Source organism: Equus asinus, chromosome X (assembly GCF_041296235.1).
Source record: "Equus asinus isolate D_3611 breed Donkey chromosome X, EquAss-T2T_v2, whole genome shotgun sequence".
NCBI classification, from domain to species: domain Eukaryota; kingdom Metazoa; phylum Chordata; class Mammalia; order Perissodactyla; family Equidae; genus Equus; species Equus asinus.
Window position 1 is genome coordinate 46211128 of NC_091820.1, and position 70662 is coordinate 46281789.

General features: G+C 53.2%; 1 long non-coding RNA gene across 1 annotated transcript; it reads left to right on the plus strand.

Moving 5' to 3' along the window:
* The first annotated feature begins 22109 nt into the window (after positions 1-22109).
* Positions 22110-36702, plus strand: LOC139042742 (uncharacterized). The gene is made up of 4 exons (XR_011499808.1): positions 22110-22715; positions 23760-23889; positions 30953-32073; positions 32231-36702. It is a non-coding gene; the product is annotated as an uncharacterized lncRNA (long non-coding RNA).
* The last annotated feature ends 33960 nt before the right edge of the window (positions 36703-70662 follow it).

Below are 70662 nucleotides of genomic sequence, written 5' to 3' on the forward strand. Positions count from 1 at the left end.
GTCCTCCTCCACAGCCCTCAGGAGGAGCCAAGCCTGCTGACCCCGTGATCTTGGACTTCTAGCCTCCAGAACTTGGAGACCACCAGTTTCTGTTATTTACGCCGCCCAGTGTGTGGTACTTCGTTACAACAGCCCAAGGAAACCAACCCACCCTCCTAGGCGAATTTCTCCTGTTCTCCTTGATCCTTCCTCTTGCCTCGTGTATCAGTCAGCTATTGTAATCATACCTTGAAATGAGCCACGCCCAGAATCTGTGGCCTGTAACCACAAGCATGTATTCATACTCACACATCTGCTGGTCAGCTGGGCTGGGCTCCAGGTTGGGGGTTGGATTCGGGTCTGCTTCACGGATCTCCCTTCCAGCTGCCTGGGGCGCTTTCTTCCATGATGACGGCAGAAGCACAGAGGCCGAGCTCAGCCACACCAGCACATTTTAAGCCTTTGCTCACATTAGAGTCTGCTAACATCTCGTCAGCCAGACTAGGTCACATGGTCCAACACAATATCAATACAGGGGTCAGCGGTATACTCTGACCCACAGAGGGAGGGGAAGGGGTAAATATTTACCAAAGTGTAATTCAAATGGTCAACCGTCCTAGAGGTGTCCTGGACTTGGAATGAATCCACGTATTTGCCTTGACCCAAGGCTTCTCACCTCTTCTCATCCAATATATGCTTTTGTAGCATTCTTTCTACCTCCTCAAGATCCTTTCCTTCCCAGCCCTCAGTATCAATTGAAATGACTTCAACTGCATGTAGCAGAAAATCCAGCTCAATTTGGCTTAAACAATAAAGGAATGTAATGGCTAAAGTAACTGAAAAATCCAGCAGTTGGATAAGCTTCAGGTGTGGTGTGATCAGGGCTCCAACTCCATTTATCTGCCAATCTCTTGGCTCTTTTCTGCTGTGTATGTCACCTTATTCCTCAAGAAAGCTTTCCTCAGGGTCAATATATGATTACAATACTACTTGTAAAAAAACAAACAAAATAACTTGAAAACTACACAAGTGGCTATTGGCAGTAGAATAGCTTAATAAATTGTGGCATATTCACACAATAGAATAATAGACAGCAATGAAAATGAACAAACTCTACCCCATGCAACAACATGGAAACTTTCAGAAACATAATGTTGAGCAAAAGAAGCCAGAGACACAAGAACACTTACTGTAAATTTTATTGATACAAAGTTCAAAGTCAGGCAGAACTAATTTATGCTGTTGGTCAACCTTGGGGATGCAGGGGAGTCACCAGAAGGGGCCCCAGGGGGCTTCTGGAGTGCTGGTCATGCGCCTTGTCTTCTAGATCTGAACGCTGGTGACATAGGAGTAAGTTCATTTTGTGAAATGTCACCAAGCTGTACACGTATGACCTGTGCACTGTTCTTTATGTACGTTTTGCTTTAATTACAAGTTTATTTACAAAAATCCCTCAGGCTTTTTGGGTGGAGAATGGGAGGATGGGTAAGGGGAGAGGCAGGCTGACTTGTGCGGAGGCTGATGCCATAGTCCAGGCAAGCAAGGCAGCAGTAAAGGGAGGGGACGAGCTGCTCACCTGGGCCACACGTGAGAAACAAGGAAGAGGAGAGGCAGTGAGGGCAGGTGGCAGGGCGAGGAGAAGGCAGACCGCTGAGCCCCACTGGTGCGCTGCCGGGGTGTTCAGAGGTTCCAAGGGGAGTGGGAGAGGCCCCGCGAGTGCCAGGAAGGAGCTGAGGGAGCAGCCTGCCCCTCACAGCCAACGTCTTCTGGGGACCCTGTGAGAGAAACGACATTGGGTTATTTACCCGACCCAGGATGGCATTTCTTTCTTAGAGAATTTATGTCCCCATAGGCAGTGGGTGAAAGTTCCAGTTGCTCCATATCCTCTCAAAACTTGGTATGATCGAAGGATCTTTCTTTTTTGGTGAGGAAGATTGGCCCTGAGCTAACATCTGTGCTAGTCTTCCTCTATTTTGTATGTGGGTCACTGCCACAGAATGGTCGCCCATGAGTGGTGTAGGTCCACACCCAGGAACTGAACCCAGGCCACCAAAACGGAGCATGCTGAACTTAACCACTAGGCCACGGGGCTGGCCCCTGAAGGATCTTTTTAAAGCATAAATCAGATTATGTCTCTGCCTTGCTCAAAACCCTCCAGTGGCTTCCTGTAACATTTAGAATAAAGTCCTAACTCCTCACATTGCCTATAATAAGTCCCTACCTGTTTCTCAGGCGGCCAAGCTTGGCCCTGCCTCAGGACCATTGCACTTGCTCTGCTCTTCACACCCAGCTCTTTGCAAAGCTGCCTTTTCTCATCATTTAAAACTCGATGTGTTTGGCTTACTGTTGCCGTATAACAAACCACTCCAAAACAAAACACTCCAAAAAAAATAAAACAAGAAGTTTCTTATGCTCATGGGTTCTGGGAGTCAGGAGTTCAGACAGGGAATAGCAGGTGACTTTCTTCTGTTCCACCATGACAAGAGTCCCAACTGAGAAGACACAAAGGCTGCACGTGGCCTGCAGCTGGGCACTGGACTTCTCTGGGGGCTCCTGGCTCCTGCGCTGGGAGGTCGGAAACCCTCGGTTCACCTGGGACGGCTCCCAGGGCACCTACACTTCGCCTCTCTTGTTGCTTGGGCTTCCTCGTGGCGGCCAAGGCCTGGCCAAACTTCTCATGCGGCGGCTCAGGGCTCCAGTGCGAGTGTTATGGGAACCGAGCAGAAGCTCCATGGCCTTTTGTCACCTAGCTTTGGGATTCTCTTGACGTCACTTCCGCTGTACTTTACTGGTTGAAGTAGTCACAAGCACGCCTGGATTCAAGGGGAGGGGACGTAGGCCTCCCCCGCCCCCCTCAATTGAAAGAATGTTAAAGAATTTTGTGGTCCTTTTTTTAAACTGCTGCACAAGTTAGATGTCAATTCCTGGCCACTCTCCCTGAACCAGTTGCCCCCCTCCGACCTTTACCATTGTTCCTCCATTTCATCTTATTTGTAGCACTTATCAGAACCTGACATTCTCTTAGTTAATTTATTACAAGCTTATTTTCTGTCTTCTCCCACTGGAATAGAAGTTCTGGGAGAGCATATACTTATTTCTATTTTGTTCTTTTTAGAGATTGGCACCTGAGCTAACATCTGTTGCCAATCTTCTTTTTTTTCCTTCTTCTTCTCCCCAAAGCCTCCCAGGACACAGCTGCATATTTTTAGGTGTTGGTCCCTCTGGTTGTGGCATATGGGACGCCGCCTCAGCATGGCCTGACGAGCGGTGCCATGTCCGCACCCAGCATCCAAACTGGCGAAACCCTGGGCCGCCGAAGCGGAGCGCTCGAACTTAACCTCTCGGCCACAGGGCTGGCCCCTCTAATTTTTTCTTCACACTTTTATATCACTAGTGGCTAGAAGAGTCCCTGAAACATAGTAGATGCTCAGTAAATATTTGTTGAAAAAAATGATTCAGTGAGAAGCAATGTGGGGTGCTCTGTGAGCACAGAGGGGTGGCTCTCTTTTGGGAGTCCAGTAAAGGCTTCCTGGAGGAGGTGACAAAAGCTGAGCTTTGAAGGACCAGGAGGTGTATAGCTGGTGGGAAGGGATTTGTGTATTCCAGACAGAGAGTCAGCAGGGGTGAGGCGCCGGGATCCGGCCCATGGGACCTGGCCATGGCACCTGCAGTAGGGGCCTGGAGTAACCTGTTCAGTGTGTGTGTGGGAGGCACTGGGGAGAGATGAGGGCAGAGGGGTGGTGTGGGGCGCAAGCTCTCAGAGCTGGAGCACACCAAGCAAGTCTGGCCTGGCTCCTGAGGGCCATGGGAAGCCCCACGAGTAATTTTAAGCTGATACTAAATGTTGGGATCAGACGGTATTTTTTCGAAAGGTCATTTCTTACAGATGCGGTGTTTTCCCCACAGGCACCAGGGATCCAGGGGGCCCTTGAAGCGAAGCCTTGCATGCAGCCCTCCAGCCGTGCTCCCCTCTCAGGCCTTCATTAAGCCACAGACACGCCTTCTGTTCCGCCTGCAGCCAAGTCCAGGTGGCCCGGGTCTGGAAATGGATGTCCCAGGTGGCTCCTGGGGACAGGCCTGGCTAATGCTCCTCTCTTGGCTTCACCAAAGTAGGGAGAGAAGGCCACAGCCCGAAGTCTCACCCTGACAATAATCCTCTACGTTATTAAGAAAACCTGGTATTATTCTTTTTCACCATTCACCAAAATAAACTCAAAATGGATTAAAGACCTAAAGGTGAGACCTGAAACCATAAGGCTTCTGGAAGAAAACGTAGGCAGTACACTCTTTGACATCAGTATTAAAAGGATCTTTTCGGACACCATGCCTTCTCAGCGAAGGGAAACAATAGAAAGAATAAACAAATGGGACTTCATCAGATTAAAGAGCTTCTTCAAGGCCAATGAAAACAGGATTGAAACAAAAAAACAACCCACTAACTGGGAAAAAATATTTGCAAATCATATATCTGACAAAGGCTTAACATCCTTAATATATAAAGAACTCTCGCAACTCAACCACAAAACATCAAACAACCCAATGAAAAAATGGGCTGGAGACATGAACAGACATTTCTCCAAAGAAGATATACGGATGGCCAATAGACACACGAAAAGATGTTCATCATCGCTGATCATCAGGGAAATGCAAATCAAAACTACACTAAGATATCACCTTACACCCGTTAGAATGACAAAAATATCTAAAACTAATAGCAACAAATGTTGGAGAGGTTGCGGAGAAAAAGGAACCCTCATACACTGCTGGTGGGAATGCAAACTGGTGCAGCCACTATGGAAAACAGTATGGAGATTCCTCAAAAAATTAAAAATAGATCTACCATACGATCCAGCCATCCCACTACTGGATATTTATCCAAAGAGCCTGAAGTCAGCAATCCCAAAAGTCCTATGCACCCCAATGTTTATTGCAGCACTGTTTACAATAGCCAAGACGTGGAAGCAACCTAAGTGCCCAGCAACAGACGAATGGATAAAGAAGATGTGGTACATATATACAATGGAATACTACTCAGCTGCAAAACAGAACAAAATCATTCCATTTGCAATAACATGGATGGACCTTGAGAGAATTATGTTAAGTGAAATAAGCCAGCGAGAGAAAGATAATCTGTGTATGACTCCACTCATATGAGGAATTTAAAACTATGGACCAAGAACAGTTTAGTGGATACCAGGGGAAAGGTGGGGTGGGGGTGGGCACAAAGGGTGAAGTGGTGCACCTACAACATGACTGACAAACGTTAATGTACAATTGAAATTTCACAAGATTGTAACCTATCAATAACTCAATAAAAAAAAATGTAGAACCAAAAAAAAAGAAAGAAAACCTGGTATTGCCCCAGCGCAGTCTGCCATGCCTGGGGCTTGCTTCCAACCATTCCGGGGTCGGGGCAGCAGTGGCCCTCGTGGTGCAGGTTGTTGGAGCTGGCGATGAGGCCCAGAACTTTCTTAAGCAATTCCCAACACTTTTACATATGCTTGAAATTCTCCATCATCAAAAGTTTAAAAAGACATCATATCCGCCCCAATAAAATCATAGTCTCCCGTCCTCCCTCTTTCCCTTCGAAAAACCATCATGTTGGGCACATTCAGTCCCACAAACTTTAAAAGCAGTATCTTTTGACCATAATGTCAAGATAACAGCAAGACTATTAACGACTCACACAGGGTGTGAAAGCAGTAATCTTGTTTTTCAACTTACCGTAGTGACTTAATGGTCATATATTTTATCCTGAAGCGTGGAAAATGAATATTGAAAGTGTATACTCCAACACAAAAGCTATTATTTTTAACGTTCAACTTTATGTAGAGCAGAAAAGTGTCAACTTTCACAAGGCAAGCGGGGAGACTAAAGCTGATCGTTTCAAAGGGTTTGGTGACAGATTCGAAAACTGAAGGCGGCATCTTTCATCCCCAGTTGAGGACACCTGGGCTCCTCGGGACTGAGAGTTTGAGGCTGTGAGGACAGAGCGTGGCAGCAGCGTTTCTACAAAGAGGTGCAGGTCCACCGTGAGGAGACCTAAACGCCTGAGCAGACCTAAAATCCTTCTGACCCGGCGTCCGGTTCCAACGTGTCGTCCATTTCTAAGATGGAGTCCAGTTCCAACATGGCGTCCAGCTCCCACATGGCCTGCAGTTCCAAAATGGCGTCCAGCTCCATCATGACCTCCAGCTCAAATATGGCATCCAGTTCCAAGATGACGTCCAGCACAAACATGGCGTCCCGCTGCAAAATGGCGTTCAGTTCCAACATGGCTGCTCACAGTGCTGTTGAGCGCCCAGCAGGTATTGCTGTTGTCCTCGGAGGTCTGAGGGGAAATTGCTGTCTCAGGCTGTGAGAAGCCACTCCTCTAAAGGATCCGTCCAGTAGGCCTGTGTATGTCGGCACAGAGACACACACTCTGGTCGATGCCCAAAGAGACTGGGGGGAAGAGGTTAGGCCGCAGCTCTTCAACGAATCACAGCCAGCCAAGGCCCCGAAGTCGACTGCCCTGGCTCCGTGGGTTCCGTTGCTGGTCGGAGGTCTGTAGAAGCCACAGCCGCGGTCTTCCCAGAGGCAGGCCGTCTCAGGAGTTAGGGGTGACAGGTCCTTCCACTGAGGCCCACGAACGCCGCTGGGTGGCTGTGGGGGATGAAGATGGCTCTGGGGGCAGGCCCAGGTTGCGGGCAGTGCCTCGAAGTGGCCCCGTAGGCAGACTGCCTCTCTGACAGACCGGCAGGGAGCCCGGAGACGCCGGGGGCGGCTGTGAGGGCCAGCGCAGAGGATTCTGGGAGCAGAGGAGCGCCGAAGGCTGGAGGCTTATGATTCCTGCCCCTCAAGCGGACGCCCAGCGTAGGCCGTCAGGACCCCTGCTCGGGGCTTCCGGGCAAGAGAGAGTCTTCCCGAGGCTCAGAAGTACCTCACACTGTGGAATCGTGAGCATGAGGCTCAAGGGCCCTTCACAGCGCTGGAAGCCCCGAGTGCGACTGCGTGCTGGCAAAGCCAGTGCACTTGTGCGCCCCCTGGCTGAAGGCGTGGCCGAGGCCCGGGGACTCCCCGGCTCTGTCCTCGCCCCACCTGCTCTCGGGAAAGCGGGCCCTTTCCCAGAACCTATGCCGCAGCTGGGCCTCCGGGCCACTCGTTCCCACAGGAAGGCAGCTCACCGCTGTAGCTGTGCAGTCCTCAGATTGCTCACCTCCTTTCTCAGTCACCACCCCGAGTCAGATCACGTCGTGCTCTAGCTCAGAGCCCTCCTGTGGCTCCCCATTTCCCTCAGATAAAAGCTCAAGCCCTTACTCTGACTGACAAGGCCCTCCCTGATCTGACCTCTCCTCTCTACCTCCCTGGCTTGGTGCCCTGCTACCCATGCCCCTCCCCCACCCAACTCCAGCCACATTGGCCTCATTAGCATTCCTGGAACATACGAGGCACACTCCTACCTCAGGGTCTTTGCATTGACTGTTCCCTCTGCCTGGCACGCTCTTCCTCCAGATATCCTTATGTCTTGCTTCCTCACCTCCTTATGTCTCCTTCCCAGTGAGGTCTTCCCCAACTACCTTATTAAGTGGCAACTCCCCCCCCCACCCCCGCCCACCAATTTCTGTTTCCTGAACTTCCCCCTCCACAGCCATTACCAACCATCACCTGCAGTGTGACATATTTAATGTGTTTTTGTCTATTTTCTATCCCCTCCCATTCAAATAAAAGCTCTAAGCAGGCAAGGACTTTTCATCTCTCATTCACTGCTCTATCTTTAAAGCTCAAATCATTGTTTGACACATAGAGGCACATGGTAAGTACTTGCTGACCGACTGAATGAATGAATGAACACACTCAGTCTGGCCCTTTCCCACGGGCTCAAATCCACCTTCTCCCTGAGCAAATCTTCCCCTGCCTTCTCTTTCCTGTCTTTCCCTGCCGGATTGCTTGTCACCAACCCCTCTGTGCTTGCTGCCCCCACATTGTGACCTCCATTGCTCTGGACGCTGCTCCCTGCAGGCCCCAACAGTCCGTAGGCCCAGGCCCACCGCTTGCCCAGTGCTCAGGCTCTCTGCTCTGTGTGGCTCCTCTCCATGCTGCTGTGTCCCCTCCCCACTTTCCGTCGTGCCCCCTCCTAAGGCTCGGCCCTCCTACTGGTTCAAAGGAGTCCTGTGTCCCCCGCTCTGGTCTCCTGGTGCTCCCTCCCTTTAGAGGTCTCCTCCATCAATCTCCTCAACCCAAAATCAATGAGCAAAAGCCCAACAGCCGAGTGCATGGATTAAAGAAAAAAGAGCAATAAAAATGGAGAAAAAGAATAAAGAAAAGTTCAACTTCTCTCCTGCTCTTCCCATCTCTACTGGGTGCTCAAGCTGAAGACCAGCATCATCTTTGGTGGCCCATCCCATGCCCCTGTAAGGTCCTGCTGCGTCACTTCTTCTGGGGCTTGTTGAACGTCTTCCCTAGTCCATTCTCATGCCACTGCCCTGCTTCCTGTCATCTTCGTCCATCCTTCCCCTTCCCCTGGGACATGGCAAAAACTGTTGGATGGAGCCCTCTGCAGCCAATGCTAGCCTCCAGAAGCCAAATTGGATCCAATTACCCTGCACAAGAATACAGAACCCACTCTAGGTATTTCAGCGTAGAGAATTTAATCCAGGAAATTGGCTTGCAGATGCTGGAGAAGCCAAAAAGCCGGACTCCCGGGACATTGACGTAAGGCAGAGGTTGGCAACCCAGAGATTAGTAACAGCAGGAAGCTGCTAGCGTCCCTAGGGCTGGAGGGACAAAGGGAGAGGGAGTGTTACAGGAACCTGGGAGCTGGAATCGGCTAACAGGAGCTGGAACCACAGAGAAGATGCAGGAGAGGCAACTGATGCTGGAGATACTGCCCAAGGCCAAGAAAGTGGGGAGAAATACCCTGGTTTCATCCTCTTCCTGCCCTCCAGTCTCCCACCACTATCTCCCATTGGTTGAACCTAGATAGAGGCCAGTTGCAAAGTAGCCTGGGAAATGCAGTTCCCTGCTGTATCAAGGAGAGCAAGAGAAGGGCAGGGCATGGATCTGAGGAGACAGACGAATGACTATACGCACTCCCTGGCAAAGAAGCCTCTCCCCACTCCATAAACTTCGAACTCCCCAGCTTTCCACATGCTTTGGGTCCTCTCCTGTCCGCTCTGCTGCCCTTATCTGCCATCGCTCCTGAACTCTCACACTGAATGTGGATGATGTTGACATCCCTGCTGCTGACATCTGCCTCCTCCCTCAGTGTGCTCTGCCCAGAAGGCCTTCCCTTCCAGCAATACTTGTGCAAGTTCATCCAGACTTTCACGCCCAGGTGAAATGCCGCCTCTTCCATGAGGCCTTCCTTGCCCATCGCTTCCATCCCCAAACACACACACACACGAACGTTCTTTTTTCCTTCCCTAGCACTTCCTGCATTTATGCCTCACCTCGTTTCTCCCTGCATCATGGTTATTAATGGGCTTGTCTCAGCTCCTCCATTAGACTGCAGGCTTCCTTAAAGCCTCGTTCAAAAGGAAGCCTCCACAGCCCCCGCCGCGCAGCCCCTGCACCTGGGAAGGACGCGCCGCATTTTAGTTTAATGGGTGAACAAATAAGGAGCAAGGAACGCATCAGCAGGTAGCCATGCCTCGTGGATGCAGGTGAATTAATTTGGACTTTTTGGCAATCCATGCCTGGGGGTGCGGCGCTGTGACAAGGCCGGGAAGAAGCAAGCCGGGGCGTCGTCCAGGGCGGGGTGCAGATGTCCCCATTCTGCCTTGTTATTACTTCAGCTTATTGTTCCAGGTTTTTCTTTTCGAGAGAAAAGAGTCCGCCCATGTTTTCATCTTGCTCTCATTGAAATACACCCACAGGCTTTGAAACGAGCCCACTGGTGAAGTGCGGGGAGGGAGAGGGCGCCGGGCTGCTTTCCCACCGTGGCTCGTGGGGCTGCCCGGCGGCTTTGGCGGGGGGCTCCCCGGAGCTCTGGGGGCAGCAGGCCGAGGGCAGACCTCCGGCAGCGCCCTGGGTAACTGCTCCAGGTGGGGGCGGCTGGGCGCTGGAGCCTGCACAATGGGTCTGTGCATTAGTGTCTGCAGGAAGCAGTTTTCCAGGGCCTACCTCTTCTGGGATGAGAAGCCCTCGGGGACTTGCAGACGGTGAGAAGGGGTTCGGGTGCAAAGTGGGGCTCGGAGCAGAGGTGACTCAGGCTCGGGGCCCCTATTGTAGGCTGTTCAGTTGTTAATTTATTAATTCGTTGGCTCATTCATACATTTAATGACTGTGAATTGAGGATCCAACAGAATGCTAAGACTTTTGAATCTAGCCTACACCCCTATTTGAAAAATGAAGGCTCAGAAAGGTTAAGCGACTTGCTCAAAGTCACACAGCCAGTTACGGCAGAGTAAGATTTGAACCGCACTTTCCTGCCTCCCAGTCCGGTGCTCCTGGGGCTTGTGGAGACTGCCGAGAGGAGTCCAGCCCACTCCTGCCTTCAGAGATGGTCCAGTCCGGTGGGCATTGGGACTAAGGGTCCCATTTGGCATAGTTTTCAAGGATGGTGACTATCTCTCGAAGTTGACTGTGGCACTGGGGGGACAGTTTTACCTGGCGCACTTTGCATCAAGCCGGGGGGCCTTCCAGCGGGCAGAGCAATGTGTCCATCTTGGCGCAGAACTGGTCAGAGCTCTCACACCTGAGCCTGTCCATGCGCCCCGCCCCTTCTGCAGCCTGTGTCTCTGACCTGGTTACTTCACAGACTGCATTCCGTGCTCTGTGTTTATAAAGCCGCGTCAGCCTGGGGTGTGGACAGGAATGACCTGTGCTGTCTAAACAAACCGCGAGCTTCTGGCGGCCTGCCTGCCAGGGTGTGTGTGACATCCTCTGGCCAGCGGGGAGGGCCCGGCTGGAACTCCTGGCTTTGCTCATTTTGAGAGCTGGGCAGTGCCGGCGCAGAGCTGCACCCTGTGGCGCCCCAGGGGCAGTGGAGGCTGGCTATAATCTAAGATGCAAAGGTGTGTGGGGCCCCAGGACATTACAGATGGATGTTTGCAAAATCAGGCTTAAGCCTGTCATTTTAAACAGCTTTTCAAATGATGCCGAAATTAGACTATTTTTAGGTCAAACACCCTGCAAAAGCTGACATTTGAAGGTTCGGCTATGTGTGAAAACATCCAAAGGGAAACGCGGGATTTCTCCTTTTTTTCCAGAAACAATAACCAGGAGTGGCTCTGGTTTATTTGTGCGCGTTCTTACCCCTCTTGTATTTGCATCTCCAGTGTTTATTGGTGTAATTCTTCAGGCGCACGCTCGACATGGCAGATGTCACCTGAAGGCCGTCCTTTGGAGATGCGGTCCCTACAAATAAAAGCAGGTCGTTAGACTAGAACCTTCTTTGTTCCCTTAACTACGGCAGTTTCTCCCTCTGCACAGAGCAGCTCTATATAAAGCCATAACCATTCAGAGTCACACGTCGACTATATAAAGGCGCTGCTGAGAGATGAAAGATGTTTTTAACCCCTTCCTCTCTGGTATCGGTGGCAGCTGCAACTGCTCTGTTCCAGAACGCGCAAAGTTCTGTTCTGGGCTGATGTGGGCCTGGGGGGGGGGGCGGGAAGAGGAGGAGGGGGTGTGAATGAAGCAGCAAGGTGGGAGAAGCCCCCCACCCCAGCCCTAGTCTCCCCTTCCTGCCTCAGTTTAGAGCTGCTGAGAATTCCCCGGGGATGGGGGTGACAAAAGAGAAGGGAGCTGTGCTGGCATTGGATGGGACTCAGGCTGTGGGGGTACTAGCGGCAGCCACCTGGTGGGGGCTCTGGTCTGTGATTTTAGATGGGGGTCTCTCTGCTCCCGTCTCTGCAGGGTTGTCCGGGCACTTGGCACCTCAGGCTCAAGGTGGCGGTGCTTCTTGGAGGATCAATTGTATTTGATTCTAAGTGACCGTCAATGTTGCTTCTATATTAAAACAAGCACAGGGCCGCCTGATGTAATAGAAGGCAGAAGGGCACGAATGACAAGCTGAACGTGGAATGGCGGAGAAATGCCCAGATTGCTGAGCTGCCACTTTGAGCTCTAACTTGAAACCCCCAGGAGGCTGTTAGGGCCCTTTGAAGGCAAAGTTTAAGAAGCTCTGCCCTAAATAATATGCTAAATGTGATGTAGAAATGGTTTAGTGCAAGGGACATGGCTGGGGTTCAAAGCCTGGCTCCACTACTTACTAGCTGTGTGATTTTGGGTGAGTTGCTCAACCTCTCTGAGCCTCAGTTTCTTCCTCTGTAAAAAGAGCTATATAGCAGCTCCTTCCTTATAGGACCAGGCCTGCCTACTCTCGGGAACCCCAGGGACTCGTGCACCCCCACTCAGAGCTGACATCCCCGTGGGGGCTGCCCCTGGCATAGAAACTCATTCAGTCTGAGCCCAGCCGCTGGCAGGGCCCGCTGTAGCCACCAGGCAGTTTAACAGCCTTCATCCTATGAGAACACAACCACGTGTGCTGAAAGCATGGAGGACGCCCAGATGTGCAGGGCAAAGATGCAGGCACCATGTGCCCTGGGTTACTGGACATCTGAGGCCCACGAGTGTGAATGCTCAGGCTCCCCACCCTGGCCACCGCCACACCCTGCAGCCACTCTGCTCTTCCCAGTTTTTCGGTGTGACCTACATGGCTGCTTCTGAGACAAGCCATGTCTGCTCCTGGAACTTGCTTTCATGGATAATGTGAGCCATGCAGAGTGAGAGAGGGGTCGGGAGCCCAGCTGGACAGGCGTGAGGAGGGGAGGAAACAGCTGGTGGAAACTCCACCCCTTCTGTGACACTCTTCCCCTCAGGAGGGTGGCCAGCTGCCATGTGGTCAGGACACTCAGGTGGCTAATGGAGAGCCCCACGTGACGAGGAGCGAGGCCTCCTGCCAGCAGCCATGTGAATGAGCCATCTTGGAAGCGGATCCTCCAGCCCCGCTCGAGCCATCAGATGACCAGAGCCCTGGCTGACACGTTGACGGCAAGCTCACCACAGGCTCCAGGTCAGAACCTCCGAGCCTAGCTATTGCTATGTAGCAATAGATAACTTTCTACAGACGCCTCTCTTTGTCCTTCAAAATGTCATTCGAGAGGGTCCAAGACTGCACGGATGCCTTTCTTTTTTTCCTGGCTTATGAGGCTGTTGGAAGCTGGAAAAAGAAGATGTGTGGTTAGGGCATCGAGTCATCTCGACCATCCCGTGGGAAAGTGTGATTTGTCCCATTTTATAGATGAGAACACTGAAGCTCGGAGAGCCTAAGACCCTTGCTCAAGATTGCACAAGGAGCCTGGTTGCCAGGGCAATAAATTCGTGTTTCTTAATCACTAACGGGCTGCCTTTGCTTGGGGTAAAGCAGCTAGGTCAAGGTCCTGGCCTTGCTTCTGATGAATTGCCATAGCCTTTGGCAAGTCACTACCTTGTGAGGGCCTTTTTCTTTGTGAAAAGGCCCCTGTCCCATACCTTGTAGCCCAAGGGGCTGCCAATCATGGTGGCCCACTCTCCTGTGACCACAGAAATGGAGCATGTGTCCCTGGTCTGGCCAGTCAGAGTGTCCCATCCTTCTGATTACAGTGATTAGTTAAGGAATGGGCATGTGACTCTAGTCAGGCCAGCCAAAATCTTCCTTAGGGTGTCTCTGCCAGAGCCAATGGGGAAGGCAGCTCTTTCTTTCTGCTGGGGTTGCTAAACTGGGAGGCTGTGGATCTGGTGCTGCTGGGATTGGCAGGCCTGCCTGTCTACAGAGTCAGGCTGAGCCAAGCTCTGAAGGGAGGCAGAGCTCTGGATCTACTTCAGCCCCTGGATCCAGCTATGCCTGAAGCCATTCCTCTCTCTGGACCGCCCACTTACAAGAGTCAGTAAATTCCCATTGTTTTATCTCAGCTAATTTGACTTGGGTTTGTGTTGCTTGCAGTTCAGTGGGCAAACTTGGGAGTTGCTTTTAGCCTCTCGGATCAGTAGAGCGTAGCTCCTCTCTATGGTGACTAAAAGTAGCAGGTGCTGATGGTGCCCTGCTGGCCCATGCTGGAGGTCGTGGCAGACTGTTTCCTTACAGGCCAGTGGCTTCCTGTGTCTCTCTGCCTGAGGTGTTCTCTGGCTTTAGAACTATGCTTCACGTGTGTGTGTGTGTGATGTGTGTGGACGGGGGGCAGTTCTAAAGTGCCAGGGAACTAACGCCTGGGGAGCCACCCTCTTCCAATGAGAGATTGAGATGGATGGGTACATACGCTGGCTCCCTTGCCCCTGGGGGAACAATCTAGAGGTGTCTTCTACACAGTCTCTCTGAGCGTCCCCGGCAGGACCTCACCCCAGTCGTCCACAGTGGGGACCTGCTCAGCAAACACTGTTTATTGGCTTCCTTCCCTGCCCCGTCTCTTTCCCCACTCTCATTCACGATTCCTGGGGTGTCTTCCCAGATCAACTACCTGTACCCAAATCCTTGTTTCAGGGTCTGCTTTGGGGGAAAAAAATCTAAAACTAGGACAGAGGTAGATGGAATTTTGATTTTCTGGAGTTAACAGATCTGGAGAGACATTATAATTGGAAAAACTGAAACTGTAAGGTCCCCAGCCTTTGCAATGTTGCAAGTTAAATATTCCCCACACTGGACGTGTGAGGACCACCCAGGACTGGGCAGGTGGGGGTGAGACTGCAGGCTCCGAGACCCCACGCGATCGCAGCAGCCAGTTTGAAATGGGAATCGATGGGACGAATGGGCGTGGAGCATCTGGGTGACGTGGGCGTACTTCAGTTTCGCGCTTTGCGCAGCACGTGCATTCTACCCCGGGCCTGGGGTCCAGAAGCATCTTTGGACAGACAGGAGCCGGGAGCACCTCAGATTCCAGTGAGAGATAGGCTTGATTTCCAGCCCCTCGTCTTGTTTCCCTCTCCCCTCTGTCTTTGTTCTCTCTCTTTCCTTTCGCTGCTCTGGTTTATTTATGTTTAAACACGTCCTGTGTCGCCGCCTCCGCTGAGTGGCTGGAGAGTCGACGACGACGGCATGGCTTCCGCCTTGTCCTCCCCTGCAAGGCTTTTGGCTCCTCTGCTCCATGATGGTTCCCCCTGGGCTCCAGGAAAAAGATGTGTCTGTGGGTGTGGGGACAGTGGGCTGGCGCGGCCCCACCACGTGCCTGCTTGCTTTTCTCCCCCGCAGCTCCGACTCCCTCCCGTGGCCGGCCGCCCCCCGCTGTTCCTCCCTGTCACTTCCGCGGTGGCATCTGGGCCACAGACATTGTTTTCCCCTAATTGCATTTCAGCTGAGGAGAGCCACGCTAATAGAGGGACCGCAGGAGAGAGGCCTGGCAGAGCTTGGCCAAGTGGCTGCAGCTTCTGCACAGGACTTTGATAAAAAGGCAGATAAAAAGGTTCATTTTTGGTGCCAGCTCCCCCTCCTCCTCAGAGCAGGTCCCTCTCCTTTTTGTATGTTTTCTTTTTCCTTGAGGTATAAAACAGATACAGTAAAGAGTCCCAGTGCACTGAGTGTGCAGCCTGACGGATTTTTACATATGTCTACACCATGTCGCCGCCACCCAGCTCAAGATATGGAACTTCCCCATCGCTCCAGAAGGTTCTGTAATGCCCCTCCCACCCACAGAGGCAACCGCTCTCCCGACCTTTATCGCCGTAGATTGATTGCCCGCTTTTAACTGTAAAGTGGAATCAGCCAGCATTGTCCCCTTCTGTGTCTGGCTTCTTTCGCCCAACATCATGTCTATGAGCGGGAGCCGTGCAGTGTGTAGCAATGGTCCCCTCCTGTCTTTCTGGTGATGTTTTGTTTTATTCGATTCCTCGCCACCAAGGACACTGAAAGTTGAGACCCTGCAGAGGTGGGGAGCCGGCAGCTTGCAGTCCAGTTTTGCCCTCATCTGCAGTCCGGGTGGTGGCACTCCCCACGGGCTCCTTTACTACCATCTGTGGGACACTGATGAGCCAAGGCCGGTGCCGCCAGGCATCAGCCTCCTTATTTATTTGGCGCTGCCGGGCCAGCCACCTCAGGTTGGAAACCTCACTGACTGGGCTGCAGGAGGAAGCTGGAGCAGCCCCACATGGGGGGTGGGGCTCAGAAAGAAGAATTTGCAATTTGCAAGCATGCATGCGGCTGAGGTCGGGTGACTTCCAGCACAGCGCAGCCCTGTCCCCTTCTTCCTGGATTCGTGTGGCGGCCCCTGACCAGCCACCCGAAGCACCATCTCCCTTCCTCCGAGTCATCAGCTCACAGCGGGCAGCCGAGCTCCCGGGGCCTGCTCTTATGCGGCTACTCCTCTGTCTGCAAACCTTCAGTGGCTCCCCACTGCCTGCTCAAGTTGGCACTCCTCTCCTGACATTTAATTAAGAAGCTCCCCAGTGGTCAGTGGGGACCCAGCTCACCCCCCTTCCTATTCTGCCCCAACTCCTAGGCAGATGCTGCCTCTGTTTGTGAGCAGCTGGGACTCTGAGCTGGGGCTGTGCCAGCTCGTGTGACTTAGTTCTCTCTCTGCTCCTCTTGGCCTATAGATCTCAGGAGACATGCCTTTCTATTCTAGTTCCCCAGGGAGGTTCCTGGCTAGACCAGCCCACCGTGTATAGCCTTGGTTCTCAAGGCCACTTCATGGACCAAGATGCCTGCTCCAGCTCCAGCCATTGTGACTGCATTCCAGCCAGTAAGAAGGAGGAAAGGGAAAGAGAAAGGCATGCCACCTCCATTTAAGGTTAGTAATAATAATAATAGCAGCAAACACTTATGCATCATTTACCGTGTGCCAACCACTGTTCCAAGTACATTTAATTTTCATATAACCCTATGAAGTAAGTACTGTTATTAGCCTCATTTTACAAATGAGGGAATGGAGACACAGAGAGGTTAAGTAACTTGTGCAAGGTCACACAGCTAGGAAGTGACTGAGCCAAGATTTGAACTCAGGCAGTATCCTTCCAGCTTCTGGCTCATAAGCCCTCTGTTTTTGTGCTTCTCACTTACCAGTCTTTGTACACCCTTCCTCCTCTTACACCCCATTGGCCAGAATTTAGGCGCGTGGCCATACCTACCTGCAAGGGAGGCTGGGAAATGTAGTCTTTGTTCCAGGCGGTCATGTGCCGGGAAAAATTTGGGAGTTTGATTGCTGAGGAAAAGGGGAGGACAGAAGTCTGTGACCCAGGTGGTCATTGCCATTTACTGCATGGCTCTCTTATTCGACTTGTTAATTCAGTTGGACCACAAGCTTCTCGAGGGTTCCCAAGAGAGGTTCTCATGGGGGCGCTGAGTGGCAAATGGCCTCCTGGTCTTGCTGTTGGCTTTCAGTACAGAGCAGCTCCTTCTAGGATCCAGAGTAACCCTATCCAAAGATTGTTCCATAAGACGTTAACTGGTAGTCTGCATTTCTACCTGAAAGGGTGCATGCACGGAATGTCGCTAGGATGCATATGGCGCGGTTGACCACCCTCTTGATCTTGAAACTGTCTCTTGGCTTGGCTTCCAGGACCCTGCTGTGTCTGGATTTTCCTTGGGCCCTCTGGGGCTCCCTCTCAGTCTCTCTTCCCAGACCTCCTCCTCAGCCCACCCTCTCGGTGTTGGCTGTCCCAGGGCTCAGTCCTCAGACCCTCCACTTCTCCCTCGGCCTCTCTCCCTGGGTGATCTCACGGCCTCCCGTGGCTTTTTGAACTCCCTCCATGTGCTGAGAACTTGAGACCAGGCCTCTTCCCAGAGCTCTAGAGTCCGCAGCCCACCTGTCCGCCGGCGGCCCATGTGGCAGTTTCACTGGTGCCTCAAACCCAAGGCGATCAAAGCAGAATGCCTGGTCCAGCCCCTCCCCCAGCCCCACCCTGCTGCTCCTCCGGGGTTTCCCACTTCAGTCCACGGCTCCTCCGGCCCTCCAGTGGCTCCTTCCAGAAACCCGGGAGCCATCCTTGATACCTCACACCCCATATCCAACTCAGCTCCTGGCCCTGACCATCTTGCTACTGCCAGCTTGTCTCCAAGTGCATCCACTGGTCCTCAGGGCACTGCCCTCCCTCAGCTGGTCCCCCTCCTCCCTCTCCTGAGACGCCTTCTGCCTGGTCTCCCACCAGATAGACCCCTCCAGTCCATTCTCTACATTGTAAAGGAGCGATGGCTGATCTCTGCTCCACGACGTCTGGGGACTCAACTGGAAGCCTGCGAGGCTGGGGAGCGACTTGAAGACTAGGACTGCTCCCTGGAGCACCTACTCTGGCCTCTCCATGTGGCTTGGGCTTCCTCATGGCATGGCGCCTTCAGAGTAGTTCAATTTCCTGCATGGCGTCCCAGGGACCCAGTGTTCCAACGAACAACGTGCCTCCAAAGTCACGGGGTGTCACTTCTGCCACGTTCTGGCAATTACAAGCCAGTCAGAAGCCCACCCAGATTCAAGGGAAGGGGACATAGACCTCCCTCTCTCCATGGGAAGAGTGCCAAAGTCACATTGTGGAAGAGCAGACTGGAAAATGCCCTCTGCCACGTGACCCTGCCCTTGTTCCCTGGGTCCCGGCACGCTGGCCTTTTTTTCAGTTCCTTGAAGGCTCCAAACTAGTCCCTCCCCCGCCCCCCCCCCCCCCCCCCCCCGACCCCGGCCAGCTCCTTCGCACGCACCGCTCTCTCTGTGCTTCCCTTGGCTAACTCAGCCCGAGGCTCACATCTCACTGCAGCCCCCAGTCGGAAACGGGGCCCCGTCAGTCTTTCCTAGTTTCCACAGCCGCTCCCCCATCATCCTTTCCGAAGCTTTTAACTGTAGGGACTTTTGCTTGTTGAACTGTTTTTTCTGTCTCCCCCACCGTAAGCGAAGCCCCACGAGGCAGGGACCAAGGCTGCTTGGCTCGCTGTGCTATCTCCAGAGCGGAGCCGGGGGACAGGCGCGCAGAGAAGAAGCCTGTAGAATTTTCAGGCCGGTCTCAGAGAAGTGTTGTCTGCAGGTTAGAAGTGAGGAGTGGTCAACAGTGGCCGGTCTCAGAGAGGATGGAGTGGTTTTGGGGGGCGATGGTGGGGAGGATGAGCTGAGAAAGAGATGGCTGCAAGACAGGCAATTTCTGTGCCAGTCCTGGTCCCTCCCTTAGGGATGGTCATGCCAACACCAGCTGCCTGCCTCGTCTGCTTCCCGCTCCCAGCCTCACTGTACATTTTATCCGACTCAGTTCCTTTGGCCTCCCTGGCACACGACGCCTTGGCAGCTCTCAGATCTCCTGCTAGGTTCTCCCTCCTCACTCTCCCGACTAGCAAATTCCAGATCCTCTTCTCCAGAACCTTCCCTGACTTCCCGAGTCTGTGTTAGGTCGCCTTGCTCCTCCCTTCCCTAACTCTTCCTGCCCATCCTCATCACAGTGTGGACACCACTGTTACCATTAGTGTCCTTGTTGCAAGGCCCCAGGTCCCTGGGGCCCTCCAAATGGTGGTTGATGGGCCACACTGCCTGGTGGCACTCAGGTTGTCCCAAACCCCTCATGCTCTGCTGTGAGTGGGACCTTTGTTTTGGAAACCGGCCCCAAGGCCCATGCAGGCTCTGGGTGGGCTAGGTAGGGGTGGTGGAGGGGGTCTGGAAGCCAAGTCGTTCCTCTGGTTGGGCGGCCTCTCTCCTGCCTCGGCAGGGGGCCTGGCCTTGTTAGAAGGCTTTCTTCTTCCTGACTTTGACCAACCGGAAGTTCCTCGTTCCTGCGTAATTACGTTAAGCTTTTATGATGGGGATCTGGGCAAGCAGCATTATTTTGCAGGGGCAGACTGCATTCCTGGAGTCTGGGTTTACCTCGGTCTGTGCCCTGGAATGCTGGTCTCTGGACAAGTCCTCCCGCCAAGCCTGGGTCTAGCTGTGGGGGTCCCCTGGCAGCACGCTGGGGGCTGGGTGAGGAACAAGGCGGAGGGTGAAAGCCCGGCCTGGGAAGATGGCGAGGGCCCCTTTTCCCGCCGACACCTGCTCGCTGGGGCTGCCCCAGCCTGCAGGAGCCTCCCAGGCCAGCTCTGACTAGGGAGCCACCCGCTTCTCGGCCTGGACATCCTACCCAGGGCCGCCCTGCCCTTGGCTCTCCAGACACTCACTGAGCTGGTGTGTGTGTCTATGTGTAGGGCCTTTCTTTTTAAATAGCTTCTTAAAAAGCTTATTTGCATCCACGCTAGCATAAAATTAGGGCCCAATCTCACACCCTACACAAAAATAAATACCAAGTGGCTTGAAAATCTAAACACTACGAAAAACTGTAAAAACCTGAGATGAAATCTCATCGTGGACTGTCTAATGATCATGCAGTAGGAAGACCTTCCCAACACAGGTAACTCACAACAGATGAGATGACGCTATGTGCTCACTTACAATCAAAGAAATGCAAATCAGAGCGACCATGAGATGCTGTTTTCACCTGTCACGTCTGCAAAAACGAAAGAAGGATATTGGAGAGGACAGAAAGAAACAAACACTCTGCTGGTGGGGATAGAAATTGGGACGGCCTCTTTGGAGAACAATCTGGCTTATCCGTGCACACTGAAATGTGGTCATAGCCCCTGCCCAGAATTTCTACTTTTAAGTCTCATTGTTTCAAACTTACATGAGCAGGCAAATGTACATCCAGGGATGTTCATAGCATTATTGCTTTATGGCAAAAATTTGAGAACAACCTAAGTGTCCAACAAGAAGGAATGGTTAAGGAGATAAGGAGCATCTATGCCATGAAATGCTATATATCAGTTAAAAAGGATGATATGTACTCACATAGAATATTCTCCAAGAAATGTGAAGTGAAGAAAGCAAATTGCAAATCTATGTGTTTAGCATGAGTACCTTTATACACAACAATCCTTGCGTGCATTTATAAATGCAGAGAGAAAGACCTTGAGCTATATGGCCAGCCTGCGGGTGCTGGGTCCCTCCGAGGAGGAGAGCTGTGTCAGGATGGAGGATGACAGGACAGTTTCCCTCTTTTTCTGGGGATTGTTTGAATTTTTATAAGCAAATATTACAAAACATTTTTTACAAAATTTAAAAAGCAACGAACACCCCTTGTAAAAGACTAAGGGAATAGGTAACAATGCTTATAATTATTATATTTATTGACTCTGTGACTATACATGCCTGGCACTGCTCTCACGCTTTGCTGTGGGTCATTCCATTGACTCTTCACAATGACACACTGAGATATGTGCTATGGTGACCCCATTTTTTAAGATTTTAAAAAATTTTTCATTGAGGTTATGATAATTTACAACATTGGGAAATTTCAGCTGTACGTTATTATTTGTCACCATATAGGTGCTCCCCTTCACCCCCTGTGCCCACCCTCCAGCCCCCTTCCCCTCTGGTAACCACTAGTCTCTTCTCTTTGTCCGTGTGTTTGTTTATATTCGACATATGAGTGAAATCATCTGGTGTTTGTCTTTCTCTGTCTGGCTTATTTTGCTTAGCATCATACCCTTGAGGTCCATCCATGTGGTCAAGAATGGGACCATTTTGTCTTTTTTATGGCTGAGTAGTGTTCCATTGTATATATATACCACATCTTCTTTATCCAATCATCTGTTGATGGGCACTTGGGTTGCTTCCACATCTCGGCTATTGTGAATAATGCTGCAGTGAATTTAGGGGTGCGTGGGTCTCTTTGAATTGTTGATTTCAAGCTCTTTGGATAGATACCCAGTGGTGGGATAGCTGGGTCATAAGGTATTTCTATTTTTAATTTTCTGAGGAATCTCCATACTGTTTTCCATAGTGGCTGCACCCGTTTGCATTCCCACCGGCAGTGTAGGAGGGTTCCCTTTTCTCCACATCCTCTCCAATACTTGTTATTTTTTGTCTTGGTGATTATAGCCATTCTAATGGGTGTAAGGTGATATCTCGTTGTAGTTACGGTGACCCCATTTTACAGATGGGTAAAGTGAGTGTTGAGAGGCTAGATAACTTCCCCTAAACCACACAGCCAGTCAAGGGGAGCTGGGATGTGGAGGCAAATCCGAATCAGTCAGAACCCCATTTTACCTAGAGATGACTGCTGCTGGGGTCTTGGAATGTTCCCGAACCGTGTTACTGTGTGTGTGTGTGCGTGTGTGCACGCGGGCACGGAGAGGGCCTTCCATTCCAGATGTGGGATGCAATCTTGTACCCTGACAACCTCCTTCCGCCTTTCCCTCTTCCTTGCTTTGGCTCTGATTTGGGACTTTTTCTCTACTTTTTGGGAGTTTCCCAGGACACATCTGGAGCTCCTCTGCCCAGGTCATGAAGCCAAAGGCTCTTGAGGAAAAGAGAAGGCCTCTGCATGCATGGTCTTTCCTGCTGGAGCAGAGGAAATCAGGAAGACCACCTGGTGGCAGCGTCCCTGGAGGGAAGGGACTCCTAGAGGTGACCCTGGCTCTGCACGCACGTGGGCAGCAAGCGGGTTGGCAGGCCATGGGACTCAGCGGCTGATATGGCTCAAGACTCTCCCCTGGCTTCCCAAATGCCCGCAGGCAGGAACTGGGCCTGCGTCTGGTGAGTTCGAGGGGAACCTGTAACTGATTTTGAAAAAGCGCTGTGGACAGCGTAGCAGAGAAAATGTTCTGGAGACCGAAGCCAGCTTTGGGGAGGGCTGGCCAAGAGGCAGTGCTCGGCAGAGTGCTGGTCCGAGGCGCGCAGAGCAACCAAGCCCTTGTCCTCACCCCACCCCACCCCACCCCACCCCTGGCCCTCAGCCCCTTCCACCTTCCACAGCTGCGCTCTCCTCATTGTTCAGGAACAAAGGCAGTTCAGATTTGTGAAAAAGAAGGAGAAAAAATAAACTCAGCCTAACTCATCTTGCTTGTAAGTGAGCGGTTGGCTCTGGCCCCTGAGTGGGGAGAGTCGTGCAGGGCGGGGGGCTGGTGGGGGGGCCCTGGGGACAGCTTGGCTGGGAGGGAGTGGGGGCAGGGAGGTGCGGCAGGACAAGAACAGTTGGTGATTTATGGCGCCAATAAGCACAACAGCTCAGTCTTGCAGTTTCCCCTCAAGGTGTGTCTGAGCGCAGCGCCCTGGAGCATCACTGGTGTGTGCTGCGGCTGCGGCCTGTTGGCGCGCGGGGGTCCAGCTCCTCTGTACCCTGCTCACGGGGGCCCCTCCCTGCTGGGGGCCCAGGGAGAGCCCCCCACCCTCCACCCCTGATCGGAAGGGCAGTGGGCAACTGTGCCAGCAAGACCTGGGCCGTGCTGCTGTGAGGACGGTGCAGGGGCTGGGTGGGCGGTGAGCAGAGGGTCCCGGCTTCCTCTTTGGGCCAGAGTGTGGGATGCGCGGACTCAGAGGGCCTTCTGAAAAATGAGCCAGTGAGTAGGGCTCACTTTGGCCTTCTGGAATATCAGCCAGTGATTAGAATTCACTTTGGCAGCTGTCTCGCTGCTTTGAGCTTTAGCAAGCCCACTCCAGGCTGTCCTGAGATAGGATTCTGGACAGCTGGAGGGACAAACATTTCTTGAGGGCCTACTGTGTGCCAGGCACTGGGTTAAATGACGAACATTTCCTTTGTGCTCTGTAAGCATCACGACTCCACCCTGACATCGCTATTATTAATAGCTTCAATTTGCAGAAGGGGAAAGTGAAGCTCAGAGAGCGCAGATAACTTACCCAAAGACCGCAGCTAGTAGGTGGAAAAACTGGGATTCCAGCCTACCTTCAGAACCAAGGAACTCAAGCATCCTTCCATGCTTAAGGGTTGAGTTTGCTGAGGGGCAGGCCCAGGAGTACCCCAAGGAGGACATGGGAGCCAGGCCCCCAGAAGTCTGCCGGGGTGAACTGAGACCACTTTCTAACAGCAGGCTATTTCTAAAGTCTGTGAAGTCTGGGGTCCACTATGGCCTCTGGATCTTTTGCTTTTAGGCGATCTGCATATGTACCTTGAGGACTAAGAAGTTTTTCTTTCTGAAAGTTTGATTTCCGGACTGACTCCATCTGGCTCGTTGGCTTCCAGTGCATTGCTGACTGCAGAGAGAGACCGCAACATTGACCTGTAAGCTAGCAGATGTCAAAGTTCTGGCTTCCCACCACAGACTTTGGCCTTGGCCACTGTCAGCTGTCGGGGTCAGTCAGAAGCTCATCTTTGTTTGGCTGTTTGTTGGGCTAAGAGTGAACAGGCAGATGGTTCTCCGGGCCCTGGGTGGCCATCCTGCCCCCCACCCGCACCAGTTGACTCTTGTGTGTCCTGGCCCTCCCTCTGAAGGCGGGCCCTGAACGGAAATGTTTCCTTTCCTGTAAGAACTCAGGTGCTGGAAGCCGCACAGCTTTCGCTGGAGGGCAACACGAAACCAGCCAAAATCGAAATATTGTCTAGAATTCCAATGCCCTTTACTTTCTTTCTGCCAGTGCCATTTTAGCAGCCTGAGCCTTGCCCCTTGGCTCGCTAGGCCAGGCCAAGAGAGTCTCCTGCCAGTGCTGGGCCGCCGGCTCCTGGCGGGCGGGAGGAGGCCTGGCAGTGTGGCAGGCTGCCCACTGCTCAAAAAGGCGATTCCCTGGCCTGGTGGACCCTCCATAGAGTATCGGTGCCTTCTCCGGCGGCCCAGGGAGTCTGCTGGGGGGGTGGTGGTGCAGGCTCCTACCTGGACATCCCCTTCTCCCTGTTCACCTGCTAGTCTCTGCCCCTTAGGTCCACCTCGGGTGAAACCTTCTTGGGAGGGCCTGCAGTTTAGTCTCTTCCTCCTTGGGGACTTATGAGTTTTCTTCCAGGACTTCTGGAATGTTCTTGAGCAGGGCTAGAGGGGGAAAGGAAACACAGCCTGGATGCCCTTCCTCCCGCCCCCACACACATTCCCCTCGTGTGCACCAAGATTGATTTCCTATCAGAGCTCAGTGGTTTCCAAATGGTCAGAGACCTCCAGGCTGCTGGGAGGCGAGGAGAGAGCTGGGGAAGAGGCTGCCTGCCTTCCAGGTGGTGGCTCGGAGGAGGAGTGCTCCCCAGGGCCTGGCCGCCACCAACCGCACAGGCCCCGAACAGAGATTCGTTTTCATCTGTGACGGAGAGGTTTTCAGGCCCCTTCGGCGTGAAGATTTCCCCGGGGCTTGGTGAACTGGCGCCCCAGTTCCAGGGGTGTGACAGACAGAGACAGCTGGCAGACACGAGGAGGTAGGGGCTACACAGAGCCACCTGCAGGCTCCTCGACGGGTGGCCCAGCGGGCTGCTTTTAGAATCACATAGAACTGAGTTCAAATCCTGGCTCCACCACGGGAACTCCAGTGAATTATTTTCTTTCCCTGGTCTGTAAATGGGGACAAAGGAGATGGCTTCAGGGGTTATTGTGAGAGTTCAATGAAATAACACTCCTAAGAGCTGGGCGCAGTGTCTGCCACAGAGCAGGCGCCCAGGGAAGTAACTGCTATTGTCATTCATAAGTCCGGTGACTCCCCTGTCCTTGGCAAGCTCCATCTTTCTTCGAGTGCCCCCTCTTTCTTTGCGTGCTAGGTATCCTCAGGCAGCCAAAGGGCCCCTGATAAGAAGTTGTCTGATGAATTCATTTGTACCTGGTGACAGGGCCCGGAAGTGTCAGCCTTAAGAGTGGCTGCATACTGACCCATCTCAGCCTCGTGGGATGAACTTACGCATTCAATAGCTTTCATTGAGACGCTATCCAACACTATACTGAACCGTTGTTACCGCTGTGCACGCGCCACGCGCCCCGCACGTTTGTTGTTGAACTTCATCTTTGTCCCAGCAGTAGGAGGAAGATTAGTATCATTCCCATTTCACAGATGAAGGAACAGGTTCTGAAGGGTGGAGTCACTTGCCCAAGGTCCCAGGGCCGTGGCCACATCTAAGTGGCTCCAGCATCTACTTCTAAGCCGCAGGCACCGTGCCAGGCTCTGGGGCTGCCAAGAGGAGTAAAACTCATCCTCGGCTGCAAGGAGCGCCCCGTCCAGGGATGGAGACAGTCAGAGAAGTCGGATCACCAATGTTGAGCAATGGCTCTAGGCGCGGGAGGTTGTGGGGTGCAGGTTAGGGGCGCCCGGGGGCATTTGGGAGCATGAACCCACGTTACTAATTCCCTGTGTGGATCCGAAGCTACACAAAACAGCGTAAAGTTGATTCTCCCACCTTTTGGGTGCCCAGCACACCTGCCCAGGATCAGTGCCCCCGCAGCCTGGGAGGGCAGCCTCTTTACAATAGCAAATTACTTCAAGGGCATACATCAGAATCAAGAGGTGTGCCTCTGTTGTCCCCTCCTTCTTCTGTCTCTTTCCAGAGATGGTCGGAGCCTATCGGAGGATATAAGAATATGATTGTGTATAAATGTATCCTTTTCAAAAACTGCAAACAACCCACGATCAGCCAACAGTACAACAGGCTGTCTAGATCTGTAGCTACGTCTATCGTCTGTATCTGGATATAAGAGCAAGTCACCTTCCTGACTCTGTTCAACCCCTTCCTGAAGGCCATCCCTGCCGCCAACTTCCCATACAAGGTTATTTATCTACATATCCTTTTTAAAGAAACAAATGATGTCATACTACAGACATACACTAAAGGTCTGTACATCCTGTTTTTTCACTTGACGCTGTGCCTCACAGAGCATTCTGCGTCAATACCTATAGCTCTATTGCTTTCTTTTTACTGCAGCATAACCTTCTATTATTAGGCTCTGCCCGACTTTGTTGAACCTGTCTCCTATTAATGGATATTCAGTCAGGTTGTTTCTGGTCCTTTACAGCTACAAATAACCTGGCTATGAATATGGCTTTACCTAGGGTTTTACTCACATGTGGTATATCCGTGTACTTTTGCTGGAGAAAAGGGTACGCATTTTAATGTGAAAAACCATTGAGGGATGCCTAATTATGTAAAATCCATGTTTCAATCAAATCTCATCCAAAAGAAATGAATCACTAAGGATGGAATTCTGACCATCAGCAAGGGACACCATTTCCTGGAGTATTACCGTTTGTCTGCCTACCCTGAGGGTGGCCCTCCCCTCTCTCTAGCTCTGAAGCCTGAGTGCCGGTGAGCAGAGGCAGCTGGGGTATCCTGGCTCCTGAACCCCTGGGGGGAACGGCCCAGTGGCGTTTTCTGTGGACAGAAGTCCCCTTTCTAATCAATTTTCCCACCGCCTTTCATTGGCGGCCAGGAGAGACTTTCCTGACTCCTGCTATCTTTACAATATGTCGTTCAAATTTAAAACATGCTAAAAGGGAGAAAATATTTATAGAATTTTTCTCTGGAAGGAAAAAAACCCCCTCCTTTTAAGCCTAGCCAATGACATTTCTGGAAACCACAGAGGGAAAACAGCAACAACTCGCAGAAGATAAAATGGACTAATTACACAACAGATCTCTAATTTAAGAAACTAGCTGCATTCTTCTGGGGTTTTTTTTTCTCTTAAAGATGACAGAGAATAAAAATACTGGTTTACCAGCTTATTAAAAAAATAATCCAACAGCTCCCAACCTCCTCTTCGGCAAGGCGACGTGTGTCTGTGCACGCGTGTCCACGGCAGGCCCGCTGGCCTCTGCGAGGGCGGCCAAGAGGGGTCCCTTTCGTCGGGTTTCTTGGCCTGTGGACTAGTCTCTCATGGGAAGGAGCAGGAATCCTGCTGCCTGAGTTATTGAAGTCTTGGAGTCTTCCTCCCTTTTCCAAGGGCCTGGGAGCGTCTCCATGGCCACAGCTGTTGTGGACACTCAGCCCGGTGGCCTGGCTTTGGGGTGGCCGAGGTAGGCTGGTGTTAACCTGTGATTTGCTCCCTTCTCAGCCCAGCCCTGTGAGCTGCCACCAGAGTCCCAACTGGCCACCTGGAACAAGTACCCTGGGTTTCTAGAACAATTCCTCAGCTGCAAGGTGGTCAGCAAAGAGCCCGGGGAGCCCCTCTCCCCTCCCCTGTCTCTGAATCGGAGGCAGAGCGCTTCCAAATGGGCCACAAAGGGGATTTTTCCCTGGCTAGGATTTCCAGAAGCCAAGAAGTGACTGCAGCCAAAACCTCCCTGTGAACTCCGTTTCTGTTTGGATTTTTATGGAAACTGTTTCTCCCAGACGCGCATCCTGTGGGACCGCGTTCCTTCCCCTTCCCTTATTTTTATGTATGAATGGATTAGCTCGGCTGTTTAATGGGTTTGCAGCGAACGCAGGCCACCGAGCGCGCACACACGCAGCTTTAATGAAGTCTCAGCCAAGGGATGGCTCCCTGGGGCCTGGACAACGGGCTTTGCTCTCTGCTCCCCGCTTGGGAATTGTGGCTCCCCAGTGCTGCTGTGACTTGCTGGGGGATCTGGGGGAAGGTCTTTAATCTCCCAGGCCCGCAGTGTAGACCAGAGCCAACACTGGCACGGGGGGCCTTCACAGAAGCAGGATGAGGAATCCTAGTGGGAGACAAAGAATATTCATGAGAAAGGGGTGAGGGGCCCTGAGGAGGGGCGTGGTGCTGGGTGGGGTGGGTCTGCTCAGGGCTGGGGTCCAGATGGCCGTCCTCCACACTGAGTTAAGCCCGAGTGACCAGGCCTTGGCCTACCTGGTTGCTGTCTCCTAGCAGGCTCCAGTGTGTTGATCTGGAAACGCCTCAGCCATCTCCCCGCCCGCAGGACCAGGAGGGGGTGGGGTGAGGGGTGCCCAGCCAGGGGGCTCTGGACAGCCCTCCTCCCTTTGGGGGACCAAGGCTTCCGTCTGGAATCACGGTGCCCCTCTCTCTCCCTGGTGACCCACTCCTGCCACTAACTAACCCTCCTACCCCGTGGCTCCCAGGATTGTTTCCAAGGCACCTTCCCGTCTCACCTTTCAGCCTCCTGCCTGGCCTGGGGACCTCTTGTCACCGGTGTTCCCAAGGGGCCCGCTGTCAGCAGGAGGGCTGATGGATGAGGCTTCCTCAGCAGTAGGTCCCCCCCCCTCCCCCAGGGTCCCTTTTATGGTGTCTCTCCCAGGGTCCCAGGTTGACAGCGGCTATGTGGGGAAGGCGAGAGGTTCCTGCCCATGGATTCCACGGGCTGGGGCGGGGGTGAGGGGTGTGCGGGGTGAGGGGGGGAAACCACTGATTCAGTCAGAGGCTCCCGCCACCCCCCACCCCACCCCACTCCCAGGCCTCTCGGCTGCCTGCCTGATCCTTTCAGATCTTCCCTCCGCAGAACTGCCTGACCGATCTCTTTAAAATGCACATTGGACTCTCATTCCTTCCTGGAAACCCTTTGTGGGGTTTCCAGACCTGGAGGCAAGGCCAAATTTCTTTCGATGGTTTATTACTCCCTCTGGGATCCACCTCTCCAGCCTCACTCCTCCTTGCCCTCTGCCTCGAAACCTGCGCCTCCAGGTCCCCAGCAACTGTGTGCCCAGCAGGCACCGCGCTGCTGCCCCAGGACTTTGCTTTCCCTCTTTCTAGAATAATTCTCTCCAGCCGCTCCTGGATCACCCGTATTCTACCGTCAGGAGGCAGCTTGGGTGTCACCTCCTGAGTCTGTGTATTAATTGTTAAGCCATGAATTTATTCACTTATTGCTTTTTGGTCAATAAGAGACATATTTAACTGGCAATTACCGCGCCAGCTCAGCCTGGAACAGCCTGCGTCAGGGCTCACACCTCGCCCGAAGCCAGCCAATTACAAAATCAGAAAGGGGGCCTTCGTGCCAGGGGCCCTGCCCATCCCTCACCACCCTGCTTTTTGCACGCCAACAGACTCCTTGCCCCTTTGCACTCCCCCTGCCCCTGCCCCGGGCATAAGGTGTTCTGTTTGCCAAGAGTGACAACTGCACCTGGATCCCCAGAAGAGCAAAAGGGCACGCGTCCCAATGAGCAGAGGCCGCGCTGTGACCTGCTCTCTTCTCCTTTAGGCTTGGTCTCCTGGACCTTGAGGTCCATCTGCTCTTGGGGGCCGTGGTTCCTTGAGTGGGGCTGAGATCTCAGGTTGGGACTTTCTTGAAGCCTGTGGTCACCTGCTATGGTGTGGCTCATGGCAGGCCTTTCTCAGGCCCCTGGCTCGCTCCTCCTCTCCTCTCCCCTCCCCTCCTCTCCCTGTTTTGTGCTCTCATCCCTTCTTATGGCCCTAAATGCCCTATGTGCCGAAGACCCCTGAATGTATAACTCCAGCCTGGCCTCCCCTCCGAACCCTGACTTATAGATCCAGTGTCCCCCTTAGCCGCTCCGCTTAGATGTCTAGCAGACGTCAGAAACTTAGCACATCCCGAGCGCACGCCCTGCGCGGCCCCGCCAGCAGCCTCTCCAGCCAGCCTTCTTCCACCGTGCCGTCCTTGGGCCCTCCCTCTCTCACACCCACGGCCGATCCTTCGCCCAGAACCCGCCTTCGGGAGAGATGGAGAGTCTCAGCACCCCCTGCCCCGGTCTGTGCTTCCCCCGGTGTAGCCTCCATGCTCTCTCACCCAGATTATTGCAGCCCCCCGCCCCTCGGTCTCCCTGCTTCCCCTTTTGGTGCTTTTTCATCCTATTCTCAACACAGCCCCCAGGTGAGCTGGTTAAAGCCTAGGTCAGGTGATGGACTCCTCGCTCAGAACCCTCCAATGGCTTTGCAAGGTGGCCTCAAGTCCTCCCCATGGCCTCCAACTATCTACAGAATGGTCCCCATCACCTCTCTGACCTCATCACCTGTCACGTCCCCCTTACTCACTCTACTCCAGTCAACTGGCCTCCTTGCCATCCTTCCCATTCCCTGGACACACCCGGCCCCAGGCCCTTTGCACTTGCTGTTCCTGCTGCCTGGAATGCTCTTTCCCTAGTCATCTGCAGGGCTGCCTCCCTCCCTTCCTACACATCTCCTGGTCACGTTCTCCCACCACTCTGTGGAGAACTGAGCTCCCTCACCCAAGCACTCCCTATTCCCCTGCTGACTTTATTTTCCTCCCTCGAACTGACCACCTAAGAGATTGCACATCTTTCTTATTGATCTTCATTATTGTCTCTTCCTCCTCTGTCGGAGTGTAAGCCCCCATCAGAGCAAAGATTTCATTTGTTTGGTTCACTGCTGTGTCCTTAGTGCCTAGAACAATGCCTGGCACAAAGCAGGCGCTTAGTAAATATTTGTTGGATGAAAGATCGATGAATGAATGGATGGATGGAGGGAAGTTAGATAAGTATTCCAGTGACTTCTGTCTTACAGGCAACGTCTGAAGACCAAGGATGTTGGTTGGCCCCTGGCAGGAGCCCTGCTCACCACTCCTAGGTCTGGGTGTGAACGCACTCCAGAAGCTCAGTGGTCGTCAGTTCTGGAATTCGAGTTTTTTCTCCCCAGCTGACTTCGGATGCTCCTGATGTAGAAAGTAAAGTGACCATCCACCATCTTTCTTTTCCTCAGGCTGCAAGTGACTGTTCAAGGTTTTCTCCTCTGCTGTAGATCATAACTGGCAGTGGTTCTGCATGACTTATAGCTGGGCTGTGGCTCTTGGAAGCTTCTAGAAACCTCATGGTCCTGGGCAAGAGAGATATGAGCTTTAACTGCACTGTTGGTGCCAGCAGCCCTTGGTGCCCCTTAGAGATGAAAACAAGAGAGCCCGTTTCCCATCAGCCCTTGCAGGCTGCCTTAGAGGAGACTGGCCTCCCACGTGAGCATTCCAATTTCAAGATGAAGTGCTTAATTTACCTGAAAGTATGCTTCTAGATGACAGTCACCGGGCCAGGGTGCTCCGTTTGCACATTCATAAAATGGACCAGTGATGTTGACCTCACATGGTTGTTGTGTGAGGAATAATTGAGCAACGTAAATTGGGAAATCTATGAAAGTGTCTAGTTTTATTGTTACTGGTGGGCAGACTCCGTAGGGAGAGGCTGCTGCCCTGTAGGATGGGGGACCTTTGAGGGACCCTAGATGCATTTAGTGGCCTCTCGGTTAGACCTTGCAGCTCGCGAAGCATCCTCTGCTCACATCCGGGGCTCGGGCTTGGCTCCATATGCAGCCTCCTGTGACTAGAGGATGGCCTCTTCTGCTGGGCTCCTGGGGTCTCTCTCTGGCTGTTTCAGAGACAGAAACGGTGTGTGTCGGGGAGGGAATGACCACTGACCTCTCTTACATTTTCTGTGTTGTTCATTTGCATCTTCTGGCGAGCTCCGAGTTTATTCACCAGCAAAGGGACTGTCCACTCCAAACCTGCTCTGGCTTGGCAAGAAAGAAAGTGACACAGGAAGCAGCCCGTTGGCGTGGGGTGAGCACTGGCTTGAGAGTCTGGATATGAGGAGTCTCGTTCTCATTTCTCCCCTCCACTTCGTCCACTCCAGGCCCGCCAGGTAACCTTCCTGGGCCACAGCTGTCTGTCTGCACAGCAAGGAGCCTGAAGTAGATGGTCCAGTTCTGCTGGGGTCGTTTTATACTTGAGACTTTCTGATGAGAATCATTTCAAACCTGGAAATCAAAATCCCGTCCACGTTTGCTTCTCTTTTCAAGGTGGTTGCCTGTTATTCTGAATTTCGGTTGATCCCTGCTGCAGCCTCTTCCTGTGTACACCCGGGGGTTCCCGTGGCTCCGCCCAAGGGTGCTCTCCGGGCAGAAGTAAGCACTTGGCCTGGGAACACCAGGAAGGACATGCCTCCAGGAGTGAAGTGGGAACTGACAGGGGATCCGTTGGTGCATCAGTGCCCCAGCTTCCTCGCCCTTCGGTGGGACAGTTCTGTCCCACGGGTCCCCTGAGGACCTGCAACCAAGCCCTGCTCATCGGGGTATCCTCCCTTCTCAGTCTCACTTGCCCGCCCCTCCCCATCCTTCCTGGGTCACCTCCTGTTATGGGCTGAATTATGTCCTTCCTCAAATCCATAGGTGGAAGCCTTAACCCCCCGGGACCTCAGAATGTAACTGAGTGTGGAGATAGGGCTGGTAAAGAGAGGATTAAGTTAAAATGAAGCCATTGGAGTGGCCAACCTGACTGGTGTCCTCATAGGAAGAGGAGATCTGGACACAGAGAGACACCAAGGGTGCGCGCACAGAGGGACGACCATGTAACGAGGCAGCAAGAGGGTGGGCGTCTGCAAGCCGAGGACAGAGGCCTAGAGGAATCCAACGCTGCCAGCACCGTAATCTCGGCCTCCTCGCCTCCGGAAGTGCGGGACATAAATGTCTGTGGCTTAAACCACCCAGTCAGTGGTATATTGGTATGGCAGCTTGAGCAGACGAATATACCTCCCAAGTAAACGACCCGCACCTGAAGCCTTGGCTCAGAGTCTGCTTTTGGGGGGACAGGAAATCAGGACATCATCCTCCAGGGACAGAAGCTCAGTGCTGCCCTCAGGTCCCTGTGGACTTACTTTAGGCATTAAAGACTCAGGCTCCATAGCGGAGCCTCAAAGCAGTTTCTAGAGAAGCCAGCTCATCCCCATTGGGCAGAAAAGGAGACAAAGATCCGGAGACCTGGAATAAGTCAAAAACACCTTCAAAGCCACCTTCTCATATTCGGATTTGGGGCTGGTTTCACTAGAAAGAGCCGGAATCATGTGGAGAGGTATACACCAGGAATCAGGGCTGGGATAATGCGCATTACGCGGCGCATGAATACAAATGCTTTTATTCACGTGAAATTGCTGCAGAATGAAGGGCGGCTCGAAAACTGACCCCCAAATGGAGCATTTTGTGTTACAAAATAAAATTGCATCCCTTCGGCTCCGAGAAAAATGCATATTGCCCTCATCTGAAATGTGGTGATAATTATATGCCACATTATTCATCCCGTGTCATTTCTGGTCACATTCAGCATTTGGCACAGTGGCAATTTAGGGTGTGCTCGAAACAAAGGCAGCCACGCAAAAGGCACGGGGAGGTATTCCAGGCAGCCAAGGTAGCTGGTACAGCGTGTGGAACCTCAAGGCTCGCTTTTTCTTGGGATGATGCAGCTGCAAATTGAAATGTTTTCCGTGTAGAAGGACCAACTTTGACATGCTTTTTAGGGAAAAGGGAAGAGAGAAAAACGGGAAAAGGAAATTAAGTCAAACAGGCAAAGATATCAGAGGAGGAGGTGCATATATGTGTGAGTGTGTGTGTGTGTGTGTGTTTCAGGCCAGGAAAGTCAGGGTCACATGCTCTGGCCTGAGAAGACTTGGAGGTGAGGGGGTATTATATTAGCTCTGTGTGCAGCAGTATTGGGGTTTTAGTTATGAGCTGTACTGTCTATGGCTGCATAACAAATTACTCCCAAACTTAGCAGCTTAAAGCAACATTCATTATCTCGCACAGCTTCTTAGGGTCAAGACTTCAGAGAGGCTAAACTGGGTGGTTTTGGCTCAGGGTCTCTCATGAAATGCAGTCAAGAGGTCAGCCAGGGCCGTAGTCATCTCAAGGCTTGATTGAGGCTGGAAGACCCGCTTCCAAAATGGCTCCCGTATGTGGCTGTTGGCACGAGGCCTCCGAAGATCCGTTTCCAAGCTCACTCATGTGGTTGCTGTCAGGCCTCGCTTCTTCCCCACATGGTCTTTCTATAGGCTTCCAGAGTGTCCTCATGACGTGTCAACTAGGGACCTGGGAGAGAGAAAAGGAGTGAGCCAGAGAGAGCTCAAGACAGAAGTCACAGTCTTTTTGTAACCTAACCTCAGAAGTGACATCCTATCACTTCTGGTCTATTCTGTGTGTCAGAAGCTAGTCCTCAGTCCAGCCACACTCAGAGAGTGTGAATGCCAGGAGGTGTGGATCACTGGGAGCCATCTTAGAGGCTTCCTGCCACAGGGGTCAGGGCCTTGGTCAGCCTCACCAGCCTAGAAGGTTCTTGGGCCTGAGAAAGTGCCTGTCATTACAGACGAATGTGGAGAAAAGAGCTTCAAACGTGGGACTTGGAAGATCTGGGTTCTTGCTCTGACTCTGCTATTTCTTGTCTGTGTCTCTCAGAGCAAAGACCAAAGTCTCTCAAAGACTCAGTTTCCCCATCTGTAATATAGGGACAGTAATGCCGACCTCACAAAGGTAGGGCTACTTGAATGACGTATGCTGCAAAATGCTACAAGATGGAAGGAATTACCTGGGTGGCCTTGAGAACATTCTTTGGAGTGCTGCCATTGAGCCAGGATTGGGGGACCTGGGGCTTATGTGGGTGACAGTTTCTACTGTGGTGGGTTCTCCTGGCCACTCCAGCCTCTAGGAGCTTAAGGGCCAAAGTGACAAAAGCCTAAACAGTCATTAAGTCACTGACTGCTGCCTAGTGATGCTCTGAGGACCTTAGTCCAAGGAGACAGCAGACAGTGGTGGGCAACTCCCCGCCGCAGTAGAGCCAATGCCTTGCCCTTCCCCTCTCCCCAGTCGCCGTGGGTCTCCCCGACATCTCTTGAGACCTCTCTCCACCCACCTTTTTTTTTTTTGGTGAGGAAGATTGTGACTGAGCTAACATCTGCTGCCAATCTTCCTCTTTTTGCTTGAGGAAGATTTTCGCTGAGCTAACATCCATGCCAATCTTCCTCTATTTCATGTGGGATGCTGCCACAGCATGCCTTGAGTGGTGCTAGGTGTGCCTTGGATCTAAACGCATGAACTCTGGACCGCCAAAGTGGAACACATGAACTTAACCACTCTGCCAGTGGGCTGGCTCCTCTCCTCCCGCCTTTTAACTGGCCAGAAAGGGTAAGAAAATCCTTTAATCGTTTGGTTCTTTCTGAATGATATGCTCGTTTCTGGTCCTGAGTCTTTTGTATTTCCTCTGCTCAGAAATAAAGAAATGACATTTCCCTCTTTTTTTTTTTTTAAGGGCTTTTATAACCAAATAACTGTGAGCCTATTCTAGTGGGTCTTGATGGCTTTTGTACTTTTTTTTTTAAAGATTGGCACCTGAGCTAACATCTGTTGCCAATCTTCTTTTTTTTCTTTTTGTTTTTTTTCTCCCCAAGGCCCCCCAGTACATAGGTATGAATTCTAGTCGTAGGTCCTCTGGTTGTGGCATGTGGGATGCCGCCTCAGCATGGCCTGATGAGCGGTGCCATGTCCGTGCCCGGGATCTGAACTGGAGGAACCCTGGGCCGCTGAAGCAGAGTGCGTGAACTTAACCACTCAGCCACGGGGCTGGCCCCTGACGTTTCCCTTTTTGTGTGAGGTCCTGGGGGTCAGGAGTCTTCCAGAGAGGAGACACAGGCCTGGCAGGCTGGGCAGGCTGGGCATGGCAGGCTCTGAGCCTGGGCTGTCTCAGGGAGGGGCCCGACTGTGCTGGGCAGCCTGGAGCCCCCTGGCTTCGGAGGACCGGCCTCTGGCCTCAGGGACAGCTGCCCGCCCCCTCCCTGGAGCTCCCATCGTGCTCGGAGGTGTGCTGTCCAGGACAACGCCGAGGCAAGCTGGGAGTGACTGGGGCAGCAGGGGACTCTCTTTTGCCCCCGGCTCTGTCACTTATTAGCTCTGGGGTCAGAAGGAAGCTCCCTCTGGACAGGGCTGTGCTTGCCCTGCTCACTCTCGCATCTCCAGCTCCTGGCACCAGCCCTGCCTGCGATTCTTTTTAATTTAATTTTTTAATTAGAGCCTAATCTGCATACATTGAAATGCACAGAAGGTGTACAGTTTGATGAGTTTTAGCAAATATATGCATCTGTGGAACTACCGCCACAGTCAAGGTATAGAACATTTCCGTGGCCCCCAAAAGCACTCTTGTCCCCTTCCCAGTCAATGCTATTGGTCACCAGAGGCAGCACCTGTTCTGTTACTGTATGTTAGTTTCGTCTCTTCTTGGATTTTATATAAATGGACCATATAGCACGTGTCCTCCTGTGTTTGGCTTCTTTTGTTCAACGTAACATCCGTGAGATTCATTCACGTTGTGGCGAGTACTGCTAGCACACTCCTTTACTGGGCTGAGTGGTATTCCATTATATGGTCACACTACAGTTTGTTTATCCATTCCCCAGTTGCTGGATCTTTGAGTTGACTCCAATTGGGAGCTATTACGAATAAAGTTTCTATGAACATTCCCATGCAAGTGTTTTTCTGGACATACGCTCTTCTTTTTCTCGGGCAAATATCCGGGGGTGGAATTGTTGGGTTGGAGGGTAGTTGTATGTTTCACTTTGTGAGAAGCTGCCAGACTGTTGTCCAAGGTGGCCTGCCATTTGAATCTTGACCAGCAGGGTAGATGCTGTTTGTCTCTGGGTCTGCCTTGGCCCCTGCCAACGCCAAGCTTTCTTCTCCAGACTTCCAATCTATGATGCCAATCTCCAATCATCTTCCAGTCAATTCCCTTTTGCCCGAGGTGGTCAGCATCCATTTCTGTTGTTTGCGATCCGGGAACTCTAGCTAGCTGCCACAGCTGCTCTGGTATCACGAGAGTCACGAGGGCTGGGGAGAGGGAGCAGGGCGAGGCTTCTAGATTGCGAGTGTGTAGGAGGGAGATGGGTGCTGCCACAAAGGGGAGGGAAGAGGAGGGGAGAGTGTCAAGGTGTCTGGACATGCAAATGTCATTTTGTCACTCAAGTCCTGGGAAAAGGCCTCTTTCATTGGGCTTTTGGCCCTCTTTAGTGTGAGCTGAGGAACTTTGGGAAGGGAAGAGGGTTCCCAAGGCTCCCTGGTCGCTGGCTTGGCCATCTTCTCATCCCACAGCTGCGGGGAGGGGAGGCGGGCCCTCTCTGAGAGGCCCCACTCCCTCACGCGGCCAGGTTGAGACCTGCCTTGGCCACGCCAGCTGGGATGTGTGGAAGCACCGGCTGCTTTTGATTCATGGGTCGAGGAACAGCCCCTCAACTTTTGTACTTCTTTATTTTTGTAACATTCTGGCCCAAATGGACTGTAATCCCCCCGAGGAGAGACCCACTCCCACCACAAGATGATTTTGGGGGCCATAAATTCTTAAGAGACGACAGAGGAAAACAGGCTTCTTTGTTCATTTCAGTACCTTTGGAAATGTTGATGGGAAAGTACTGACCAAGAGAGGAAGTTGTGTGTGGATATGTGAGCACTGGAATAGGAGTCCAGGAGTGGAGTGCTATTGCAGGCTCTGCCACTCAGACCCTAGGTGACACTTGGCCAGACCCTACCCCTCTGGATTTCCTCCTCTCTAAGACGGGAGCTGACTGGGAGGCCCTCTGGAAGCTGACATTGGTGGTGTCTACAGTTGCTCCATCCTGGTCATCTTGGCAGTCTTTTTGAGGCCGAAGGGGATGGAAAGGACGCGCTAGGGCAGTGGGTCCCAGCCAGAGCCCCCTGTGCGTTTTGGGGAGCTAGGTGCTCCAAGTAGAGGGACCGTATTCAGCAGAACTCAGGCAGGCGGGGGTCTCTGGCTGTCTTCAAACAGGACCGTGGTACGGGCCCCTTCCCCGGCAGCCCTCGCTAGCGCTCAGTTTGTGCTGCTCTGGCCCACCCAGCACTGAGCTCGGCCCTGCACGTTGGGCAGGCGGTTGGCTGGGGTTTGGTCTGTGGGTGCCGGCTCCTGCGCTTTTGCTGGATCACTTTTTCCTTCTTTTAAGTTTGGGTGTAATTTACATATAGTGAAATGCACCCGTCTTAAGTGCTAAGTTTCAAAGAGTTTTGCAAAATGTCTGCCCTCGTGTAATCCATCCTGCCATCAAGATATAGCTCTTTTCCATCATCCCCAGAATGTTCTCTCATGCTCCTTCCCTTTTCTGATTTCTATCATCATGGTTTAATTTTGCCTGTTCTTCAATTTCACATAAATGGAATCATACAGCGTATTCTCTTTCATGCTTGGCTTTTTTCACCCAGCATAATGCATTTGAGACCATTGAGTTGTTGTGTCTAGCAATAGTTTGCTCCTTTTTATTGCAGAGTGCTTTTCCATTGTATGGATGTACCATAGCTTGGATATTCATTAACCTGTTGATGGACGTTTGGGTTGCTCCCAGTTTTGGGCTGCTGTGAGTAATGCTGCTGTGAACATTCCTGTTCAAAACCTTCTGTGGACAAATGCTTTCATCTCTCTTGCACAGGTGCTCGGGGCTCAGATAGCTGGGTCTTATGGCAAGTGCATGCATAATTGTATAAGGAATTGCCAAATTGCTTTCCAAAGTGGCTGTACCATTTTATACACCCATCAGCATGTCCGACAGCTCCAGCTGTGTGGCATCCTTGCCAGCACTTGGGGTTGTCAGTTGTCCTCACTAATCAGCTTTGTTTTGCATTAAGTCATAGCGGGAGAGTGAGGCCTACGCTCTGTCAGATGCTGACACAGCTCTTTCTGGGATGGGACATCCTGCTGGGCGGGACGACGCTGCCCCCACACTGTTGAGGAAATGTACCGGGGCCGTCTAGGGCACACCTTGCCCTCCCCCTGCCCAAGGGGTCTGAGTCGACACTGTTCACACAAGGAACAGGGTGAGGTCCTGGCCAGAGCTGCTGAGGTTTTCCACGTGACATCCATGACCCGACTTCATAGGCATCCACAAGCCATCTGAAGTTGTATGCACAATTTTGCATGCACACAATTTCTTTTTCTCTGTGGAAGGGTTCGTAGCCTTCAGTGGGTTATCAAAGACAGAGATTGCTAGTTGAAAACATCTACTTTTTTCCCGGTAATAGAGCCCCTGAATTCTTTCTGGGCACATAGGCCATGTGAAATTAAGACAACATTTCCAAGCCTCCTTTGCAGGCTAGAAGTGACCTTGTGATTGTTGGCCAAGAGGATGTAAGTAGAAATGCCATGTGCAAGTTCCAGGAAGTTTTCCTAAAGGGGAAGGGGACCTTTTTCCTTTCTGCTGGCTACAGCGCAGATGTGATGGCTGGAGCTTGAGCAGCCATCTTGGACTATGAGGTGGCAAAGAAACAAGGTAGAAGAGGTCTGGATCCCTCAAGAAGATGGAACATTATACTAACATAGGACCGCTTACATGGACTTTATCTGTGAGAGAGGGAAATACATTTTTCTCTTGTTTAAGCCACTACTCTCTTGGGTTTTATGGTAGACAGCCTCTAAGATAGACCTCAAGGATCTTGCCTTCTGGGATTCACACTTTGGTACAGTCCCCTCCCACATCGTTCCAGGGTTGGCTTGTGTGACCAATCGCATATAGCAGAAGTGATGGCCTGTTACTTCCGAGATTTGGTTATAAAAAGACTGCTGCTTCTGTCTTGGGTTCTCGCTCTCTCTTGGATCACTCACACTGGGGAAGCTATGTCAGGAGCAGCCCTATGGAGAGGCCCACGAAGCGAGGAACTGAGGTCTCCTGCCAGCAGCTGCATGAGTGAGCTTGGAAGTGGATCCTGCTCCCACAGTGAAGTCTCGGGAGACCGCAGCCCCAGACAACAGCTTGATGCAGCCTGTGAGAGACCCTGAGCCAGAAGCACCCAGCTGAGCTGCTCCCAGTTCCCTGACCCTCAGAAACTGTGTGAGATAATAAACCTTTGCTGTTTTAAGCTGCTAAGTTTTGGAGCAACTTGTTACCAAGCAGTAGCTAATGAATACAGGCTTTCTGTCACCAGAACAGCAAAGCCAATCCTGCAGATGCGATCCACGGAATGTGAAGAAACATCTGGGCTAAGGAACATCTAGGCATCTCTGTCTCTGGGTTCCGGCCCTGAATCTCCAGAAATGTGCCCGTTGGCATTGGACAAGCCATGACACCATCTGGGTGTCAGTGACCTCATCTGTAAAGGGAGACAGTTGCTCTAGGTAATGCTGGCCTTTTTCCAGTTTAGGGTCTCACATTGTGGAGAGGAAAGAAGGCAGCGGAGGGAAAGAGGGGCAGAGTCCAGGGTGTTTTCCTCTGGCTGGCCTACAGCTAGTGCGACGCTTCATTGAGCCTTACTGGGCCTTGCCCCAGTCTGGGGGGCGTTGGGGGGTAGGTGGGTGAGGCGAAGTGAGGACTGAATTGCTCTGCTTAAGAAAATAGGAAGAATTGTCCAGGATGCCGTCTGCACAGGGAGGGAAAGGGGCAGGGAGAGAAGAGGCCCCAAAGGAGAGGAGCTGTGGACATGGCCGTGAATCAGGCTGGGGAGAAATTCCCAAACGCCCAAAACTGCTGGTGAATTTGTAAAATAGTGCAGTGTCGTTTAAGTTGTTGCCTATACTGTCCTGAAACCTATTTCTAGGACTCCAAACTCACACACACACACACATATGCACACACACGCACACGCATGTACCTACTGCGCCTCGTTACCCTGGCAGCACAGCATAGGGTGGCATTGAAGGGCACGGAAACTGCATCCGACAGGCCTGGCTTTGAATCTGCCTCTCACCAGCTGTGTGACCTTGACTCTTTCACCTCCCCTCTCTGAGCCTCAGTTTGACCTTATACAAGGAAGCTAAAATAAAGCATCCTTTATCGAAGTTGCTGTGAGGAAGAAACAAGCCTTTGCCCGCCAGGCCCTGGGGGCCGAGTGCCCTGCTGGAGCCCGGGAACCACGGGTCTCCACTGTGAGTTCTCGTCATTGTCCTTCCTCTGCTTCGACCTGCTACAGGGCACTCATGCTTCTGGAAAGGATGAGCTGAAACGTCCTCTTCTGCTGGGTGTCCCCCTCCCCCAGCCAAGGACCACATTACCCTGTGCGACACTGTCCCGGAGTGACCATTCCTCCCCTAGCCTAGGAGCCCAGGCCACCCTGGGTGGGTGTGTAGGGGGCTTCTGGTGGAAGCACAAGCCCCAGGCTGGTGGCTTGCGGGCTGGGGCCCTGTCCCTCAGAGGCAGGGCTCCCGGCAGGGCTGTTGCCTTCTTCTTGGTGCTCTGCTTGTTTTTCTGGGTGCAGAAAAGCTTAAGCAAGTGACCCAAGCCCAGTGGGTGACAATGGGGGACACTGACAGGGAGTCGGCCTGGGCAGAGGAGGGACAGTTAAGTGGGCCTCAGGTGAGCACAGGTGTCTCCCTCTGGAGAGGTGCCACCGCTGGAAATGACAACAAGGACAATCGTCGCTGCCCCAGTGGTCACCTCCCGCTCCCTGGAACTCAGGCTCTCTGCAGACATTACATCTCGGAGGCTATCACTTTGCCTTGGGGTCAAGCAGCACCATCCCACGTGGAGGAGGGAGAAACTGTGGCGCGGAGCTGTGCAGGAGGCCAGGGAAGGTGCCCAGGGGACAGAAGCCACAGGGGAGACCGCTGTGGACCCGCATGACAAACATCTGTCATCCCTGCCAACGCCTAGACACTCTGAATGCTGGACCTCAGACACGTGTCCTTTATCTGTCCCTTCAGTGTCTCTTCAACAGGGTCATGGGATCTTGGCCAAGGCCCAGGTGAGGCCGATTGCTTCTCCCTGGACCCCAGAATGGCGGGCGAGGTGAGGACAGGTGGGCGCTGACGGGTCACCCTCCTGGCTGGGCTCACAGCGGAGGGAGGGGGCGCGTGGAATTGGATTCCCTGTCCCGCCCATTCTGTGAACTTTTGTCATGTTAATCAAACTCTCAGCGCAGCTGAGTAACAGACTCTGCTCCAAATTCACTAGAGAGCAATAGACGCGAGAATGCCAAGGTATTAATTACCTGGAGGAGCTCTGCATCACCTGCCATATCAAAATACCACCGACTGGAGGCTTCCACAGCAGACCTCTATTTTCTCACGGTTCTGGGGGCTGGAAGTCCCAGATCAAGGTGCCAGAGGGTTGGTTCCTCCTGAGGCCTCTCTCATTGGCTTCAGGAGGCTGCCTTCTTCCTGTGTCCTCATATGGCCTTTCCTCTCTGTGTGAGCATCTCTCGGGTCTCTGAGTGTCCACATTTCCTCTTCTTCTAAGGACACCAGCCAGATTGGATTAGGGCCCACCCTAATGGCCTCATTTTAACTTAATCACCTCTTTAAAGGCCCTATCTCCAAATATAGTCACATTCTGAGGTCCTGGGTGTTAGGGTTTCAATATATGAATTTTGGGGGTGGGGACACAATTCAGCCCATAGCAAGCTCAATCTGGCATGAGTCATGGGACTGACACTGGGCACAGAGCTGCCTAGTGGGCAGACAGATCTACCCAGGAGCCCACGCCCTGGGTCCAAAGGTCACTTGGCTCCAGCAGATCAAAGGGGACCGTCGGTGCTCTGACGTTTCTCCCAGGGAGAGGCAGGGTCTGTCACCTCTTCCGAGTCTGAGCTGGGCCATGGCTGCTTTGACTAATGGAGGATGGCAGAAGTGATGCTGTGCCCGTGTCAGGCTTAGCCTTTATGAGGGCTGGCAGCTTCTGCCTTGGTCTCTTGGGGCCCCGAGCCACTGTGTCAGAAGTTGGACCTCCTTGCTTGAGAAACCCCATGGAGAGGTCGTGATGCCCAGTGGCCAGGGAGAGAGGCCCAGCTGAGCCACTCTCCAAGGTTCCTCTGTCAAGGCACCAGGCACAGGAGTGAAGCCATCTTAGATCCTCCAGACAGCACAGCCACTAGATGAATGCCACCAAGTGACCCCAGTCAGTGCCAGGTGCTGCTGAAGAATTGCCTAGCAGAGGGGATGGCCTGGTGGCGTGGCGATTAAGTTTGTGTGCTCCCCTTCCATGGCCTGGGGTTCATCAGTTCAGATCCTGGGCACAAACCTACACACAGCTTATCAAACCATGCTGTGGTGGCATCCCACATACAAAATAGAGGAGGATGGGCACAGATGTTAGCTCAGGGCTAATCTTCCTCAAAAAAGAAAAATAAAAGAATTCCCCAGCTGAGCCCTGCCTGAATTCCTGGCTCTAACATCATGAGAGATAATAAAATGGCCATTTGAAGCCACTAAGTTTGGGGGTCATTTGTTACGCAGCAAGAGATAACTGGACTATTTGGTGACTATGACAATGTGTAGTGGGAGCTGGATGATGCTGAGGAATGTTCTTGCCAGGCTGTGGAGAGGGGCTGGTGGTCTCTCTCCCCTCCACAGGGGACAGTGGCTGAGCAGGCTGGACTTTGCCACCTTCCTTGGCCAGCCGGAGGGCAGGCACCCCCTTCCCTCCAAAGCTCCATTTTCCGGAATTCAGGAAAGCCCTGGCTTGGGCGCTGCTGCCCCTCCTGAGGCCATGGAGGGTCAGGGAGAGGAGCAGAGACCTGCCATCTCTGGGCATCTCTAATGGGCTGCTGCATCCTTTAAAGATAAGATTCCATTGAGCCCATCCCACTCACCTGTCAGAAGGCCTCATGCCCTGGGCCACGCCAACCTGGGCCTGTGTTCAGATGACACCCATCAGACTACCCAGCTAGTGCACTCTCTCTGACCCCACGCTTCCTGGGTGGGGTTGGGGGTCTGATGGTCAAGCCGTCCCAGATGGGCTGACACGTGGAAGTTCAGGAAGGCTGACAGTGGGCTGGAGGTCAGGGCAGGCTGCAGCCCCAGGCAGGTGGGGTCAGGACAGGTGGAGGGGGGCCCTGGCCACTGGCCCCAGTCCAGCCCATACATGGGGAGGCAGGGGGGCACTGGGGCACGGGAGAGGGGAAGGCCAGGCCTGAGAAACAAAGTCTGGGGAGGTTGAGTCCAAGGATGGAGGTGATGCTCCCTGAATGCCACATGGCACTGGCTCTGGGGACTGGGCCAGCCCAAGACCTCAAGTGTCAAGTGGCCGTGCTTCCCCCACCACGGGGAGAAGGGGGACTCAGAGCCTGGATCCTACCACCTGGCTCTGCGCCCTTGGGCAGGGGTGTACGCCCCTGGACCTCAGTTCTCTCCTCTGTAAAATGGGAGAGTTAGACCACGTGATCCCCGCAGGAGCTTCCAGCTCTAAAGAATCTTTGCACTTTGGTTGTAAAATCCCTTCCTCTCTCTTCTTCCCTTCCTCAGTCTTTCCCTTCCTTCTGCAAGCATCTTTTTTTCTAGCACCATCTAACGTCACCTGTCCTCATGGGTCATACGGTCTGGAGGCGGAAAGGGGCAGAGCGTTCTTTCTAAAGGCAGCTGTATCCATCCGTGCCCTCCCACGTGCTCTCCTTCCCATTGGTTGTTACCCTCCTCTACTGAAACGTGGGGTCTGCGTGCCCTCCTTGGAATCGGAGGGCCTGTGATTATGGTCGAAGTGATGCTGTGTGGCATCTGAAGTGAAGCCACAAAGGGGACTAGAGCCTCTGCCTGGTCTTGGGGCGCTCCCTCCCGGAACCTGCCGCCTTGCTGGGAGGGAGCCCAACAGCCACATGTAGAAGCCAGGTGTAGGGGCTGTGGCCCCGGCCCCAGCCAATGACCAGCTGAACCCCTAGACACGAGAAGGCCTTCAGATGAGCCAGCCCCAGCCTTCCAGCCGCCTCAGCTGATGCGAGTGGAGCAGAAAAGAGCCGTCTCCATGATGCCTGCTGAAATCACAGATTTGTGAGCAGAGTAAATGTCACTGTTTTAAACCATTAAGTTGTGGGTATTTGTTATGAAGCAATGGACAACTGGAACTGGGGGATAGGTCAGAGAAAAAAACGTAACACCGTGTGGTACTCTCTTCAACATAGGCGTATCCACACCACAACCTGGGCATAAGGAGAGGAAGACAAGCTTTAACCCGTGTGTGTGTGTGAGTGTGTGTGTGTGTGTGTGTGTGTGTCTGTGGCCAGGCGCGTGTGATGGGAGGTCTCATCACAGTGCCGTGGAGATGGGGCTGGAAATGGATAGTTCCAGGCAGACAAAATGGAGTAGGGAAGGTGCTCAGAAAAGAAAGAGCCAGTGCAAAGCCACAGAGCTGTGAGGTCACAGAGCTGTGAGGTCAGAGAGCTCAAGGCCATGAAGGTGCAAGGTCACAGAGCTTCGAGGTCGAGGAGCTGTGAGGTCACAGAGGTGGGTAGCAGCCCAGGGTTGAAGCCCACGAGGGAGCCACTGTGCCTGCCCACAGCAGCACAGTTTCCAGCTCTTGTTACACATTATTTTCCCCTAATTGCATCTGAGGCTGGTGGATGCCAGCCAGGGAGGGCCCTAGATGTCGCATCAGGGAGCCATCTGCAGAACGCCCTGCAGGGGGTGGTGGCCTGAGGGCAGCTTTCCTGTGGGGAGCTAATCCCGGGCAGGCTCTGTAGCTCCTCGGTGGGGCAGGTGCTTCCCCCAAGCCCCCGCTGTCCTCTCTGGCCCTCGGCCTCAGATTCACGTCTGGCCTCTGGATGCTGCCTGACTTGGGCCCCTGGGCCTTAAATGCTGGGGGCTGCCAAGTCGTGGCCTACCCCTGAGGAAGGGCGCCATCAATGCCCTTGTGTGATGGCTCAGGAGTCTGCAGGGTGAGAGGAAGCCAGGGCAGGTGGCTTCGGGGAGACGCTCTGGGGATCTGGCTAGTCCACTGTCCCCTTCATAAGCCATTTCTGAAGCCCTCAGCCCTTGGGGGCCTTGGCCCTGGGGCCCCTACAGTTCCCACCTGGCTCCTCCTCCGTCAAGGTCAAGTTGAATGAACTACTGTGAAAGCACATGAGGCTCTTAAAGGCCCACGCAAATCAAGCTGTCTGCTGGTGGTCCCGTGCTGAGAGCCCCACCCCCCTCCACTCGCTTACTCCTTCCGGCGGCCCCTCCAGGGAGGTACTGTCCTGTCAACATCCCTATGTTACTGGTGAGGAAAATGAGGTTTAGAGAGGGCAAGGGGCTTGCCCAAGGCCACTTAGAGTGACACAGTTCTAGCTGACTCAAGGCCCTGTGCGCTCCAGCACGCACCAGTGCTGCCGCCAAGACCAAAGAGATGTCATTATCCCTTTGTCTGGTCTGGTGGTTGAGGGCACAGACACTGGGAGCCAGGCCACTTGGGACAAATCCCACTCTATCTGCTTGACCTTGGGCAAGTTACTCAAGGTCTCTGTGCCTCGGCTGCCTCATCTGTAAAAGGGGGCGAGCACCGGCCCCTGCCTCAGAGCTGATGGGGAGGAGGTGGGGTAACGCACGGCCACCACGTAGAGCAGCCCCTGAGATGGGGTAAGAGCTCCGGATGATCCCCCCAGCACTCCCCCCACCAGCACACCCCGCCCCCGTACTAAGTATAGATGCCATTTATCCTCCAGATCTGATTGCACCGTGGGTGGTGGTGACTATATCTGTCTCCCCCCATTTTAGACTGCAAACTCCTGGAGGGCAGGGGTGAGAATGACTTACAGCTGCCTGTAGAGCTCCACCCCCCCCAGGCCCCTCCCACCTCACTCAGCTCTGCCCCACCCCCCCATCCCACGCTGCCCCAATTGAGGATGAGTTCTCTGGGTTAGCAGAATGACACAGAAAGGAATTAAAGCTGGCTCCTTCTGCCACGGGGGGCTTGGAAGGCCAAGGAAGAGGGAGCCAGGCAGAAAGGACAGGAGATGAGGTGTCGAGGAGGGCGGCGCTGCTCCCCCGACTCCCAGAGCCCCTCCCTGGGAGCCAGGGACCACCCCCTCCCCCGCCTCTGCAGGTGGCCTGGGCCTGCCCTGGGTCCTGCGGCCGAGGCCACTTCCCAGAACCCCGACAAGCTTCTGCTTGTCTTCCGGGACTCCTGGTTCTGGGCACCTTGTCCTGGTCTGTTCCCGCTGTGCTGCATACAGCTCTTGGCAGAGTGGCCAGGGCACCAGAGAGAGGCTTGCAGAGCTGCGTGGCATGCTAACGAGGAAGCGTCCCCTCGCCGTGCCCCCTCCCCTCCCCTGGCCATTTGCTGTCTGCTCTGCTGGATCTGCTCATCACCAGACTTGCAGAAAGGCCACAAGCGGAGGCCTCTCTCTGAGGGGTGGTCTGAGCCCCACCTGGGCCTCTCAGGACACTGGTGGTGGCCAGAACAGCCCTCCCCCAAGTTGGCCCCACTAGGGGAGGGGAGGAATGCAGAGCTGAGCAGTGGGCAGGGGTGGGGACAGATGGAAGCGTGCGTACCTAGGAGAGGACTAAAGGGGTCTTGTGCCCCGTGGCTCTGTCCCAGGGCCTTACGTGGCTGCTCCCCAGTCCATCATAGCCCTGCTGTCTCTGTTGTCCTTGTTTGTCCTCCTGCCCTTTCTGCCATCCGTTGGGCCCACGTGAGGATGGCTCTGCGTCAGTTGTGTGGCTGCTTCTCCTGATAGCTGTCCTTGAGGGGAGTTGACTGGCCAGCTCTTGCCCTCTTTCTTCTCCATGTCCCACAGCTCTTCCTGTCTTCCCTGAAGACCTCTAGAACCCGACAGGTCATCTTATCCAAACCTCTGGCTCCAGCTGCCTTGCGCAAATCTTTCTTTTCCCCCTACAGCCAAGGGAAGCCCTCAGAAACAAACCGGGATCTTTCTAAAACCTTCGATGACTCCCTACTGGCCTGGGGAGAAAGTCTGAGCTCTGGATCTGAGCCCCCAGAGGCTGGCTGTGATGAAGCCCTGCAACTTCTCCAGCCTCATCCTGTGCTACTCACCCTGGTCACCTCATGTTCCAACCACATGCAGCAGCTGGCAGCCCCCTGGTAGGCTACACTGTGACCCTGTCTTTTCTCTCTCGCTTCTTTTTCATCTCCCTTCCCTCCCCTGCTTCCCCATTAACCTGGGCTTCCTCCTGCTCTATGAAGCCTTCCCTGATTATGCCTCCACATGGTCAACAGATTGCCTGCTCCCTGTGTGCCATGGTGGGCTGAGCAGACCCCCATCACAGCAAACAGAACACTGGAGACCGCCCTGGATTCTCCCTCATGCCGCTCCTCGCACCAGGCCAGAAGCTCCTGGAAGGCAGGGGCACATCTTTACTGGTTTCGCTTCCCTAGAACCTAACGTGCTATCTTAGATAAAAATTCTCTAGAAGCAAAGCCTGAGATGGGAGTCACACGCTGCTGATTTATGGAGCGCATGCTCTCAGGAGAGCCCAGTGAGGGAGTGAGGGAAGCAGGAGAGGCAGAAGAGGAGTCTGGGCAAGGATGTTGTTTCCCCGGAAGTCTGGTCTCAGCCTGGTCCCGAGGGGGAGCTCTGGGATGTCAGTGGTACCAGAGAGCATGAGAGAGGAAGAAGGCGCGACAAAGAAAAGAAAGTGTGCGAGAGCCAGAGTGAACCAGTGCAAGAGACAAGAGGGCAGACAGGAGCAGGAGAGAGGAAGGGGATGTGAGAAAGAGAGAGAGGGGCAGAGGGAGAGGGAGAGAGAGCACCCACAACCCGAACCTGAGCCTTGCAGTGCAGTCCAAGTGCAGCCCAAGGTCCCTGGCTGTCCCAGGCTCGCTCTCTGGGCAGGGTCAGGAGTCACGGCTGGGCCCCAGGCCCTTCCCTAGGGCCCAGGTGGGTGAGGGGCTGAGCAGGGCCTCCCTGGTGGGCTCCCTGTGTGGTCCCCCTGGCAGGCTCCCCTGAGGCCCTCCTGTTCTTGGGACCCGAGGGGAGAGTGGGACCCAGGAACAGCTCACCGCAGGCGTTTCTGTACAGGTGTGCATTCTCTAATCCCGCAGCTCCTCGAGGAGGGGGCGGCCCTGTCAGCGTTTCCATGTCACCACAGAGGAATCTGAGGCCCCGGAGACCTGACAGGGCTCAGAGGTGAGTCACCGAGGAAGAATCCATGTCCCCGGATTCCCTCTCCTCTGGGAGGAGAGGTGGCCTCTGCTGAAGCATTTGTCCAGATACAAACAGCAGGGCTGGGAATGGTGAGAGAGAGTAGTCCCCTTGTCCTCTAGGCCCTGGAGGCCTTGCCCAGCTCCCTCTGGGGGCCGAGCCCTCCTTTCCACTGCTTGGAATTGTTCAGAGGGGAGACGGTGGGCACAGGGCATGGTGGGCGGTGGAGAGAAAGCAGCACCAGATTCTGGGTGACCTCGATTCTAGTCCCAGCTCTGCTACCAAACAGCAGGTGACCTTGAGCAAGACATTTAATTTCTCAGAGCCTCCAATTCCTAAGCAGTAAAAGAGGAATGCCAGCCCCGGTGTCTCGTAGTTAAGGTTCAGCCCGGCCGGGATTCGCTTCCCGGTCAGGGGACTGCACCACCCGTCTGTCGGTTGTCACACTGTGGCGGCTGTGTGTTGCTGGGATGCTGACAGCGATGCCACTGGTATTTCAAATGCCAGCAGGCTCACCCGTGGCGGACAGGTTTCAGCGGAGCTTCCAGACTAGACAGAGTAGGAAGAAGGAAATGGACACCCACTTCCGAAAAAATTGGCCATGAAAAGCCTCTGAATAGCAGTGGGGCATCGTCTGACAGAGTGGGGGAAGGGGAGAGGATGGTGCAGAAAGACTGGGCAGGGGTCCGCTCTGCTGGACACGGGGTCTCCCGGAGTCAGAATCCACTCCACAGCAGTAACAAGAGGGAAAATGCCTGCCTTGTCCACCACTTGACAAGCTTGTTGTAGTTTACAGGCCTGTTGCGAAGGCCCATTCAGATAAGAGCCAGGTCGCAGAAGTATGTGGCACCATGTCATGGCAGCCTCTTGGTGGCCCTGGGTAAAACCTGTGTTCCTCTGGTATTGCTGCTGTAACAAATGACCGCAGACTCAGTGGCTTAGAATGACAGAAGTTTATTCTCTCCTAGTTCTGGAGGCCAGAAGGCTGAAATCGGTTTCGCTGGGCCAAATCAAGGTGGCGGCAGAGCCGTGCTCTCTGGAGAAATCAGGGCAGAGTCGGTTTCTTGCCTCTTCCAGCTTCCGATAGCTGCCAGCCTTCCTTGGCCTGTGGCCACATCACTCCAAACTTCAAGGCCAGCATCTTCAAATCTCTCTGCTCTGTCCCCACATGGCCTCCTCTTCCTCCATTTTATTGATGTGGATCAAGGAGGTCACACAGCACCCCAAGGTCACAGCCAGTGAGAGAGCTGGAATTTGAACTCAGGCCTCGGACACTCAAACCTGTGATCTCTGTTTCATCTCAGCCAGAGCCTGCCTGAGCCAGACCTGCCCTCCCCAGGCCTCCTCTGCAGAGCCTTCTGGAGCCAGCCTGTGACCATCCCTGGCTTGTCTCCAGTGAGCGAGTCTGGGACTTGAGGATCAGGCTGGACTGTGGTGTCTAAATAAAGGGCATCTCTGGGATTAGAGCAGAGGTCGAGAGAGGACGCTGGCTGCAGCTGACCAGCCCTACAGGGCAGTGCTGGAGGCCCATCCGAAGGCCGGGGGCAGGCTGTGAGCTCAGCCAGCAGGGCAATCGGGGATCTTCAGGGCTGGGGGCAGCCCGGGGTCAATGCCGACATAAAACCCAGCTGACTTGAGCAAGACCACCTACATATTTAAACAGACCTTTGAGAGCGAACCGGCCCGTGTCATCCCTTGGGGATAGAGAGACAGGATGGGCCTCAGGCTGGGGATTAGAACATTCTTTGCTTTAAGAATTTTTCCTGTCGCCTGCCAGGGCCCTTTCTGCCTTCTCCTTCTCCTTGTCCTGTTGGGGGAAATGGCAGTGTCTGTCCTGTTAGGTGTTTATCTCTGGGGAAAAGGTGAAACAAGCCTCTGTGTGTGTGCGTGCGTGTGCATGCCTGTGCATACGTGCGTGCGTGCGCATGCATGTGCTTGTGTTGAGGACGAAGAGATGGAGCTATTTAATTTTTTTAAAAAGCCAGAGGGACCTCCAGGACTTGACACTGCTTACTCTATTGCACGTTTCATACACAGAAAAAGGGAGTCAGAACAAGAGATCCCAGAACATGGGAACACGGCTGTGACTGAAGTCGTATCTGGGTTAAAAACCCCAGGAGTGCTCCTCTTTAATTTTTTGGTACAGCAGGATCAAGGAATCGATTCACTCTGGTTATGCTTCCCGCCATTGTTTCTGGGGCCGTGTTTGATCTGTGTTTCACGTGCAGATCTGCTATCCACGCTCTGAAAGAAATAATATATTCTGCATTGCACCGGGTCAGGCTCAACCATGAAAACCCTTTTTATTTTTTGGGGGGATGATTTCAAAGCCACACACACACACACACGCACGCACACAGTGTTTGTGTAAAGGATTAAAAAGGAATGAAAGGCCCAGTTCCAGAACATGACCAGGGTTCCAGAACACGGATGGGGCTGCAGGAGTGGCCGAGGCTGTGGCCCTCACCTGCTGACTTGGGCCAGCTGTGTCCCCTCTGAGTATTGTGCGCCCAACCCCCGCGGGCAGGGGGCACACGGCGCGCCCTTTGACGGTGCGCCTGGTGAGGTTATTATTAGTCACAATGGTTTCCAGTGAAAGAAAGCAATTTTCACAATGGAGAAATCTTCCTCTTCCTTCAGGTCAAAAGCTGAACGGAGATGAAAATGACATTAACCAGCCCAGGATCCTGAAAGCACGAAATGCTGAACACCGCCCAGCTCTAAATTGGACTGGGCGTTTACCGGCATTTTAAGGGCCAGAGGGGAGTTGAAGCAACTACGGGGGTAACACACACGTGAAAAATGCGAGGCCAGACAGGCAGGGCAAATAAATAACGTGCTGCTGGCAATAAGAGACGTGCCTGGAGTTCTAGCGCGGGGTTGTAAAAGTTGACAGGAGCCGTTTGGACTGGAAAGGGCCGTGTGGGTATCGCTGCCAGGTTTTGCCAAGCGCCCGGCTGTTGAATACTACAAAACCGAATAGATAAAAAAGAAAACAACAGCCACAAAAGAAAAAAAAAAATCGCAACACGAAACCACCCACGCAGCGTCCACCCACCCCTTCCCCTGCGAGCCTGTTGTGTGCCTGCGATAACATTGCGCTCTGCGCCCTCTCCCTTTATTTAGCTAAGGTGTCCGCCGCCGCTGCTGTTGGCCACCAGCCAGCTTTCTGTCTCCAAACTTGGGGCTTCAGTGCCACACAGGAGACTCGACTCTCTGATGCTGCCGGCCCGAGTGTCAGCAGCACCCCGAGGGTCCCCGCGGCTTTGTGTTCCCAGAACGATGATCTGTTTGACAACTGGCTTTCCTACCAGACTGTTCTTCCAGCCTGGCACAGCGTGCGGGGCCTCAGAGACACGACAGGGCTGTGGAGAGTCGGAGCAGGCACCTCGGGCCGCGGGGTCGGGCCACTGCCTAATTATGATGGCCACATAAAGGAAACCCAGACACGGTCGAAGGCCAAGGAGGGTCTTTGGTTTCATGGACTAACTGAAGCGTTTATGCTCATCAGGCCTGAAAAAGTTAAGTGCTGGGGGGGCAGGACGGACAAGACTGGACTTATTCTATGACACACAAAAGATTTTTAATAAGCTTGGAGAAAGGTTCCCCCCGCTGCCCCCACTCATGTCTTTCTCTCCCTGTCTCGTTCCAAAGCTTCTGTGTTAGCCAAAGAGACAGCTCGGAAAGGCTGCCCGGGAGGTCGGCCGGGAGGCTGTGGGAGAGCTGTTCCGCCAGGCTGGTCTCCCGGGCGGCTCCCAAGAGGTCAAGGAGAGCTCCTCTGGTGAGTGACAGGGCAGGACAGGGGTACCTGGGTAGCCCTAAGCAGTCGGGGCAGATCTGGTGCTCAGGAGAAGGGGGCGGGTGTCCAGTGGAGAACACCACGCCATCTCCGCTCCCGCCTCCTTTCAGACCTTCTCTGAGAATCCGGAATCTGAAATCAGTTTGATGGTTAACCGCCGGGCTCCAGGAAGCCGCTAGGGAAGACTGGAGGGACTTCGTTTACAAGTGGCGCTCGGAGTCAGTCTACGGGGGCCTTCGGCGAGGAACTGCAGAGGTACGGAGCTTGGGAAAACGAGAACCCCTCTGCAGGCCAGTCCACCTGCCTCATTCTCCCAAACACTTTCCCCTTTGCACTCATCCAGGGGTGGGCCTGGGGACAGCTGGGATCGCCTGGCCTACCACCACGTAGGGCTACCATCTCGGGACGTCAAAGAAAGCTCTGGCCTACCCTGTCGTAGTGTGACCAGTTTGGTAGATGGTGCTAAAGGCAGGGGGTGGTCAGCATGGAGTCGAGAGGTCTAACACGACCACCAGCGGGATTTATCCAGGGCCGCCCAGACATAGACACTGACCATGACTTCTGGTTCTCCTCTCCGTGACACACTTGCAACACTCTGACTCAGTTTCCTTGGAACCTCAAAGATGATGGTTCAGAGGTGGGCGCGGGTTTTCCTGCCCTGGGAAAGGCATCTGCCCCGTCGCCAGTGGCTGTTTTGGCATCGGAATTCTGCATCAGTCTTTTGAGTTTGACCAGGGTGAGTCAGGCCTGGCTGCCCCTGGTGTGCTCGAGGGGCAGTGACCCAATCCTGTTTCTGAGTCAGCTCCTGAATGTGGTGTCCGCCAGGGTGCCCGCCCCTGTCCCTTGTTTGACAGCCCCACTCCCCTCTGGTAGCTTTAGCAAACCTTATTTGCTAGGCCACTCTCTTATTCCAGGACACTGCTCCCCTTGCCTTGGTTTTTGGCTGGTGTAGGAGGCGGGGGGGGGGGGGCTGTGGGTGGGGCGGGAGTGGGGGTGCACCCCCGTGGAGGAGGAAACGAAAAGGAGAAGGGGGGGAAGGAGGAAGCCGAGCCCTCATTGCGCATTGTTCCTGGTCCAGCAGCTGCCCTTTCTGCCTTGGAGTCTTGGCCCTTTGGGGGATGGTGTAATGGGGCAATTGAGAAGGGGAGATAAGTCAAAAGCTCCCGTCAAGCCCCCGAATTGTAGCCTGTTTCCGGAATAATACAAAATTGAGGCCTTAAACAAAAGGGAACAAGCAAAAAACTATGAACACCTTGCTTACCCAGAAGTTACTTGACTCAGCAACCTCAAGTATCTGGAACAATCCAGAAGAGCCACAATATGTTAGGAATTCTCTACTCTAACATCCTTTGACTGTTCACCGTAGAAGCGTGCAGATCATTTTTCATTTGAGTCTCCTTACTCTTATTTCACACACTGTTCTAACAAACTCGATGGCTCTGAAATTCCTTCCAACTCCTGCTTCTGTTTTTGCTTTTGTTTTGACTCCGAGGGCTGGGTGAACACGAGTACCATTAACCAGGGTCAGAAATACGAGAGAAGGCGGAGCAAGGTGGAGGGGAAGGTAATGAGTTCCAGTGTGGACACAGACCGAGAGGCCTCTGGGATATTGAAAGCAGCAGGAAGGGGTTATTGTCCACATCTGAACAAAAGAAGAGAAGGGAACAAACCAGAAACAAGAGCTCAAGGAGGACAGCAGGGCGGGGCCAGCTAGTGAAGGGACAGCTCGACTCAGAAGGCCGCTTGCCTTTCAGCCCGACACAGTCGTCGATGCTCTGAGGGAGTGGGCCAGCAAGACGACTTCCACTATGTCAGGGCCAGCAAAGGAAACAGGGCAATGTGTAAGCAGTTTAGATGTGGTTTATTTGAAAATCGGTGCACTTTAGTTTTTAGGTTTTGGAGTTTACAGGGGGAGACCTTTACTTAGCTTGCAAATTCATTTCTTTGCAACGACCTTTTCTTCCCCGATGCTGGTTAGGTGAGGAGTGAGTGCTTTCCCTCCACGTCATGGCTTAAAGATAAAAAAATTTCTGCCAGCTGCCCAAGAAAATTCGCCATATTTCATTTGACACGGGAAGCCTCGCATTCCTTGGAATGCAAACTGCAAGAAGCACGGCCATCAGGGCATCCTTTAGTTCGAAAACGATTGATTTGCGGCACCCTTCTCTGTCTTCCGGGGGCGGGGGGAGGGCTGTTCAAGCGGCAGCAGGGTGCTCCCGCTCTCCCTCTGTTCCTGATGGTGGAAGGGGACCCTTTGACCTGGCGGAGCCCACACCAGCAGCTTCATGGGCACAGCAGGGGTAGCCCAAGACTCCCTCCTCGGTTATGGGTGGCCCTGCAGGCCCAGGGCTGAGCTCCGGCCTCCATGGGTGCGAATCTTCTGGGAGGGACGGAAGCCACTTTAGGAATAACCCTTCTGAGCCTGGGGTGGTCACCTTCAGATCCTACCCTTTTCTGGAGTGTCTAAGCAGAGCGAGAGGATGGCTGATAGGGATCTTTGGGCTCCCTGGACCACACCCTGATTTCTGCCTCTACTCTGGCCACCCTTGTGAGCCCACTCGTGTCAGGGTCACCCCCTCGTTGCTCTGGGTGATTGTGGGACACGCACGCACACACCTGAGAACCACTGCTCTAGAGGGAAGACAACTCACTGACTGAGCCCTAGTGCCCAGCCGGCATTAAGAAGCGCTTGGTGCATATCAGTTGGAAAGAAGGAAGGAAAGAAAGAGAAAGCAAGATTACTACAGCAGTACAGCGCACTGGTTCTTGACGTTGACCGCAAGTTGGAATCACCTTGGGGGCTTTAAAAGGGACGGATGCCTCGATCCCAGCCCCAGAAATGCAGACTCACTTGGTCTGGAGAGCAGCCTGGGCATGGAGGTTTCTGAAAGCTCTCCGGGGCTTCTAGCGTGTGGCCCCGGGTGAGGACCGCTGATCCAAAGGGCTTCAGCCTCAGAAAGAACAGAGCTCCATTCAAACTCGGAGCCGCATTAGCTGTGTGCTTTTGAGCAGACAGCTGAAGTTGTCTCCCTCATCTGTCGAGTGGGCAGTGGTGACACCCACCTCCTGGCATCCTGGGGAGGACCGGGTGAGCCCGTGTGTGAAGCGCGGAGCACAGAGCCGGCTCTGGAAGGGTGGGCAATAACAGCGATTCCTAGCATTCCTGCGCCAGAAAACACTGAATTGAAAGATTAAAAATCACCTTCCTGCCCGCCTGGTCTCGAGGCTGCCTGTTTCTATCCTCTTAGCCCCCTTGGCTCCAACTCCATCATTTGCATCTGGGTGAGGCTCATTAAATATTTGCAGGTTGACAGAGAAGGAGCAGGAGAACCCAGCAGAGTTCAACAGACCCCAGGAGTTTGGTTTTCCCTTGAAACCTTTTGGAGGAAAGATGGAGTAGAAACTCCAGATGTGGGTTTTATGATGCCCTTATTGAGCGCTGTGAAAGCCGCCGAGTGGTCGTGACTCCCACTGCCCCCCCCCCCTCCCCGGGCCATCCTGGGGCACATACAGTGACAGGGCACCCCAGCTGAGCGCTCTGACTTCCAGCCCCCACCCCCACCTGCCTTTGATGAGAGACACTGAGGAGAGCGAGTGGCTCGCGGGAAAGGAGACCGTTCTTTCCTCAGCCCTGGGGACTTGTTCAGCTGTTCGGCATTTAGCAAAATCTGGCGTGCATTCTGCACAGCCCGGCACCCCTTCCCTTCCAGCTTGTACTCAGCAGCGTTTCAGAACAAGCTGCAACTGCCACAGACTGCAACCTCCAGGACGGGAGAGTGGGCATTCCGGCTCTGTCCGCTCTGCCCTGCCCCGCTTTTGGTCACCTCTACCCATGGTCTGGCCCAGAGATGGGACCGAGCTCCTCCTCGGTTGAGGGAACCCGAGCTGGCAGACGCTCCAGCGGGCTCTCTGGGTCGGGGGTGCCGTGCCTGGGCTGAACTGTTCCGGTGATGATAATGACTACTGTGCGTCGTCTGTAATTATGCAGTCTCTAAGCCCCCGGGGCCGGGATGGTGTATTTGCCTGTGCTGTTTGGGGGTTGATCCTGCTGTCAGCGCTTAGCAAGAATTAACAGTGACGCTCCGCGCACTACAGTCATAACACTAAATCTGATCTGCATGTTTATGATTCATTAAAAAAAAACCCCCACTGTCGCTGAAACCCCTCCAAGCCCATCATTGAAAGAAATTATGCTCAGTTGAAAGAGCGATTTGACGTCACGGAGGACCTACGTGCCTTTTCATGAGCGGCTGGAATTAGAAGGCTGCGCTTCGGCAAGTGAAAACGGGATCCAGACTTGGAAACCTCTGTGCGGCCAGCAACCTGTTTTCCAGGTGCGGGTCGCCTGCTTCCGGATTCTCTGAAGCAGGGTATTTTTCAGATCCCTGGCAGGCCCCTGCCAGCACGCTTCTCACGCCCTTCTGGCAGTGTAGGTTCTGGGGAGGCCAATCTTTTTTTCTTTTTTTTTTTTTTTGGCATTTTAGAAGAAGCCCAAACGTAAGTGGGAAGGACAATCTCTTTCAGCGACAGAACCCCCAGCATTCCCAAGTCAAGAAGAAATGAACTGTGGATGATGGCCTGTTTGTGGTTTTCTGTGGCACCCATTTCGTTTCTGGCTTGGTAATTAGGAGTTTTCTAGTAATTCTTTGACGTGAGATCAGAACCCATGAGGACAGCCTTTCCTTTTGAGGTCCTGGCAGCTCCGTCCTGTGGGAGAAGCAGGGGTCTGGGCAGCAGGACTCCTGGGTTCAAGCCTCTCGTTGTTCCCTGGATGCTGGGGCATGTGGTTCCGCACCCACAAAGTGGGGTCGTACGCAAGCCCACCCTACCCTCTCTCTTAGAGTCGAGTGTGGATGAGGAAACAAGATAAGAGATGGGGCATTGCATCTCTGGGCAGATACAGGAACTTAGTAAATGGTTTTTGTTCCAGTCACAACTGCTGTGTAGCAAATGACCCCAAACTTAGTGGCGCAGCACAACACCCGTTTTATTAAGCCCACAAATCTGTGGGCCAGAATTTGGGTGGGGCTCAGCTGGGGGATTCTTTTGCTCCTTGTGGCATCTACTGAGACCACCCACTGTTGAGTGTGCTGGGTCTAGATACTTCTCGCACATGTCTGGTGCCTCGGTGGGCATGAGCTGTTGGTTGAAACATCTTCCCAGCAGGGCAGTTTGGGGGTGGTTGGACTTTTTACACGGCTACCAGCTTCCCCCACAGTAACTGTCCCAAGAGACCCAGGTGGGAGCTACATGGCTTTTTCTGACCCAGCCTCAGAAGTCACACACTGTCATGTGTGCCATACTCTATTGATTGAAGTAGTCACAAGCACAGTCAGATTCAATGGAAAGGGACATAGACCCCAATTCTCAATGGGAAGAGTATCAAAGAATTTGGGGGCTATATTTTAAAACGGGTCCAGTTTCTATCTTATTCGACTCTTCCTTTAGCACCTTGCATTTTACAGTATTGTCACTTTCAGTATTTCTTTCGACTTTTGCAACAGCCTTCTGACAGGGTTAAAGTTATTGTGCCCATTATGCAGATAAGGAAACTGAGGCTCAGAGACCTGATTTGCCCAAGTTTATAAGGCAAATAAACAGGGGAACCTTAAACCCACTTTCCTGGATACCAGATTTCGAAGCTGTGTGTCGCACAGAGGAAAAGTACAGAAAGTTGTTGTTCTTGAGAAGCAATTATCGTCCGTATCTTCCAAAACGATGTTTGTAAATAGCCAATGAGTTGTTTGGAAGACCTGTCACTTACGCTAAGACACGAGACTAAACAGAATCCATTCTTCGTGAAGAATCTCTTGGGTTGCTACCTCTGGTCTTCCTAATTCTCCCCTTCGAGTCCTAAACTGGCGGGCCGACCATAAAATGCTAATGCATCTAATACAAACGTGGAGAATAGTAGGAGTCAAGCTCAGCCAGACTGGCAGCTCACAGGGTAAATATTTGATCAGTGAGTAAAAATTCAAATTTGCACTATTTGCTGAAGGTGAAAAGTATATTAGGGAATGAATGTAATGGGGGTTAAGTAAGCCTATAGGAGGCTTCCTCCAGGATTCCACCCCCAGAAGCCCACAGCTCCTTGCTGACTCAAGTTACGAGCAAGAGCAGACCGGGCACTTCTGACTAAGACCACCCTCCCGGCAGGAGCACGAGACCACGGCGGGGAGCCCAGCAAAGCAGGCCGAGTGGCATGGCTGGGCTTAGCTGGTTCCGTGTGTGCACACTTGTGCTTGTGCGTGCCACACCCTCCCCCGCTCGTATTAGAGCGGCGTTCCAGGCATTCCTTCCCCACTACCACATACACCGGAAGCAGCTCTTGGCTTCGCTTGTCAGTCCCCAATCCTGCTCGTTTTGTGCCATAATTTGTGCCACCATGGCTGGGCTTCAGGGGCTGCGAAACGGGGAGGACAGGACAGAAGCCAGGAAGAGAGAGGAGGGCTGAGCTTTGCCCGGAATGTTTAGCTCCGGCCCTGGACCTGTTCTGTTCCTCTTCAGGACACTTAACATTAGTCCAGAGAGAGAAGTCCTGCCTCTTCAGAGCCTGGGCAAATCAGGAAGCTGGCAGGTATCTGGAGAATGTGCCAGTTATTCCAATAACGAGGCTCAAAAGTGGAGCTGAAGCTCTGGATTCTTCGGAGGTGAAGCTACATGGCTGAGGAACAGCTGGCTCCTGGCAAGCCGTGGAAGGAAGGCGGCTGAGCCAGAGGCCGGTGCGGACCAAGTTGCCACAGCTGATGGGCCAAGCAGTGAACATTTTGCCGTCCTGATTGGTTTGTCCTATTTAACCAAGGCTGAGGTCATCTGAGGCTTGTCCTGGGCCGGCCAGTGCCCTGGCGGGCAGCACAGTGGCGCCTGATGACCAGCGCTGCAGAACCAATGCTACACCCGAAACAAGCCATAAGCATTAGGCCCCCTGCAGTCGCAAGCTGTGATGGCTGCTGGTTACCAGGACACAGTGCCTGAGTGTAGGAGGAAATCATGATGGAGAAATAAGACCAGAATTCTCCTCCATGGGCCTGGGAGAATTAAGCAAATCTAAAACACTGGGCTGGGCTAGCTACGGCCAGACCAGGTTCCAGACGCAAATCAGCCTCTGGAGGAACAGCGAGGGGGCAACCAAGCCCGGCGGAAAAGAAAGAGATTTATCTGTCCAGGTGTGCCGGGAGTTTAGAAATTAAGGGCGGGGAGAAGATGCGGCAGTCACGGGGCGGCACCGCCTTTATCCTTCTTCGAGGAAGGACTCGCTGCCCAGCTGGGGGCTGTGCAGTCCACAGACAGCCTCCAGCTGTCAGCCCTTCAGGGTCGGCCTCAGCTGCTGAGAAGCTCGCCCAAGGCCATGCTCTCCTGGGTGGCCCCTCTCTGGTGGCCAGGCTGCGGTGGGGGGGCCATTATAAAGGTCCAGCTATTTTGGCTCCAGGCAGAACACTGTGCTGGGCACCCTTCATTCCAGACCTCTCTCCACCAGCTTAGTCAAGACTCTGTTAGGCCTGCATTTCAATTTAACTCCCTCCTCTGCCCAGTCCTGCTTCCCTCCTCCTTCCTTTCAGAGGGAGCGAGCCCTCCCAAACATCTTGCCCCAACAAACTCCATCCTGGCATCTGCTTCTAGAAAACCGAGCCTGTGACAGAGGGCAGCCTGCGACTTTGGGTCATGGATTCCATCCCAGGGACCAGCAGGACTCCAGATGCCATTTTATTATAGTCTCTGGGGGGTTTCTTCCAGTTCCCTTTCAATTGTTCCAGAAGTTTCCTCCACTGATTGTACTTTGTTTCCACTTGCTTTGAGAGATTATCCCAAATGGAGTAGATTTCTTCATTAGGGTACCCCCACCCCCGAACTATGGTCCTCAGCATGAATTTTAGTCCACTCCATTTCATCCTGCCCTCTGCCCTTCCTCCCCAGACAGCCCCCAACCCGGAGTCCAGCCTCTGCTCCTGTGCCCCCTCATGTCTGCTCTCCCCTCGAGCTCATTCCTGATGATTGTGGCTGTCCGCCGGGGTCCCTCTGCACACAAAACCCCCATCTCCTGCCAGACACCGGGCCTTTACTGTTGGCCTGGGGACAAGCCAAATCTCTTGGCAAGCCACATGCCAGCCCTTAGTCACTCTCTCATCACTGTGGCCATCACTGCTCCCTTAGTCTCCCCTCTTGGGCTCTCAGTCCTCACGGTATTCACTGCCCTCTTCCCCTGGCACAGACAGGGCCAGCCTGGGAACCCCAGATGTCACCTCTTGAGGGCCCCAGGGCGGTCCAGCTTGTGGCTCAGATCCTTGGCTCATCAGCCAGGAACTTCTCTGACCCGCTTGGCAGCCACCTCTCCTAACACCAGATGCCTAATTAGTAGCTCAAGCTCCCCTCCTTCTCTCCCTCCCTCCCCTCCTCCCTCCCTCCTCCCTCCCCTCCTTCTTTCTCCTCCCCTCCACCTTTACCCTGATGGGATGGTCATTGAAATTAGGGGCATATTTTCAGGCATTGCACAGCAAGGGTGTGGGAGGGGATATTTCCAGACTGTGCCCCCAGTTATAGCCAGTTCAATTCAATCCGCCATCTATTTATTGTCCACTCTGCAGTGGCAGTGGGTCGCTGCCACTGGCTTGTGCCGGGCCTGCCAGGCTGTGGTTGGTGAGCAGGAAGTGGCTCCTACCATCAGCCGAGGAGTCAGGGAGGGGAGCGTATTGCCAAGAGATAGAGTGGCCTGTTTTAAGGCTCCCTATTCACCCAGCTGCACAAGAACCCGCTCTGGCAGACCTGAGGGCGAGGAGGCAGGCTGGCCAGAGCCCGTTACAGACCTGCGGGGGACCCAAGGGAATCGCTTCCCGCACCCAGGCCTGAGACAGGCTCCTGAATTCTCCTCTCAGCTTCATTTACACAAACAATCAAAAAGCCAACCCAACCCAAATGAAATGCCCACATTTTACTGCTTGCAGTGTTTCAGTTCTAATTTGGTTTCATTTGGAAAAGAGGTTTTACTAAGTGGCATAAATTGAGCCTAACAAATTTTAAAACTAAAACAGCAACACCCTAAATGCTTAAAACTGTAATTGGAGAGAGATAAAAAGTGAGTCGTCAGGGGTGGGGGTGAGGGAGGCAGAAGAAGGGGGAGGGGAAGAAATTCAATTTCCGTCCTACTTGGCAGGAGGTGAATTTCCTGCTCCCTTCCCCCCAGGCTCCAGCCCTGTCCCCTCCTCCCCTTAGAGAATGCACCCAGAAACCTCCAGGACCCATGCCAGTGCCCTGAAGAATGTCTCGTACATAGTGGGTGCCTAGGAACAATTGGGCAAGCTAATTCTTTTCTTCCATATGGCTGTGGACAGAAGGGACAAAGCGGATTCCTTTCAGTGGACCCGTTTGCCTCTACAGGGGAGGTCTGCAAGTTGGGTCCAGGAGGTGGGAGGTGGGAGGTGGAGTCCTCCATGCGAGAGGCTGCCCTAGCCTCCCTGTGACCTCTCCCCTCCCACCCCCTAGCCTAGCCCGCCCCATCTTCTTGTCAGGATCCTACATGAGAGGGACACTTGAGACCCCTGGGCCCCTCTGCTGATTGCTGGGAGAGAGAGTAGGGATGGGAGGGGGCAGTGGATGGCCGCTTGGCTCAGCATCCCCCTTTCCCCGCTTTTGATGTGAAATATGGTCAGGGATGATGGGTAGGTGGGAAGAGCATTCCCTGCCTGGAATGTGTGGCCACACGCATCCTTGCAGAGACGCCTGGTCCTCTGCAGGGACACATGAGCGGCCCTGCAGGCCAAGCGCATCTCTTTGGGGAACCAGTACTCTGATTTTCCTTTAGGGAACCAGCCTTCCTCCCAGGAAGGGCGCCATACACATAAATAAGCACGGGTGACCGTGGGAAGTGTCCCTGAGGGTCCTGGGGGAAGGCGGGCGGGAGCCGGAGAGGTCTACTGGGGCCTGGCCAGCCTCTCTGGCTCTGCTAGCCTGTATTGATCGCCCTCTCCTGGGAACTGCTCAGCACTCAGAGCCTCAGCCCCATGGTTTAGCAGGCGCTTATATAATGCCTCGGCTTGGAGGCAGCAAGGGGGGTGGCGGCAGCCCACTTGGCAGCAAACGCCTCCCGCACACGACTGGGCTCTGCCCTTTGTGGTCAGGGTGACCTTGGCCAGGCCTCCAGGTTCTCCAGTTTTATTTTCTCCAGCTATAAAGTGAGAGGTGATGGCAGCCAGGAAACTCTTTAAAGCAGAAATATGCCATATGAGATGAAAAGGTTTTATTCTTTTTCTTCAGCTGATATGAAAATTTCTTGTCTTAGGACACTCTTGATACCAAGAATAAGGACACTGCTTAAATTAGTTCAAGGAAATCGGAGGTTTAGTAACAGGATACAGAGGTCTCTTACAGAACCCAACTACAGGAAAACTGTTGGGGGCCATGAGGATGGGAGCTGAGCCCTGGAGAGCTAGAAATGAGGCTGCAATTTGTCTGGCTCTGCCTCCGGCTGGGGCCAGTGGCTGCTCCTCCCTGCGGGTCTCTGAGTGACTGCTGTGTTTTGTTAATGCCCCCTGGCTCTTCCTTGGTTCATTTGTTTGATTGCACATGGCTCCATATGGCTGCCCAAAATGGCAGCGCCAACTCTGCAAAGTGGGCTGACAGCGCCAGGGCCCACATGTCTCTGAGTTCAAAATCTCAAAAGAGAATCGAATTGGTTCAGTCCATTGGCTCCACCCTGGATCAGACATTGCCCTGGCTAATCAGCAGTGGCTAGGGAGGTTGGGCCATGAGGAATATGTATATTCCCCTAGCCCACCCCTTAGGCAGGGACAATGGGTAGATATATATGGCGATTTAACCATAGTCACCTCTAGAACACTCCTTGAATATCACATCATATTTTCCTGGGATACCTATCCCAGAGTCCTGAACCAAGAAAGTGCTCAATACATAGCTGCTGATTGTTTGAGGAAAAGTTGCCTTCTGCTCAAGCTCTGCTGTCTGTGTTTCCCCCTTTGTCTGCCATTAGGCTTCTCATCTGGAGTATGTGGTTTCAAGGAAGGGTGATCACAGGCAAAAGGCTAATCTCACCAATATATAAAGAGCTCCTAGAAATCAATAAGAAAAATATCAGTGATCCAATAGGAAAAATATGCAAAAGATATGAACACATAGTTTACCAAAAAGGAGGTACAAATGGCTTTTAAACATATGAAGTATTGCTCACTCTCACCCATAATAAGAAAATGCAGATAAAACTACACTGAGATATTCTTTTGCAACTCGCAGGTTGAAAAAAATCTGAAAAACTGATAACATGCTATGATGGTAAGGCTGTCTATAAACAAGTGCTCTCATACATTGCTTGTGGGAGTGTAAATTAGTCCAATCTTTATGCAGAGAAATTGGCAATATCTATCAAAGTTTTAAATGTACACACCCTTTGATCCCACAGTTCCACTTCTGGGAATTTATCTTACTTACCCATATATTGTATGCTGTATCAGTTAGCTATTGCTGCGTAACAAACCATTCCAAATTTAGTGCCTTAAAACCACAACTCTATTATTGCTCATTAGTTGGTTGCGTGGGTGGTTCTGCTCATTTGGGTTAGACTCAGCTAATCTTGGCTAAGTTCACTCATGTATCTGTGGTCAGCTGGCTGATTGGCCAGGGGCTGCCTTGTTTAGGACTGCCTCCGCTGGGCCACTCGGCCCTGCTCCATGCATGCTCTCATCCTCCGGCAGGCTGGCCTGGGCATGTTCCATGGCAGTTGCAGGGAAACAAAAGGGGAAATTGAAACCTCAAGTGCTTTTTAAAGTTTCTGCTTGCATCCATTCTGCTAGGCACGTTACATGGTGAAGTCCAGATTTAAGGGTTGCGGAAATACGCTGTGCCTCTTTAGTGAGAGAAGCAACAAAGTCAAGGGTCAAAGGGCAGAGAGACAGGAAGAGGTAAAGGCTTGGGGCCATCAGTGCCATCAGTCCACCACGGGTGTGCAATGACATTTGTGCATGGTTCTTCCCTGTAGCATCGCTTGTGATAGAAACAACCAAAATGGCCATTAGTAGGGGATGGGCGAAATAAATGATGGCTTCCATGTGCTGGAATAATCTACAGCTGAACGAAGGATGAGGGATCCTCCTGTGTATGGTTGGAGAAATCCTGAAGGTAGATTAAGTGAAAAAAGCCAGGTGCGGGACAATGTGTATAATATGCTACCTTTTATGTAAAAAGGGGAGAGAAACAAGAATAAATGTATTTGTACTTGCTTGTATTTGCATAAATTAGCTCTGGAAAGAGACACAAGAAACAGTGTCGGGGTGGGGGAGCACTGGGTAGACGGGGACAGAGATGAGTGGAGACTGCACTGTGTGAATAAAAGTAAGTCCCACGCCGACATGATAATACATATTCAAAATAGTAACATGAAATATCCTCACACGTGTTATAATAATATAAAAAATGAGAGGGAGATAAACAAAGAAAAGGAAAGCCACAGGCCTGCTTGGCTTCCAGAAGCCTAGACAGAAGCCTTTGTAGAACTAAAAAAAAAAGAGTCTGCAACTGTGAGGCTGAGTAATTATGCCTAATTTAAACTTTGGTACCTAACCTGCTTTCCCCTTGTGGGTCTGTTTTGGGAAACACCCACTCTCCCAAGGCTGTGCTGTCTCCAAGGAGTGACAGAACAGTCCCCACCCTCGCTTATGACCGGGGGCTGACATTTCTAAAGGATGCCACATGCATTTTCCAGACGCATTTGTGGGTTGATTCAAGCTGGGCTGTATTCCCTGGCTCTTCAAATGTGAGCGTGTTGGTCTGAGGGAACAGGAGCCCATTTCTCTGGAAGAGCCCAGAGCCACGTGGTAGGGGATTTCCGTGTGGTACGTCCTCGTCGTCAGGCCCTGCAAATGAAAGGGCCCCTGAATAACAGCAGATCCACTCTTGAGCCTATGATGGGGGTCAGCCAGACCCCTGCAGGGGCATAACTCAATGTGTCCCTGCACCAGGCCCAAAGCTACTTAGGCATGTCACTTAAGCTGTCAGATACCCACTTTGGGCTCCCGAAGCACCGAACTGGACTGAGTCACAGGGCCGGTGCCCCACCTTGCCCCTCTGTCTGCCCGCAGGGTACAGGAAGGGACGCAGGAGCTGCCGATTGGGCAGGCCCTGGAGAGAAGAAGTGGCCAGTCTATGCCCGTGCCTGTTCCACAGCAGCGAGCAACCGCCACACCCGTTGCCACCGCCACCACCATTGCTCACACGCTTGCCGAGCAATGCGCTTGTTGCCCCGATCCTACAGAGAAGAAGACAGGGGCAGGAGCTCACTGACTTGAAGGAGACCAACTAAATAAGGACTTAAAATAAAGCCTGACATTTGCTTAAGAGTTGTCTCTCTTGTTGCAAGGAACAAAACTCAATTCCAACTAGCTTAAAGGAAAACGAAGTGAACGTTCTGCCATCCTTTATGGGGAAACGGGCATCTCAGAGCTCAAGGCAGCAATGCGTCTGGGCTCAGGAGGCTGGGAGCCCACGAGCCTCTTCTCTCTGTCTTCTCTATGCTCCTTAGCATCTCTCTTCTCTCTCACGCAGACTAGTTTCCTTCACGTGACAGAGAACATAATATGTGATGCTTTGGGGTGTTATATCTCACGGCTTCGGAGAGCCAGTCGGAGATTCACTCACTTTTTTCCATTCCAGGCCCAAAAATTCTGGGGAAGGGTCTCATTGGCCGTGCTTGGTCTGGTGTCCAGCTTTGGACCCATCAACTTCATTGAAGGGGTGGGGTTATGAATGATTAATATGGTGCTGCCTCTGGAAACCATGTGGATGGGGAGAGGGGCCGCTTGTGGAAAAGGAGGAGGTGACACCCGGAGTGTTCGTTCCAGAGTGATAGGGGGCATATGACAGTGCAGCTGGCCTGGTCTGGGGAGAGAGTGGGGAAGGTTTCCAGAGCTGGGGATGTTTAGATGGAGAGCCGGAGGAGGGCAAGCTCAGAGCTGGCTGCAGGGGAGAGAACAACTGTTGGAGGCGGAGGGAAGAGCGTGTGGGAAGGTCTGGGTATGGCCGGTTCGGTGGGACCTGGGCGGTGGTGGGTGGTGAGAGACGAGGCTGGACCAGGCTGCAGGGCAGGGGCAGGGAGGGCCCTATGAGCCCGTGGAAGCCTGAATTTTAGCTTGAGGGCAACAGGGAGCCCCTCCGAGGCCCACTGCAGTGGGCCCGCTCAGGCTGCCCTGGAGAAAGGATTGGAGGGGCCAAGACAGGAAGGGATGAGCCCCATTAGGAGCTGTTTCAGGAGTCCAAGCAGGACGCGACTGCGAGAAAGAAGGGATTCCAGCGACACTGAGGGTCTAGAGGCAAGGGAATTTGGTGGATTGGGTGGGGATGAGGGAGAGAGTAGAGTCCAGGTTGATTCCAAGGCTGTGGCTTGGGCAGCAGGAGAGATGGCGGTGTTATCCCCTGAGAAGGGTTGCCCTGCGTCTTTTATTGGATACCCCGGAAGCAAGACCCCGAGTGAAGGATGTAGGTGAAATTGATTCATTAGGACTTGCTTTCAGGGAAAAGAAATAGGAGACTAGGGAACTGGGATGTGGGAGTGGCGGGGGCCAAGCCAGGCTGTACCTACCATGCAAAGTCCCGTGGAGGGTACTTGAGCTCGGTTCTACAGGGGACCTCTGGGAGACAGAGGCACACCTCAGAGCTGGTCCTGGTCTGGGCCAAGGGGGCTGGAATGTTTACTACCTCGCCTTCCAATTATGGGTTAAAGCACTTCAGGTACTTCTAACTTGCTGTGTGCGTGGGCAAAATGAGTCCGACAGCCCGAGCACAGTCCTCCAGCCAAGGGACACTGGTGTTGGCTTCTGGGCGTGCACAAAAACGCCATAGGGACCCGAGGGATGTAGGTGGGACATGGACAGCATCAGAAGAACAGGCGTCAGAAGCACGGGCTCACCATGTTGGTTTCTAACTGTACCCATCCTAGTATTTCTCCCAACAGTGTGCTGTTTATTTTGTCTCTTCTTTTCCTTCCCCTGATTTCCACTTGGTATTTTTCCATGAGCCTGTGTTCTTGTTCGAGGTCGCTCCTATCTTCTGTTCTCTCCTTAAGTATATTCTTCATGCTTATTTTAAATGCCCGGACCTTCTGTTCCAGTCACGGCCATCCACTGCAGCTGGTTCTGGCGTCCGGTACATGGTCTGTCCTTGTGCTGGGCGTTCTCCTTAGGGGCCTCATTGTCTTGCCCTGGCAGGTCATGTGCCATGGGTTGGGGCTGAAGGCCAGGTGCTGGGCAGTGGCAGTCCCGGGAAGTTTAAGGAGAATCCCAACACAGCACCAGTGTTGGTCACTCCAGTTTGCGGCCATGGGACCGGACAAATCCTCGGGATGGGGATTTTCCTTTCAACCGTCAGCCATCTGCAGCAGAGGAGGGGCGGCCTTGCTGGGCTCCAGCCCACCAGCCTGGGGCCTGGGGGGGAAGGAGAAGGAGGGTGCCGGGAGCTCCTGCTCAGCCAGCACCTCTTTTTATCAGTTCCTCACCCAGCAGGCCTGTGTCACCTGATCGTGCCCCAAGGCCCCGGCACCGGCAACACCGGCTGTTGCCACCGATTTCTGCCATGGTGGGGCAGGAAATGGCAGCTCCAAGGCCTCAGGCGGATGGGAGGATGCAAGAGCCAAATTTCAAAAGCTTTCCTCTTACCTAGTCTTTCATTTCTGCTTCCGGCCACCTACCATTCCTACAGATACCGCTTCAAGGCTGCCTTCAGTGTCCCCTGGGGTTTCTCATGGGTTTTTGGTTGCTTCTGGAATATATTTTACCTTCTCATTTCTTGGGCATACCTAGGCTTGGGAAAGGGAGCCGGTAGCCCAGATAAGCCTGTGTCTTACCTGGCTGGCCTTGACCTCACACTTGCCCCAGAACCTAGTCTTTTATGGGCATCCTGCTCCACTCTGGCTCCAGCTGAATCTAGCCCAGCCCCATCCTGGCTTTTGGTGGCTTCACAGACCAGGCTTTGGTCCCCTGTCCCCTCTCTGGGCATCTGGGCCCCAACTGTCCCTGCTGCATGAGTCCACCTCTCCGCTCATCGTGGACAGCTCGCTGCACCCATCCTCAATCTGTGGTCGGCACAGGACCTACACATCTGCTAGGGGCTGCTGTCATTGACACTGATGCCTGAGGGGAGGGGCCGGGCTGCTGGACCCACTGTTCTGCAGCTTGGGGAAGAGGAGTGAGGGTGCCAGCGCGGGGTGAGATTCTAATGTGGGCATCGGCCATTCAGAACTGTCTCAGATCTGTGCTTCTGGAAGCCCTCTGTGCTCTGGGAGTCCCAAGAGAGTGGCCAAGGGTGGTCAGGGTGGCAGTGGGGGACACTCAGGGGACGTGGGGCAGTAGCTATTTACTATACGGCACAGAAGCATTCAATATTTTAACAACCAGTACAGCTGTTGTAGCTGTGCATTTCGGCTGAATGTCAGCCCAGGTTGTAGGTGGCAGTGAGCAGCTGGGCTGTCACACTGACGTTAAGAGCAGGTGGAGTGGTTATAAACTGCGACAGGAGAAATTTCAGCTAGTCCTTGGAAAACCTCTATCACTACCTTTTACCAAGGAGGGCTGATGGAAGTTCTCTGAAACTTTGGAGGTAATGAGAGGCAGGCCTTTGAAATGGACCAGATGCAGTTTTGTTAGGCTGGCCTGGCATTAGGGATGGCAAGAATGACTCCTTTGGACCTCCTGCCTCTCATTTGCAAGCAAAGATACCCAAATTTCATGCAGTAATGATTAATCAGAAACCTTTTTTGAACATTTGCTGCGTGCCAGGTGTAGTGCTATGTAATGAGATGACAGAGGTGAAAAGGTCAGGGTTCCTGCTCCCCTGGAGTTCATAATGGGGTCATGGGAGAGATGGCAGGAGAGAGGACACCTACCCAGAAGATGGTCACAGCGCCGGCGGGGCGGTAGTGGGATGCGCTGGATGAGTCATAGGGGAAATGATGCAGAAGCTCGTATGGGCTCGTGTGGCCGAGGAGAGGCCTTCATTCCAGAACAGGGATGGAACCAACCCCTAAAAGCTTTTCCTTTGCCTCTAGAAATAGCAAGGTGGTGCTCCTTGGTTCTGATTTTCACCTCCAGATAGCAGGACAGACCTTGTCCTTGAAAGCACTCAAATCGGCTGGCCTGGCCAATGTGAAGTCACCGCTTGTTAGCTATGCGCAACTGAGATCAGAGTCTGTCCTCCTGCCAGCCAGCCAGCCAACGCCAAGGCCAAGTGTCTCATAAGGACCAAGATGCTCTGAAGGACCGTTCGGGCACCTTCCTTCTAAGATTTCTCCAGTTTGAGGAGGAGGCGGAGGGCAGTGTGGACCTCACTTCCCCTCCTACAAGTGGCGCCTAGGAGGACTGGGGACAGCCTTCTGGGAGACTGGGCCGGTCTCTCTGGGTGAATCTCCGAGACCACCCTGGTGAGCATCCAGGCCGGTTGTCCCCTCTCCAAGGACTGTGTCTGGGAAGTGGGCTCTGGCCACAGTTCAGAGCTAGAATGACTGATACCTGAAATCCTCAGGGATCTAGGATCTAGGATCTTCCAGGCTCTATGCTCTGCCCTTGGAAGAATGATGCCTTTAGCCCCAAGGTCTAAGATGGCAGCCATGACACCCATGTTTAAGGCGACAGGACAGAGGAAGTGACAAAAAGAAAGGGATGGAAAGGCACAGACTGACTGTCTTTTAAGGAAGATTCCTGGAAGCTGACATGTCATGCTTCCATTTACGTCCCATTGGCCAGAACTTAGTCACATGGCCACACTTTGCTGGGAAATATAGTCTTTCCCCCCGGGTGGCCAGGAGAGAGGACATGTTGGGGGACAGCTTCTAAGGACTTTACAAAAAATGGCTCAA